General features: G+C 38.1%; 3 protein-coding genes across 5 annotated transcripts; all 3 read right to left on the reverse strand.

Moving 5' to 3' along the window:
• Nucleotides 1-429: 429 nt before the first annotated feature.
• On the reverse strand, nt 430-31925 carry swap70b (switching B cell complex subunit SWAP70b). The gene is made up of 12 exons (XM_041997451.1): nt 31652-31925; nt 28618-28758; nt 20842-21015; nt 18676-18903; nt 16917-17063; nt 16484-16592; nt 16135-16316; nt 8970-9077; nt 6387-6553; nt 4694-4892; nt 2068-2164; nt 430-1820 (listed from the first exon to the last, which is right to left on the reverse strand). Exons 1-12 carry the CDS (start codon nt 31745-31747, stop codon nt 1702-1704), a joined length of 1767 nt encoding a protein of 588 aa, XP_041853385.1. The 5' UTR covers nt 31748-31925; the 3' UTR covers nt 430-1701.
• Nucleotides 31926-36217: 4292 nt separating this feature from the next.
• On the reverse strand, nt 36218-42365 carry wee1 (WEE1 G2 checkpoint kinase). Its single transcript, XM_041998223.1, has 10 exons — nt 41413-42365; nt 40563-40777; nt 40067-40133; nt 39506-39678; nt 39016-39284; nt 38807-38896; nt 38609-38694; nt 38352-38522; nt 37773-37918; nt 36218-37384 (listed from the first exon to the last, which is right to left on the reverse strand). Exons 1-10 carry the CDS (start codon nt 41899-41901, stop codon nt 37228-37230), a joined length of 1863 nt encoding a protein of 620 aa, XP_041854157.1. The 5' UTR covers nt 41902-42365; the 3' UTR covers nt 36218-37227.
• Nucleotides 42366-43420: 1055 nt separating this feature from the next.
• znf143b (zinc finger protein 143b) lies at nt 43421-56565 on the reverse strand. Of its 3 annotated transcripts, none has more exons than XM_041997428.1 (15): nt 56246-56565; nt 54791-54903; nt 54232-54420; nt 53964-54044; nt 53549-53745; nt 50384-50443; nt 50178-50294; nt 49913-49988; nt 49230-49355; nt 48493-48672; nt 48050-48277; nt 47725-47873; nt 47367-47519; nt 46423-46551; nt 43421-43763 (listed from the first exon to the last, which is right to left on the reverse strand). In XM_041997428.1, exons 2-15 carry the CDS (start codon nt 54894-54896, stop codon nt 43680-43682), a joined length of 1875 nt encoding a protein of 624 aa, XP_041853362.1. In that variant the 5' UTR covers nt 54897-54903; nt 56246-56565; the 3' UTR covers nt 43421-43679. The 3 variants fall into 3 exon arrangements, with proteins under 3 accessions (XP_041853362.1, XP_041853360.1, XP_041853359.1); XM_041997426.1 differs by having other exon boundaries at nt 54791-54906; XM_041997425.1 differs by having other exon boundaries at nt 54791-54932.
• Between the last annotated feature and the right edge of the window lie 15524 nt (nt 56566-72089).

Consider the following 72089-nt stretch of genomic DNA (forward strand, 5'->3'; position numbering starts at 1 on the left):
ATGGTTGTGAAAGTCCCATGTCTACATGCATTGTATTTAAATGATCATGAGTGGTGCCGCCCATCTTTCCGGCTTTCCAGATCCAGCTTTCGCTGGCGCCCACTCTGTGACTTTAGAGGGCAGACTCAGCTAGCCAGGGGGGGTCGGGTTAATCACAGTATCCACTACCGGGGGCAGTGGTGATGTCACAAAGGGAAAGATCTCAGACTCACTTGTTTGAGCACACATTTGGTAAAAAGTGGAGAAGCGAGAGAGGGGACAGAATTAGAAAACATTTACAAAGTTAATTTTGCATAATATGGACCTTTAACAAGCAGCTGAACAGGTGTACCTAATAAAGTGACCAGTGAGTGCATTTCTTTCTGCATTTCTGCTTTGATTGTAATTTGTATTTTTTTTCTTTTGTTAAGGACAAAGTCTGAGACAAAGTACAGTGAGGAAATTATTTAATATGTGTTTTATTACATAGTTCAGTCCTAAGCTTTTTACAAACATACATAATCCAAAATGTATCACAAATTTTACTTGAGTGTGAAAGGCACTGATGGTTATAGTACAACAAAGTTAAAATATCCCTGTTCAGAGACGGACTTTGGCAGGATGCCTTTCAAAAAGATGATCAGAACGCTTATCTTTACATGCAGGGAAATGTTTAAGTTCCATGTTATGTTTATGTTATTTATTCAGAACAAAATCTAGATCAAACTACAGTACAGCTCTTGGATAATGTTAAAATACTTCATGATTATTACATCTTCCTTTCAAAAACTGTAAATAAAACTGTCATAACAGAAAATTCTGTAACTATATGTACAAAATCACCTAAATTTTCAAGACAAAAATGGTCCCAAAGAGTTCCAACAAACAGATCCATTTCCATTACACTGGTTACACTCAAAAGTAGTGCATGTCGTTTTCTTTTTTTTTTTTTTTTTTTTTGTAACATACAAATAAACCTAAAATAGTGAAGAAAATAATACAAGGTAGTGATGTTCTCATCAATTTCCACTCAAAATTGTGATTTATTCAGGGGCAACACAAGCTTGAAGCTATAAAAAAATTACGTCTTATTTGTTTTATTGTTTTTGTTTCTACAGTTGCATGGAAACATTTATTTTTGAGCTTGATACTGGATGATGGATTGAAATATATATATATAAAAAGATGCACATCTTAGAATCAATAGATTTATGTGGATTGTTATCCTGATTGGATTTAGGTTTAAGTCGACAGGTAGCGTTGATCTTACATGAGTGTAGATGGCATAAAATGATACTTGTCCACTTGACTGAACTGTTAAATAATGATGTGATGCTAAAAAGCTTTAATACATTTAGTAACAATATCAATTTAACAAAGCTGTCCTCATTACAGCATTTTCTCCTGTGCTATCACTACTATGTTAATGATTCTTGTTGATTCCTGCTAAAATGATGAACTTCATCATAATGTAACTGGGACTTAATACCAGATGGCATACACTAACAAACATGGAAGTAATTTATTTATTTTTGATTCCTAGTGGAAACTTAAGATTAAAAAGTTATCAATTAGTTAATGCCCTATTAATATAAAATCCTTTCTTATCCTGGTAAATTTCTTGTTTGGATCCAGTTACTGCAGACAGCACATCCCAGTCCCCCCCACCCCCGGCCGGTCCTTCCTTCTGAAACAACGACACGTTTCAGGTTAAAAGCAGCACTACTGAGCCTGCGTTGTCTGGTTCTTCATCTCCTGCCACTGCTTCTCCCTCAGAATGAGCTCGGCTTCAGAAAAGGCAGCGGGGCCCCAGTTTGTGATCTTCTGTTGCCCCTTTGAACCTGATGAGGAAGTAAGTTGCAGATTTATTCATTTGCAACACTTCTACTTCATTTAAAGTACATAGATTTCTTTTATTATTTAATTTTTTACAGTTAGCTACAGCTGAAGAGAGTCAAGAATGGATAAACATTTAAAAACCTTTCAGGAAATAAAAAGAATATTTCAAACCTCAAATATAAAATGACCTTTAACACCAAAACAGCTTATGAAAAAGTAACCTTAAAAGCCACAGCGGTGGGTTTGTACCTGGTTGGATGAGGCGTAACAACCCCTCATGTTGAGCCACTTTGTGCTTCCAGGTCTTGGTGTTGTTGGCTGCATCTTCCAGCTTCTTCATCACCGTCTGAGTCACATACGAAAACAGAGCACACACAGTATTGGTTCTTTGAAAAGATTGGAAACCTTGTTTCTGAGATTTAGGGATATCTGTTGGTTAACTGGATCAACAAAATCACTTTTAATTTGTAATAATTTCCTGGCTTTTCATGTCCAAGGTGAAACTTCACATTCAGCAGTTGAATGGCGACACCATGTAGTAAAAAAATAAATTAATTAAAAAAATGTAAAAGTTGCTGCTACCAACGTGAAAAACCTATTCTAAATTACAAGATGAACTATTAGAAAACAAAACGTTAGTGTAATTTTTTAAGATCACTATTAAAAATGTATGGGATGATTAAAACTGAAAGTTCCATCAGTCAGTTCAGATCTAATCAGGGGTTCTTACTAAGACTTTCAAAAATAATGTGTTACCGGCAGTAACTAATTTATGTAATTAATTGCGTTAATATTTTTATTGAACTTAACACACGCACGGCGTGACAAGCCCCATACAACAGTCATTTCTCTGTTATGACGGTGGGATATGGAGAGAAAAGATGGAGAAGATGAGCCATGGATTTGAGAATAAACTCAACATTAATAGAGCAACCCGTGGACGTCGCCTCCGTGGAGAATGAGGGTGTTTAACACACACTCTTTTCCCAGTGAGAGGGTTCCACACCCACACTTTTCCCATATTTTATCTGTAACTCATACTGTGTTTTTCACAAACATGCCGCTCTAGTTAGTCTCTGTTCGTCGTTGTTTGTGGGGCACAGTTGCTCCTCCCCCCTCTCATGTTGCATGTTGCTGGGCCCAGGCAGGGGCACTGACCAGGAAAAAGGGGGCACAAATGAGAACTTTATTAGGTCTTGATTTTATGAAATATTGAACTAATTATTATAACTAATGTGATCATGTAATATAAAAGTGAAGAAAAACTTGTAAAACAAGCAGCCAATGATCTATTTTATCAACAGGTGTTTACTTTGGGTGATGCTGCTGTAGGACTTTAATCACTACTGCACAAACACACATCAGTAATAAAAGGAAAACATGTTTTTATCTACATCATCAGTTTGTTCAGAGTTTCTTCATCAGTGGTGGCTGTTTAACCTCAGTCGTCACATCTGCTGGTTTAATTACAGAAATTATCACCATGGAAACGGTTGGTGAGATAATGATATATGAATTCTGAATTATGATCTTGGACATAGTAGAGATGATTTAGAACAACATATAGAAGTACATTACATGCTGCATTTACTGACCCTTGGACATCTGACGTTTACCCAAAGGAAGGTCAGTTAACAGTAAATATTTGTAGCATTGGGTCTTTCTGTTGATACAATACAGTAAAAACAGGCAAATTTCAGGCATAGTCGCAAATAGTGATCAATCATGATTAATTTGTAAGCTGTGATTAATCATGATAGTTTGAAAGCTGTAATTAATCATAATTAATTTGAAAACTGATTAATCTGATTAAAATTTTTAATTATTTAACAGCTCTAGTTTTTACTACTCACCACAACAGTACAGAACAAGACTAAATGTGTTAAAAATATGCAGCAACAAGTAGTGGTTATGTAGTGGTTAAAAATAAAAACCCATACAAATCACAACATTGTTTATTTTTGTGTGAAAAGCTGCTGTTTGACTAGATGACCTCTTTACACACCTGACACCAACATAATGACATGGACATAGTTCAGAGAGGCCTTCCTCTGTTGTTACAGAGGCAAATTGGACTCACTTGGGGAAAAAAGTTCTTTTTCTGAATTAACTAGATAACTTTTCACAATTAAATATTTTATAAAAAAAAATGTCTGCTGAACACCAGCATACTGCTTTTCATTTGGTCAACAGCAGCTCTGCAGTGGCACATGCTGGTGGAAACATCATGCTTTGGGGTTAGTTCTCAATGACAAGGACTCATCAGGAGGAGCATGTCTGAATCACATACCCCTCTGACCACTGCCACTGATCAATATGTGTAAAAAAAAAAAAAAAAAAAACAGCAGGAAATGCTCATTATACCAGCTCTAATTTGGTCTTTTGATATTGTTAAATAGAAGCCATTTGGTTCAAACATAGATACAGAGATTTCACAATGATGCTCATTCAAAACTCAAGACATTAACCAACTTGACCACCAAAACATCCTGCTGTAACAGCAACCCCATCTCATTTAAGACTGATGGGATTATCAGACAGGAAGAAGACATGAGACTCTCCAACCACTTCACCTTAACTCAGCTGTTGTGATTTTAGGAAGAGCTAGTGGAGGTGCAGGGAAGCTTTGTATCCTGTTCCTAGTATCCTTAAGTTTCATTTGACTTCCTCATGAAGCTGGTTGAACAAATGCTGTCAGTTCTTCTCCTCTCTCTTTCCCTCTTGAAATTTAACAACTCATCTCTGAGCTACAATAAAGTTCATCATCTGGTGGCATCAATGTGGCTAAAACATCTGCAACCCCCACATGTGTTTGCAAGTTTTAATAACCAGTCCTACTTCTTGATAAAGAAAATAATTCCTTCCATCAGCTGACCTGATACTGCTCCAACGCTCCCTGCCTCTCTTGCTCCAGCTCCTCCAGCTGTCTCACTGCAGCCTGCAGGGCGCACTCCTTGGCCAGACGTTCCTTCTCCAGCTCCTGTTTCTCAGCCTCTGTTTCTGAGATAGCTCGCTGCTGTCGCAGGTGGATCTGCTCCAGCTCCGCTCTCTTCATGGCTTCTTCTTCAAGCAGCCTGATGCAAATGCAGACATAGAAGAATACAGTCTGTAAGCCTGAAGACTTTCATCCAGACACACATTTTCTCCTTTTTAACTGACAGGAATAAACATTCCTGACTTCTTATTTAGGATATTATGAGTTCCTGCACAATCCAACATGTGTGCATTTCATACATTTATATATTGTTTGCAATTTCAGGATCAGACTAAATAAAACAAAGCAGATAAGGTGCATGAAACCCAGTGGTAGGTGTCAGTGTCAGCAGGTGGTGCTATGGGGTCATGATGGACTGCTGCTTTTAACATAAAAATCCAAGTAAATGATTTTAAATAGGTCAGAATTTCAAAGCTTGTCCTGAAAATTAAAGTGCATCTGTGACTTGGATACTCCTGTTTCTGACTCAGCACTGCATTAGTCCACCAGAAACAACGGTGTTTCCTACTCACAAAATGCAAAAAAAAAAAAAAAAAAAAAGAGCAGCTCAGCTCGGCTCTGATCACACTCTTCTTGCTGCAAACTTCCTCTTATTGTCTGTTTTAATCCCTCAGCATCTGTTAATTTCCTAACTGAACTTAGTCCCAGTTGGTACACTGAGTGTAAGTGATTGTAATTTAGTAGAATTATTAAACTTTGAGTGATAAACTACTTTTCTACACTTTGTTTTAGCAAAAAACTACAAACTCAACCCTGCCTTGAGCTAAACCTCAATCATTAAAAGCCACTTTACCTTTGATTTGTGAGCTTTAAATGAAAGTTAATTGAATGTGGTGGAAGAATCAATTGAACAAGAACGTTCACTTAATGTCTTTAAACAACGACCACTGTTCTCTCTTCCTTTCATTTCAGGAAACATGAGTCTTCACCAGTTAAGTCAAACATGAGCTGTAAAGTTTGTATCAGCAAAGAGGAAGGAAGGACACAGAGGAAATGTGGTGGGCTGCTCTAAGTAGAAGTATGTCTGGCTGATTCCCATTTAAAAAAAATTGAGAAATAGGCTAAACCTATGTAGCTTTTTGGATATAAACTTATGTTAAAATGTTTTTTTCCATGAAATGATACAAATTCTACAGAATATAAATATATTTGTGACAAGAAGAAAAAGCAACATATTAAACTCAATCAATAAATTAGATGACAAACAAATCAGTATATGAAATTGAAATGCATGATGACTGTTTTGCTTTTTGCCTTCAGATAGGTGTCTGATTTCTTTTTTCAAACCTGTCCTGTCCAGCAGCAAGCAGAATAATAGTCTGGTTTCTGTATTGTGCCGAACAAATTTGCTCTGCCAAGGGGAGGCTTATTGGTATAAGGCTGGCCAAGGTATAAGCCCAGAGGCAGCCAAAGAAGTGGGGACTGGGGATGTAAGTCAAGAGAGAAGCGAACTTCCCTCTGGATGGTGTCTGATTTTAAGTTAGTAAAGAAATCTTTTGTGAGGAAATTAACTTTCTGCCCTGAAGGCAAAGAGCGACAACTCAATGATCTCCTCCTCCAGCTTTTGACTGACCGTGCCTGCAGCTTACGGACGACCTCCTCATCCTGTCGGGCGCGCCTCTCGTCCTCCAAAGCATCCTCCAGCTGGTGGTACATGTCCTCCAGCTCACGGACCCTCTGCAGGTACTGCTCCAGCTCAGTGGACTTCTGGGCCACCTGCTCCTCCATTTGCTGTCGTACCTGTTCAGCAGGATTCAATATCAGTCCTCCTGAATAAAGTCTTTATTTAAGTGGACCTGAAGACACATGTTTGCTTTGCAGAGAACTGCCTTTGTTCAAAGTTAGTGCATAAGAGAGGGTGCAAATCATGTGCACAACCTCATTCTTGCAGAACCTACAGTGCATCCGGAAAGTATTCACAGTGCTTCACTTTTTCCACATTTTTTTAATGTTACAGCTTTATTCCAAAATGGAATGAATTAATTTTTATCCTCAAAATTCTACACACAGTAACCAATAATTTTTTTTTTTGTTTTGCAAATTCATAAAAAATAAAACACTAAGAAATCACATGTACATAAGTATTCACAGCCTTGAAGTTCAAAAGTGAGTTCAGGTGCATCCTGTTTCAACTGATCATCCTTGAGATGTTCCTACAGCTTTATTGGAGTCCACCAGTGGTAAAATCAGTTGATTGGACATGATTTGGAAAGGTCTTTATATAAGGTCCCACACTTGACAGTGCATGGAAGAGCACAAACCAAGCATGAAGTCAAAGGAATTTTCTGTAGACCTCCAAGACAGGATTGTCTCGAGGCACAAATCTGGGGAAGGGTACAGAAAAATATCTGCTGCCTTGAAGGTTCCAGTGAGCACAGTGGCTTCATCATCCAAAAATGTAAGAAGTTCGGAACTCTTTTTAGAGCTGGACGGCTCTCTGCAGCAATCCACCAATCAGGCCTGTATGGTAGAGTGACCAGACAGAAGCCATTCCTTAGTGAAAAGCCCATGGTACCTGGAGTTTGCCAAAATGCACCTGAGGGACTCTCGGACCATGAGAAACAAAATTCTCTGGTCTGATGGGACAAAGATTGAACTCTTTGGCATGAATGCCAGGTGTCATGTTTGGAGGAAACCAAGCACCGCTCATCACCAGGCCAATACCATCTCTACAGTGAAGCATGGTGTTGGCAGCATCATGCTGTGGGGATGTTTTTCAGCGGCAGGAACTGGAAGACAAGTCCTGATCGAGGGAAGATGAATGCAGCAATGTACAAAGACGGCCTAGATAAAAACCTGCTCCAGAGTGCTCTTGACCTCAGGCTGGGGCAGTGGTTTATCTTTTAGCAGGACAACAATCCTAAGCACCCAGCCAAGATATCAAAGGAGTGGCTTCAGGACAACTCTGTGAATGTCCTTGAGTGGCCCAGTCAGAGCCCAGACTTGAATTCGATTAAACATCTCTGAAGAGATCTGAAAATGGCTGTGCACCGACGCTTGTTATCCAACCTGATGAAGCTTGAGAGGTGATGCAAAGAAGAATGGCCGAAACTGCCCAAAGATAGGTGTGCCAGGCTTGTGGCATCATATTAAAAAAAAAACGTGAGGCTGTAATTGCTGCCAAAGGTACATCAACAAAGTACTGAGCAAAGGCTGTGAATGCTTATGTACATGTGATTTCTTATGTTTTATTTTTAATAAATTTGCAAAAATCTCAAAAAAAAAAAAAAAACTTATTTACATTGTCATTATGGGGTATTGTGTGTAGAATTTTAAAGACAGAAATGAATTTATTCCATTTTAAAATACGGCTAACACAATGTGAAAAAAGTGAAGGTCTGTAAATACTTTCCAGATGCATTGTATGTTTTCTAAATATGCATTAAAACCAAATTCATGCCTGGCTTTAAAAGATTGTGTATGAGTGCTTCCTGGATTCATCGGTTCTTGTATAAAGTGCTTTTTGGATAGGGTAGAGTAGACTAGATAGCAGAAAAACTCTAAAGAACTACTTTAAAACTGATTAAAATGCCTTTATCTCTATGGCATAGTCATAGTGATCTTGAAAACACTAACCCTGACGTAGGCCCGTGGAATGTGTTGGTGTTTTAAAGGTCACTGTAACTATGCCATAGAAATAAAGGCATTTTATTATTTAAAAAGGCCTTGGAGTTTTTGTGCCATCTAGTCATGCCTGACTTTATAGAGTCATTTCTATTTGTAAAAGAAAAGAAATGATAGCAACACTATCTTCTTCGGAGCCATTTAAAGCATGCACACACAGGTCAACATTTTTCTGCCGGTACACCACAGCTACACTGTGTACTAAAGATAATTATCAGAGACTAACAGTTTTGTGGTTCTTACATTTAGCAAAAACAGCAGTCAGTAGCAAGTATGTGTCTCCATTTGGAATCAAATTGTAAAAAATTCATCTGTATGAGCAGCCACACTGCTTACTGTATTTATAATCATGTAGCAATGACAAGTTTCAGAAGCAGGTCATTTAATTTAGCAAGAATCCCTCCATCATTTCTACATTTACCTGTCAGATTTAGATATAATGTTTAGTTAAAGAGAAAGCTGAAAGAAAGTTTTTGTGTCACCGTATCATCTGATGAAATAATTCAGTTGAAGGAAGCACAAGGTGATGTACCATTTTCTCTCTCTCCAGGTCCATCTTGTAGCGGTCCTGAAGTTCTGTTTGGGTCTGAAGACGTCTTTTTTCTTCCTCTGCTGCATTGGTTGCTGCTTCCTCCAAAGCCTGGCCAGAAGTTAAACATGTCACACACACACACACACAAAAAAAAAAGAAGTAAACATTTAAAAATTCATGGTCAATAAGAATCACATGGCAAGTTTAAATAAAGACCCTAGTCGGGGGGAGGGGGGGAGGGGGGGTTCTGTACAAACACTTAAGTTATCGTTATGTTCCTACAAGTTTAGTTTTAGTAATTATACTTCAATAAACTAAGTGTGGACTAGAAGTATTTACCTAGTACACTAGTAGCATATAGATGAGTGCACTTGTGTAAACTTTTGTAAAATTTAAATGACCTTATAAAGTACACTTAAAGTATACTTTTATAAACTTAAAATGTTTCAATTTAGTCCGAATAAGTATTAAGTTAGTATATTTTCTAGTACACAACAAGTACATGGCCCATAATATACTTGCCATACTTATACTCAAGTAGACTTAATGAAATAAACGTCAAGTATAGTACTTTTGCTAAGGGTAAACACAGAAGACAAACTGAGCATGAAATGCTGCACATGCCCTGCTGAAGTTGCGTCTTTTCTGTGTTAATCTTTTTTCTATTTGCACTAGAATGAGCGTTACAAACTACACCTCTACAAAAAGCTGGAGCTGAAACAATTCATACTGTTTCCATCATTCTTTTCACCTGCAAACAAGATGATCAAACTAGAGGTGGCTCTCTTTGCAAAATACATAGCAATAAACACAAAGGAGCTTCGTCTTTGCCTTCCTCTGTAGTGTAAGTGTAACTTGCTTTTTTTTTTAAACCATAAATCCCTGTACTGTGCTGATTCTGCTTGACTCGGTCTTAAACCAAATTACAATTCCTAAACAATACACTAAGGTCCTGTTTGTTCATTTTACTGCAACTTTTGACTCGATAAAGGCACATATTTGATTAAATAGGCTTACAGATCTTAATGTTAAGAGCCTGATTCTCTGGATCAGAGCTGTTCTTTTCTGTCGCCTTTACAGGGTTTGTGTTCGTAACAGGAGATCTTTCAATAAGCACTGGCTGTCCACAAGGTAGCATCATTTTACCTCTGCCCTTTTTACAAGTAAATTTGCACTTAATGAAAATAACTGATATTCTTAACTGAAAGTGACTGGTCCACAAAAGCTGGTTCGAACTGCTGCACTGTTGATTTTTACCTTCAAATGTTTTAATGCATTTTTAATTAATTAATTGTGTTTGATTGCACCTATGCATTATTGTGTTTGCACTTTAAAGCTGTCTAGTGTTAGTGAGTTAGTGAGTTCTCTCAACTAAGTATAATAAACTTTTTGTTGCCAGTTTGCTGTAAACCAAGGTGAAAGTTGCTTACTTTGAATTAATAATGATGGTACATAACAGTAAACTGAACAACTGTAATTTACAGATTCAACACAAATCAAATTTATGTCGCCATCCTTCTTCTAAATAAAGACATGAATCAGAACAGAAGTAAACCAAGTTATGCAGATTGTTGAGCAGTAACCTTTTGACTCATGTCACCCAGCTGTGAACTGTCTGCAGACCGTGACAATAACAGCACAGTGAGAAACACGAAAAGGTTTATTGTATTTGTGTGTGCCTGGCTATATCCTTTATGTGTGCTCATTGTGCATTCATGCAACCAGCTATTTGAGATGGACTCTTGCACCTCAATGGTAGATTGTTGTGTATTCTGAGATTGTGGTCACACAAAGACAAAGTTGTCTTCTTGAGCACTGCGTGCTGCACAACTGCAATGTGAACTATTCAGTCGGACTGTTGCTACATTTGTCACAATAAAGCTGGTGTCTGCAACATGCTACACAGAGCTGTCACCAATGCAGTAATCATCAGAAATGTGGTCTTAATTAGCTAGATAAACAGACCTATTTTATCTTTATTCTGCAGACAGGCTTAAAGATGGTACTTTTTTGTTTTCACAAAACAAAACAAAATATCACCACTTCAAGCTAAGCCTCAATTTCTGACATCTTTTAGGCATCTACCATCTATCATGATAAGTGGCTGTGAAAACATTGGGCAAAGCAATGAAAAAGATGCATAAATAAGGCCTGTAGACATCATCACTCCACATACTGTATTGTTCTTTAATAAAAGTAGCTGATGTGGTCAAAAGTGATCTTACTGTACTCTGTCCCTGAATCTTGGGTCTTTCCCTTTGTAGACAGTGCATCACTTTTTGCAGATGAAAATGTTTCCTTGCAGGGAATACAACTAATAAAATCCCCATGATCTCTTTATTTTCACCACAGATTAGACCTTAGTCCAAGTCTACATACAGTTTCTCTTGTATGCATTGGAAAATAAAGTCAAACAGACACATCCCTAAACAGTGAGGTGACTGTTTCTCACCAAATCATTTAACTTTGGGCCCATTTTCCTTCATTTTGTCTTCATTCAAAAAGCACTTTGGATTTATTTCCCCTCTTAATGACATTTTTAAGCCACTGATTATATCACCTTACAACTCCAAAATGGACACATAACTAAGCACAGTTAAAAGTGTAATTGTCTTTCAGTCAAAGACATGACATCACTTCTGTTTTTGTTAAACTGACACTTCCTGTTCACCTCTCAGTCTCTTACATCATTAAAAACGAAGAAGGGTCATTCAGGAAATCCACAAAACTTGAGTTTACCTCTGCGGCTCAGCAGCGTCACAGTCGGTGAGTCAGGTTTAGGAAGATTAACTGGAAAATCATGTTTAAATGAGACTCATGTCACCCCTCTGCCCACGCTGCCTCAGCCAGTTCACATCCTGTTTCAATGATAAGACTATTCATTAGCTGCAGCCTGCAGGGTAATACCCATCTATTGTTGGTATTCATGAGCTGGCAGTGGGTTTCAGAGGAGACCACCAGAGTTTTTTGGTGACCTACTTTAATTGTGTGAAAGACAATAGTGTGTGTGTAAATCCAACAGTGCATCACAGAGCAACAACTCTGCTGCAAGAACACTGAAGACAAGACATTGTCTGCCATTTTGATCTGTGATGTTATCTGTGAGGAATGCTGCTGAATCAGTTCTGAGGCTATGTTTAGCTGATAGTCGTAGTTAATTATGAATGTATTCCTGAATGACTTTCTCTTAGGATATGATTAAACAAAACACACAAAAGGATTTAAACTACATGATCTCATATGTAGAAAACACAAGTTCTCTCTGCAAGTCTGAGACAGCAAAACACTGCACAATGAGTCATGAGCAGAAAAAAGTTAGCATTGTGACAGTACTTTGAAATTGTTGCAGGATACATACATAGACAGCACTCACCTCACTATATGATCAAGCTTTACTGTCTGACTTATTCAAGATGCCGACATAGAACGTCACAGCTCAAAGCTGCTCTGCAGCGTAAAACAGAGCGTGATTCAGAGTTTCAGATAAAAGGTGTGTTATGTGACTGGCCTCATGCACATGAACAAGGTGGCTTTTTTTCCCCACAGAGAGCTGCATCCTGTGATCTGAATTCCTCCCTCAGAAATGCCTCCAGTACTGACCAATTGGACTGGTGCCACAGTTCTGGACATCCAAGCTTGCCAGTTTGCTGCAAACTTTGCTGCAGCTGATCTGACAGTTTGCTGCCTCTAAGGGGGTGGAGTAAAAATATGTGGAACAACCTGAAATGCCACAGTTTCTTGTTCATGTTGTTTGTCCTTTTACTTTGCTCTTCAGTGGAAAAAAAACACAAGTCCCAGTTGACAATGTGCTGCTTGGTGGTGGAACAAAACTGCAAATAATTCAGTGCTAATAATGTTTTTTTTGTTTTTTTTCTCTCTTCTTCTTTCTTAAAAATTACAACGATTTGCCATTTTGCTTTTCACACTTCCTCTTCCTGCAGGTCATGAACTAGTCATTCTCTTTTTGGGTCAAACCAATCTGAAACTAACCACCATTCGGTCTGTAAAGCCATCTAAAGGAGCAACATGTTAGATTTTTGGAGGACTGATCACTTCATCAGTCTCTACATTGGTTAAATCCCACAATCCTCTGTGAAGATATAGAGCTGTGCAAATTTGCAACATTTTTCTCATTTACAGTTTCCTTATATCTCCATTCATTTCCAAGCTACACACTTCTGATTTCTTGATATAAAATTTTACACTTTCTGTTAAAAACTCCACCACCTACAGGGTTAAGATCAGAAGTTATTTAATTTAGTATTTAGCATTAGCTTTAATTCTCCTGTAACGTGTTAAGATTTACTGAGGAGCTTGTTTGTGCCAAGCAGTTGAACACAGTTAAACTTGCTAAATACACCCAAACTATGGTAAAAAATGATGTTGCCAAGTATGCTTTTTATAAGCAACTTAGGGCTTGTTTTCCTGTAAATTCGCTTGGAAATATTGCTGGTTGCGGGGTTTTGGGCTCATTTTCTTAAGTGTAGTTGCTTATTCCGGTACGTCCTTCTTCCTTTATGAAACCCTCCTATATTTTTTTTCAGTTGTCCATAATAAGGCATTACCTCTGGCTGCAGATCCGGAAACATGAAAACAGTTTGGGATCCGGAAACAGTTCTTTGTTCAGGATCCAGTGTCCACCTGAGGGCGGAGGTGACTCGAAGGCATTCTGCTGATTTCTGTGTGTTATTGGTTACAGTCGGTTGGTTACAGCAAGCAAGCTGGACCTTTGTGGTCGCTGCTTCTAAACTGTGGAGCTCTTTGCCACTACAGGTTAAGGTGGCTACACACAAAGATTTTTTTTTTTAATTTGATAGGATTTTCTTATCTGTTCGAGACCTCACACGTAAAGATAAAAAAAAATCAGGCATTTAACAGTGCTGATCATACTGTGTGTGGTGTGCTCCGACACCACATATAACGATTCTGTCCTGCAACTGATAGTCCCTTGAGCTGGACATCTCACGTGACCAAACGTGATCTAACAAAAACGTAGAAGAAGAACAATAGCAACAACCAGAAAAACGAAGAAGAACAACCGGAAAACTACACCCAGCATGGTAGAGGACATACATAATGAAGTAATAATGGTGGTCTTGATACTATTAAAAGAAAAATCCAGAACTGAAAAAAAAAAATAAATGATAACAGCCTGGAGACAGCGTGAACACAGACTTTATATCCTTCCTTGTTCCCCAGCCAGCTCGCTCTCTGATTGACTACATTCGGTTCTCCTCACAATCCACACAATCATTCCCTCATCTTGTAGATCCTCTTCCGTGCTGGATGTTGTGTTTTCCTGTTGTTGCCATGGTTCTTCTTCCTCATTTTCACGGTTGTTGCCATGGTTCTTCTTCCTCATTATTTCGGTTGTTGCTATAGTTCTTCTTCATTTTTGTTTGGTCACGCAAGGTTTCTGGCTCAGAGGACTAGATTCTAGATCAGCTGCAGGACAGCATCGTTAAGTGTGTGTTGATCTGTGATGAGATATTTGGAGCACACCACACACAGTATGGTCAACACTGATGAATGCCTGATAAAATTTTTTTATCTTCACGTATTGAGGTCTCGAACAGATAAATCTTATCTTTGAGGCTTTGAGGTGCAAGACTTTTCCCTCCTGAATCTCCTCAGCTACACATGAACCAAGTGGTCCTGAACTGTATCAGTTATACCTGTTAGTGCTGTTACGCCGGTCTGTCAACAGCTCCAGCAGCTCTGGAAAGCTGTGGAGACTCGCGACAGGTTGTGGCAGCTGCAGGAAGTGCTGCTGTAAGTTGCCGCTGCTACGATTTGAGCTGCTGTCTGTCGCCAGATGAGGATCAGCAGGTAAAGAATAAAGTCCGGTGTTACTCATACACCCCTCAAAAGTACAAATTCATCCCATTGCAGGAATATTTGATCATAAACTCTGTGAAAGAATAGAAGTCTGAATCTAGCAAATCTACACCAGATAAGTTCACATCCGTTCATATGCGTTGGTGGGCGCGGTTTTCTTTGCCTGCAAGGCGAGGACCAGTCTATCTGCATCTGGAGGGAGGGGCTGTGGGGTTTTTAAAATTTCCTCCTGGTGTAGATAACCTCTGTCACGAAAAAAAATAAATAACCTGGTTTTACCCTTTAGAGGGCGTTAACGAGTGATTTTTTTTATCCACAAAATCCTGTTTTTAAAATAAACTTAAAAAAAATACTAATTTTATCAACAGTATTTGTAGTATTCATCACAGTTAAGTAATACTGTGTGGTGTTTACATCTCAAAAAACAAATTTTTGGTGCACTACTCCTTTAATGTTCTTTTGTTTGTTATGTTTTTTTGTTTGTTTTTGTTTGTTTTGTATGTGAATGTTTCCATTCTGGAAAAAAAAGACTCATGCTGATACTCTGTAAATGATGTTAAATTGGTTGTAGTATGTCAATAAAAAGTAGAAAAAAAAGTAATACTTACACAAAGCTTGAAAAACAAATTCTATTCCAAACCGTGAACATGCTAAAAGAACAAATCATCCAGTGAGCTTTTAAGTATGATCTTGGAAAAGGAATTTCTCCCATGCGTCCAGTTTTTAAATACTCTGCTTTTCTTCGAGGACCTTTTTTTTTTTTTTAATCTCACACAGAAACCTCCTCTGGGGAAATTCCCTCAGATTTTATCCGCTTGGTACAGTTCCTTACTTTTTTGATAGATTATTCTGTTATGGTTACAGATTCTAATAGAGACGTCATTGTGTTTCTGTTGTGCAGTAGTTACATGGGCAGTCTTATCTACAGATACACTGACTTACAAGCTCTCCCCATTTTTTTTTCAAAATAAAAAAATAGAGCTATTTATAGAATATGCACTCTTTGTTTGAACTTCCACAAAATGCATCATTCAGCAAATGTATTTCTGTTACTGTTTGCCTTCACATTACCAGCGCTTTCTTTCACATGAAGATATACAACCCTGCCTCACATGACCTCAAAGCTTGACTTCCTGATTTTAAGATATATATCTACCAGTTGCTGTTTTATTTTAGATTTATTCTAGTACCAATCCATCTCACTTGAACTGATTTTTGGCAACTGTTCTTTTATTTCCATCCGCACGGTTTAAATTTGGGATCCTCAAAAAAACGGAACTGATGACGAGCCAGACGTTTCCTGACTGGATGCGTGTTTTATTCTTACCTTCCTCATGTTCTCCAGTTCGAGCTGTTTGGCCTCGTTGGCCGTCTGCAGCTCCCTCATCCTCAGCTCCAGCTCCTCCTGCTCAGCTTGCTGTCTGAGCCGCAGATCCCGGCGCTTCTGCCGAGCCTCGCGGTGCGGCGCCAGCCGGCCCTGACGCAGCAGAGTCACACAGGTCTGAATTGCTGAGAGGAAACGTAGAAGAACATGAACGTTACTGCATTCAAAGTTCACTCTCTGACAAATGTATGGAAACATACACGTTTGAATGTGATGCAAACATCAGATCAGCAGAACAACAAGAATAGTTCCAGTGAGTTTTACTTTTCAAAGACGTCTTCTCACAACTTACCCTGGATCCACTCCTGTTTCTTCTTCTTGTCTGATGCACTTATTTCAAAGCTTTTTTGTGATGACTTGATGAGGAAGAGACACTTTTTTCCCTCTTTATCTTGCAAAGGCTACAAGAAGTACACAATATACATATTTTTACAAGCTTATATACATACATATGTGCAAATCAGCAGAAAGCACCAGAATATTCAACATTAACGCAGCGTATAGACAGATCTTAATGTCAGGAAGTAACTTCCCTGCTTATAAATTGATTTATTTCTTAAATCCTTATGACCGTTAACCTCTCACCTAATGACACATGACACAGTGTAACATGGAAACCACCTTATCTGCTGTTCATGTTTCACCATTTTCTCTAAGCTTCCTGGTATTGATTATCCAGTACCTGACGAAAAACTGAAAAGTTGATAAAAAAAACTTGTTCTTGCCTCCACGGTGCAGTTTCCATCCAACAGGATGTCTCCTTTCTTTTCAGCAAGGTCCTCACCAACATAATAGGAGATGGAGTTGGGCTTCAGCATGAACCATCGCTCTGTCCAGTTTTTTCTTTTGTGGCCTTTTTTCATCATGTAACCCTGCAGAGAAAAACAAGGACACAAATCAGTATAACCTTAATTTTAACTAGCCTAAAATTGATTAGATTATTTTCCACAGGTTTTTTTTTTTTGCCTTTACTTGGATGGACACAGTAACTGACAGTAAAATTAACCTGGATTTGAAGTCGTGCTTTCTCTTTCAGAAGAGGAATGTAAAAACATTCCTGTACATCTTAAAGAACTTATAAAGATGCAAGGGAGGGACCTCAAATTCTGGTCCTTAAGGGCCAAAATCATGCAGGTTTGAGATGTTTGCCTGCTTCACCACACTTTACTCAGGTTAATGGGTCATTGTGCAAAACTTGACATAAAGCTGAACCCAGCAGAACAGTGACCTTCGAGGACAGGAGTTTAAGATCCCTTCTTTACAGTGATAACCTGACATTTTAGGGAGCATTTATAAGAAAGAAAAGAATATGTGAGTGGATTATAGTATTTGAATTTTAAAAAATAAACGGTTGGAGGTTATATATCAAAATTAGTGAGTAGTGTATTAGCTGGGCACCATTTTCTGCTGTATATAAGCAGAAAATAGGTTAGCCATTATTAGTTATGTGTCATAGGCTTAAGGCGGATTTATACTCGGTCGGTCTCTGCGTGCGGTCGGTTACGCTGTAGCTGATGCTGGTGAGTTTGCTTTCGCACTTCAGCGTAGGGGGTACACTCTTTCGATGGTTCAGTTCAGTTCTAGTATGTATTTTTTGTTTTAAAACAACAATGGCATCCAGTATGGTTCAGTGCCTTTATTAGCTTGTGGATAAAAACGAAGAAATAATTCGATCAGTCTCTCATGAACTTGATCCCTTGGGTGTTGTTATTAAATAAGGTGGTTACTACACAAATTTAGCGAGAGGATCTAGAAATCCGAAAACTCCTAATCCCAAATTGACCAATCATAAGGGAGCACTTCCACGTAACCATCTGCGTAGCTGAGGTGCACGTTCGGTCTGGAAGAGGTGCACGTCAGACCTCCACGGAGCTACACAGCACCTATGGCAGTGACGCAGACGCCTTTAGACTACAGGTGAACATCCCATGATGTACCAAGTACTTCTTTCCATGTTCATCTGTTTGCTCTTTACTTCCAAGTATAAATGTAACATTAATTTATTAGCATCATTAACTTAGCAGGTCTTTCTGGCTAAAAACTGGTCCAGGCAGATGACTGCCCTCTCCGGGTTCTGCTGGAGGTTTTTCCTTCCTCTTAAGAGATTATTTTTTCCTTCCCACTGTACCTGTGCATGTTTAGGATGGAGGAATGAATAGAAGAGAAGGTCCAATCCAATCCATTGGTTTTCTTTAGCTAGACAATTTTATTATGAATTGTTTTGATGAACACAGTTATTCTAAATTGGACCAACGTGGATTTGTTTTTATTGGATCACAATGAACTGAATTCAATTGATTATATCTGTAAAGTACCTCCAGATGACTTTGTTGTGAATTGGCACTGTATAAATAAAGCTGAATTAAACTGAACACAAATTTAGTCAAAAACAGATTAGTCTTCAACTGTTTCAATACAAGAAGAGACAGAAAACAGGGGTGTTCAGTGATTTATGAGCTCAGGCTGTGCAGACATGTCGCCCACCTGTTTGAGTACGTCCAGGATGAGCTCCTGGTAGACCTCATTGATGCCCATGGAGAGGGTCTGACGGTCCATACCCTTACTGAAATAACCTGAGCCCACCAGGCTGATGGTCTCCCAGGCAGTCAGACACTGCTGCTTAGAGTTCAGCTGCAGCATGAAGCCCTCAAAACGCTCCTCCACCCAGCTTCCTCCCATTGCCTCTGTCAGCTTTCGCAGGAAATACTCGATCTGTGCATGGAAACACAAAAAGACACAAAGAGACACAAGCATGTAGAGTTAAAAAATGCTAAAACACTGCATTTACACACAAAAACAGCAAAAATGTCTCAATTCTGCATTTTTCCTGCCATTCATCCCAACGCAAGCCGATTGCAAAAGAAATGTAAATGTATGCTTTTATCAATCTTCCTGTGATTCAGCTTTGACGTTTTGTTACACTACACAATAAATCTTCCCGCATTTGTAAAAGAACAGGAAGCTGAAAACTTCCTTTTCTGCTCTTGAGCAACTGATGTTTTCAACTGGCCACTTGGTGAAACAGTGAAGCTCCACATTACAGCCACAACTTCACATGTCTGTCACTGTGAAATCACCCCACTGTGTTCAACTGTTTCAGATCAGCAAAACTTCATTAAAGCAACACATTTCTGAAGTGAGAAATTCAAATGTTCAAATCTATTCACATTTAAATCTGTGGCTTTCCCACATTTTAGCTCTTCTGTAGAGCAAATATTTAGTTTATTGCTACTGAGATGGACACTTTACAAGCTACAGTTATGAGTTATGGACCTAAAAATAACCAAATACATAAATATACCCAATTTGTTCAGAGCAGAAAACATCTGATCTCTGAAAGCAGCACAAAAAACTAAATGTCTTGTTTTTTTGTATAGCTGGTTGAAATGTGTGTAGCACGATGCACCGATAAAGTTCACACTCTTAAAGTTGACATAAAAACATGTCATCAGGAAATCTTATCTTTGTGAGAATTACTGAAGTTACTTTCCATGTCCCAATAGCCAGTCTTAGACCCAGCTCTTGGCTTGGTCTCCCAAGGCAAAAAGATCCCAGGTAAAAGGTCAGACTTAGGGCACATTCGCATCAGCCCTGAAAGTCTGCTTTGTTTGGGGAGGTGTGAACAAACTCTGGTCCACCTACAAATGTAGGTCTTGGTCCATTTCAAGTGAACCAAATACACAAAGCAAACTACAACACATTGAGTATGGCAGTTACAACACAATGCATGTGTAGGATGATAGCCAAGAGACATGGACTGCAGTCAGATATGGAAGAAAGAGGCAGAAGTTCTGAAAGAAATATGGTCAATCCAAGACCAAAAGAATCTGAGGCAGCTACATGGTTTGCTCTTATGTGGTGGATACAGAAGTGGTCCTGCATCAACTAATGAATTAACAAGTTCTCGTCTTCATTGTTTGTCTCCTCTTTCAGTAATTCTTGATGCAGCGCCACCTCTGGTGAAGATGGTTATGCATTATTCAAAAGGTCTGCTTTACTTATGTGCAGTGTGAAAGCAAACTTGAACTGGAAGAATGTTGCATCCCTCAATTGTCCCTAATCATACCGAGTCCAGTGGACTATTAGGTGGGGAATGCACACAGACCGATTTGAAGACTTTAATGGACCAGCAAAAAAAACAAACAGACATCTCGTCTGGAACAGAGAAACTAGGGGGCACCTTCCTGGAGCCAGACCAGAAAGCAGCTGGTGGAGCCTTGGAAGCTGGGACTGGGCTGAGTCCAGCCTGAAAAAGCCACAGGTGGTCACCACAAATGGTTACCACAAATGGTTCACCACTTTGAGGGAGAGATTTCAAGGGCAGGTATAACGGGAGCTGTATGGCAGGCAAAGGCGGGGGGAATGGGTATGCCAACTCCCAGCATCACAGACTGGCTATTGGGACATGGAAAGTAACTTCAGTAATTCTCACAAAGAAAAACAGAGAAATTGGCCAAAACTTGATCCACTGAATAAATACAAGGGAAATACAGAATGTGTTGCAACAAACAGCATCATGGCAGTGACAGGAGCATAGTTCTCAATGAGTAATTTGTTGGGTTTGCCAGGTAGATTATACAAGTTTTTCTCTACAACATATGATATTTCCTCATTTCTATTTTCAGGATTAATCCAAGGGTGAGAACTCACCTCCTCAGTGACGATGATCAGTGGGTATCTGTCCTCAGAGAGGAAGTTAAAGATGCACCAGATCTTGAATGCGTCATCATTGGAGATGAACAGCTGACTTTGATCCAGGTTCTTCCTTGAGCACAACGTCCAGCACATTTTGTTAAAGTCCTGACGGTTGAAGTTACCCGTCACCTGTAGTAGAGCAGAAGCACAGCAGTTCTCCTGAGTCAGGGCTTTGTGGTTGACAGCAAGGAAGAACAGTTTGTTTTTCACAGGAAGAAAAGTCTGCAGGAAGGCAGAGGATGACACTGATAAAACCACCTGACCCAGCAAAGACTCTCCCTGCTGACATTTCCATGAGGAAGACGTGAGCAGACTCAGGGTTTCTGCTCCGGATCTAACTTGCATTTCCTGACCTTTATGGCCTGTTATCTATTTCACACATATCTATAGTTCTTTTTAAGTAGTTTTTCAGTTTTAGGAGGCATAAAAAAATACAAAACTTAGAAAATATGAGCACCCACAGTATGTCTGCTAATAATACACACTAACAAGTTCAGTGGTGAAGATCCTGTCAGTGCTCAACTTTCAGAATACATGTGAGAAGACACAGAAACTAGACTTAAAATGTCTCTTGGGTTCAAATTCCAGAGTAGAATGAGAGGAAAGCTCTTGAAAAGGTACAATTGGTGCTGCAGAGGAAAATGCTTTCCTCGAGCCGGTGAACAGTGGCATCTCCATGGAGACCACTTGCAGGCTGACTGTGCAGTTGTGTGGATTGGAAGCACATCTCATCCTGCTGGCTTTCACTCTGTTAAACAAGCAGCCAAATGACTCCCAATGTTCATTTCAGTTAAAGTCCATCTGAACATGAAGTGAACCCTGCAGCTGCACACATCCTGCTAAACTCGTCAATCTGAAACCATTATTGACACAAAGTGTAGGAAATATGTTTAGGTCTTTGCAATAGTGGCCTATGCAGGCAGTAAAGCAGAGTGCAGTTTATTAACCAGTGATTTTTTTTTCCATCTACACAGACACAAAGAGGAAAATACTGTCTCAGAGGTGTCACGTGTGTAGAGATAAGCTTATTTTTACTTAGATTTTACATAAGTCATTCTGGGTATGCCACAAAGCAGTGATCTACAAGCTATCCTGGTTACTTCATCTTCTGTGTGCATGCACTTCTAATTATACAACCATGTGGGTCAGCTGTACCAAACCTTCCCATGCACAGACATGTAGCCAATTTACAGTACATAGCTGTTGTGTGGATAATTGCAATTCTGTGCAAAATCTCATTTCAAAACTAGTCAACGTGTTATTCAGCTCCTTGCCTTCTTATTATTTTTCCACTAAATTGGGAATAATCTAGAGCCATGAAGTAGTTAATGCAGAAGTTTGCACTTTTAAAAACATTTGAGTTGCATGCTGTCAGCTGCAAAGTGACCAAGTGGTCATCGCAGTGCTGTAGGAAGTGAAATTTATGTTAAACAGGTCTCAAACGAGAAGAAAGTTCTGCTTGGCTGATGTGTCAAAAACAAGCAACAAGAAACCCCAAATAATCTTATTTTGTTCTGATGGCCTTGAGAACAAGAGCAAAGTTAGCAGAGTTTGTAACAAGCTTTTGCCATCTAAATGTAGAAATCTTCAGAATGGCATTTCCTGTATATCTGCCATAATTTTGTCTTTGTCCCTCTCCCTTTGCATTTGTGGCATTAAATTCTTGGTTTGTAAATTTAAAACAACTCCCTTTTTCATTTGTTTCTGTTACATAAAGGTTCTAACAAATTAATAACTTACAGATTTAACTTTGTTAATTTTAAGAAAACTTCCCATCTTTTCTGAAAATTGAGTTTGTATAAATCTAGAAGTTTTTCCATTAAAAATAAGCAGAGGGCTTATAAAGTGAAGCTGTGCAGTCCTTCTTTGATCCTGAACTCTCCCACAGTACTTCAGTTCTTTTCATTTCCTGTGTTGTGTGTGTGAGAAAGAGATAAATATTCATCCCAAGTAAATGATTATACTGAAGTAGTGTGAACTTTTCTAAATTCCAGAGGATATGATGTAACATGGTATTGTGTTAATTTAGGCTGCATGTCTGTGCTGGATTGTTAAACAAACAATCTTCCAAAATTCTTCCAGCTTGAATAGTGGTCTCATGTCTTCAATAATTAATTAATTACTTAATTAATTAATTTAATTTTAGAAATTTTATTCTAATAATACAATGTATTCAAATATGGACAGCTTTCACTACAAATATCCCCTTAAATATGTACATTTCAATGCCTTCTGACCAACACAAAGCCTTCACACCTTTAAAATTTACAACAAACGTACAAATGTTTCCTGTCTGCACATGGAGAAACCAGGCAGTCAAACTTGACATTCTTGAACCATAAGAGGATACCTGAAAGCAAAAACATGTTCCCTCCATTAACACATTACAATTTTTTGTTAAGCTGAAATTCATCACCAACAAAAGATGCACTATCCTTCTAAACCATAAACACGTAGCAAAGTCAGTCCAATAACCACCCTGTACTTCCCTTTTGTAAGTTCCTTTGCACAGAAGCATCTGCTGCATCAATCCAATACAAGCACATGTGCAGCAAACTTGTCCGTCTTCTGTCTCTACAAATTCATCAATGTAATGATAAATAGCTTCTTTACTGGGATACTGTCTGCCGTAGAACAGTTAAGTATGGAAGAATTGTGTTAAGTTGCTGTACCATGCAAAATAATAGAAAAAATAACACTTCTCAAAACAAACCATTTCATTTTAGATGATCGTACGCAACCACAGGTGCATTCAATGTGTTTTAGCGAATTAAAACACAGCTATACTTTCAATGCTATCAGTTCAGTGTAAATCTTCACAGCTACAAGCTAGTCATTGTGAGCGGTTTAGAGAACAACTCCTGCAAACTGAAACTTCAGCCATTTTTACACATAACTTGGTCCAAATGATCCAGAATATTTGCCGATTAGCCAACTATTTTACTAGGGACTCCTCGACTCCCTTTTATTAAACATGTTGGTCATTATCAATTACTGAGTTAATTAGTTATTAGCTTTGGATAAAAGCATCTGCTAAATGACTGTAGAATAGTTAATTTTGCTCCTACTGTTGGAGCAGCTGAGAATTGTGCATCCTTGACAAAATGAACAGACTTTTGTTTGTTTTTCAAAAAGAAATAGTGGTAAACTTCTTTGCACAGCTTGCAATAAAACAGGTGCTCCCATAGCAGAAATGGCCACTTGTTTACTTCCAAAACTTGTTCAGATTTACCTATACTACAGAACTGAAAATGTCTAGTGGATGCTTTGATAAAACTCCTATATTTGTATTTTTTTATAAGAAAAAAAAAAAACTATCTAAACCAAAACTATTACACTGACCCAAGTTTTAATGGATAATCTGCTCAAAATTTTCCAAAGATCCGACTTAAATATGTTGAAGAAACAATTTAGTCAGTGATAATGAAAATGATATGGTTTTGTTTAACATCAAGTCTATGTATAAACATGTTTTCTACTTCCTCTGCAGATTTGATAAGTGTGTTTAAATTCTGACAGTTTTTATTGCACTAAGCCATAAACTTCATGCTGAGTAAACACACCAATGGTGGTAAATTTTAACATAAACCACACCAGTTGAAGCTGTTGCCATGGTAATGGTTCTTGGCATTAGGATCCATTTTCAGATAATCATTTTCAACACTGCTTTTTTTTTTGGTTTTTTTTGTAAAAAAAAAAAAAAAAAAAACAAACCTTGGATGTCTTGGAAATTGACCTCTAATGCCTCCGATTGCTCTTTAATACTAACAATAGGATTTTGGGAGGAGTAGCTGTATTTGAAAATAAATGCCGATGTGCCTGTTGAGAAAAAGCCTGTCATATATATGTCATCGTATTTAAAACCCAACCTTTCCTTCTCCCTAAACCTAAAGCAAACCTTGAAGCAAAAATAACGGCTGAAGCAAAAATGCTTAGCCTCCCATTACGTAAAGATGAGGATGGTTGCATAGAGGTTTTCAGGCGGTAAAAACTTCACCGTCTCATTTGTGTAGTTTTGAATGAGTCAGCAAAGTCTGATTGTGGCAAGACAGACTAAGAGGGAAGAAAAGTTGTGAAAGAGGGATTTGTTATGAAAGAACACCTCTTTGTAAACCATCTTTGTTCTGCTCATCTTGTTTGTCTTGCTCCTCATGGCTCGCTGGTTTGCTCGTCTTCCTCTTCCTCCATCAGTCTCTACACTTCAACAGTGAAATGCTTGTCAGCCCCCTCCCCTCCTCCATTACCACCTTTATTAGGATTCTGTGTCCAAACTTCAGTCTCATCTACTGCAGCAGCTCTTATAGCTCATACTGAAAGTGCTGCAAGTTAGACTGACAAACAGTGAGATCATTTTAACAGGACTGAATTATTCAGCTGACGCTTTTCCTGAAATGAAATAAGTGATGATGAGGGGAGCTGCATTTCACACAGTGTGTGAAAAAAGCCATAAAAAGGGAAGTAGAGCTTTTAAATGGTCCAGAGCACAAAACTATATAAAAAACACTCCTGCAGGGTTCTGCATCTTGCTTCCACAACCATTTTTTTTAGCTAATTACAGCACAAATATACTGAGTCTACAAGACAACTACGGAACAGGGAAAGGCTTTCCAAAATCGTGCAGTGACTACTAAACTGAAAGCTGTCTCAGGACTACTTAAGTTTCTGTATGTTAATACTTTTTCTTCAAAAGTCAGCACCATCAGGTGATCTGGAACCTTGGTTATTTGAATATGACAGTTCATTGAAGCAGAATGCAACTGGAGAGCACCCTCAACCCAAAAAGTGAAGTAACAGATTGCAGCATCCTAACTGTAACGACACTAGTATGGGCCAAACCTTTTAAAGGTGTCAACTGTCCCCTGAGCATAAAAGAATAAAAAAAGAACAACTCATGCAGCCACAGCAATCTGATGGTTAAAAATAAAAGTTTTCATACAAGATTGAGAATGTCCAGATGTGCAAACAAACTGGTTTATTTTAGTATTAAATTATTTGTGACTTAGGCTATTAAATGCTACGTCTTGAGAGGAAACGTCACCTCCAAAACAGCGTGTCAGTGTTCTGAGCTCTACTCTAAATGTTTATCACCGTCTCTGTGATAAGTGGGGTTGGTGAACCCTCCACATACAAATGTAATTCCTCGTGTGTGGAAAAATGCATGCATGTACATTTTTTAATGACAAGTAACTTCAATCAGCAGTTACTTGTCACACATGTTAAAAAACTGGATTCTTGTTGCTTTTTGAGTTTCTGGTTCACTCACAAACATGCTCACATACAATTTCCCTGTGTGACGGGGTGGAGTTTCCTCAGGAGTGAGAACAGTTGAATGCTGTGACCTCCACCACCACCATCCACAGAACAGTCACCTTCACATCAATGGATGGGTGGGGTGGTTGTGAGTGGAAAAATACAGAGGTTTGTGTGTCGAGGGGCAGTTATTATTATCCAGGACTAGAGCTTGATACCCCTGATGTAAAAGGATCAGACATTTTCTATTGACTAATTATTTTAACCAACCATTATAAAACACCTATGTGCAGCCCTGCATGACATACTGAACTATGGATTACAGAGTGTACCCCATAAAGCATCACATACTAATCTCCCTGTCAGAACTAAAGAGCCGTTTGTGTAACTTGTGACTTTCTGATTTCATTTTCAAAACACTCTTTTTTTTCTATATATAAATATCGATAAAGTTAAACGCTTTATAATGAAAGCTAAAGGGATTAACCTCTGAAACTGCTGTAAAGCTAACAGTTTCTTAAGAATTTAAGTGGAAAGTTTTTTTGTTTTCTGGAAATTTTTAATTTAAAAAGATCATTTAAAACCTAAGTTTTAGATGTTAATAGGTGTAGAATTTTATAGAGTCAACTTTTCTTTGTTGTGCAGGCTAGTTAGCAGTTTAAAAAAATAATAATCTAGTTGTAGAATATGACACTGAGCATTAAAGTAAAACGAAGTTAACTGAATACTGCCTGAACTTAACACATGAAAGGCCTGCTCTAAAGACAGTGTGTGTCTTCTATGATACTGTAGTAACATATTGGTGTAACATGGCTTCAAAAAAACAAACAAACAAACAAACAAAAACACTCTTACACAATCCTACATTATAATAAGCAATAGAAACTGTTCCCATAAAAGATAACCACTCAGCACTGGCAAGAGCCCCATCGTTGCGACATCATACAGCACAAAATTCACACAGCCAGGAGGCCGATTAGAGCTTTATAGCTATGATGCCTATGACCTTAAAGAAGAAAAGTCCTTTTCAATTGTTAGCATGCCAAGCTAAACCATTGCTAACACTCCACTTACGCTGTGACCCCATTGTGACATCATCACAGAGGGACAGAGAGCTGAATGAGCAGACTGATTGGTCAGTAAGTGGTTTGTGTTTCTGTCAGAGCTAAACACAGCGCAGTGATTGATTGATAGAACAAAGAACAGATTCATCTGACACTACATGTTAAATAGTGAACCTCTACCATCTAACAAAATAGATTACTACCTGTTACTAAACTCTAAATTCTCCACATGATTAAATATATGTCTAAAAATAACCTTTAAACAGGATTAATATATAAGAAAACAAGTAAGACATTAGAAGCATAAAATCTCTAAAATATCAGTTCAGTTTTAATTTATAAAGACCTGATGTAATATCAGGGGGCACATTAGCTTTAAATAGAATAAAGAAGTGGTCAAAACCTGCTACAAACAATTCCCTGGCTCCTTCCTCTGCCACCGTTTTCCATCTACAATTTGTACATAATTTGGCCAAGTAGTTTTTGTGTATTATTGCAGATAAACAGACAAACAGCAATGATAACTGGATTTGAATGACAAGCTTCATTGATGTAATAATAAATAAAGCTTCCAGTTGTGGGTTGTGTGAACTAATTTGGTGTGGTTTGGCAAAACAGAGAAGATGTCATTTGTTGGATCTACATACATTAAATGAAGCCAATAATCATCACCTAGAATTGTTTTTTATATGATTATACAAAAGGTTAAATGCAAAACAAAATAAGTAAAGCAACATATTTAAAAGGGAAATAACGCATAAGACATTTTGGTGTCCATGGCAGGACTTTTTCTAAAAACTGACAACAATAAGATGTTTAAATTTCCTGTAAGTAGCCTTAATGGCAAAAAGCAGGAGTAAAGCACTGCAAGTGCCGTTAAGGCATCTAGCAGTGAGCAAATAGTAACAACAATAGAAACCTAGGTATAAAAGTGACCCAGTCAACCTCATGAATGCCTCATTGTTTCTCTGTTTTGGATGATAAGAATAATTTATAAACTATGCATAGTAATGGTAGTCACACTGATACACAACCACTGCACCTACTGCCATAGTTATTTTTATTTCCTGCTGTCAATCTGGAGTGTTGTTGTTCCTGATTATCACGTTCCATACAAAGATATGAAAAGACACAGACTGGTGACTCAAAGTCAAATCACTGAATAGTTTTTTCCTTCATAACAGAGGAACCCATTGTTTCCCAGTCTTCTGCCATTGGTGAGTGGTTGGATGTAATCCTAAACTATAAAATAGAAACACTTGCAGCTATACGTTTGTGTGTTTATGTTTTTCTTTGGAACAGACCAATAAAAAAATACATCATTATAAAGAAGACATGAAGACTCTCCAGAGGCCAAACATTCAACATAAACACCACTTCAATGCCTTTGGCTGGCTGTGCTGCGTTACTGACTGACCTTATCCAGGATGAATTTGTTGAGGTATGGCATGTATCCCTGGTTGGAGACAGGACCCTCGTCGTCATCTTTAAAGTGCTCTTCCAACGCAACCGGGTCATGTGGGATCATCAAGACTGTACATAAGTTATGAGACAGCACCTGGAATCACAGTAAAACCAATGTCCAACCCACCATTACTACAGGGATATGCGATAAGGATGGGCGATTTAATTCTTACATGTCAATATCCTATGAATGATGTGTGGAAACTATTGGCTGTTTCAGTAGAGTAACACAATCTCAGTCCAAACCAAACTGATCCAAACTAGAAATAAATAAAACCCCAACTCTGAACCACTCAAGCAGCTCATGGAGGAAAACCAGAGTCATCGACTGGTTTGAGCATGGTTTGTTCAGTGAGGTTTGCTTGTTCTCCAAAGTGGGGATTCACATGCATTTGAGGCCAGACTGGCTTTCACAACATGCAGTAGAACAAAGGAGCAAGACATTCACACCACAGAGCATAGACGATACTGTCTATGGCAGGAACAGCATTAAACCCCCATCACTTAACATTACAGATTGTTGTATGCTTCTTTATTAAAAGAAACTCAAACAAATAAGTCTTTTAAGGGTTTTAAGATTTTCATTAGCTTTGGTTCTATAGTTCTAAAAAGACTAGCTGTTTGGTTTAAATAGTGTTCTGGTAACATGTACATGCTTAAATCAGTAAATGCTGCCACTTATGGATGTCATCAGGAGGCGCAGCATTGATTTTCACAGCTATGCTGATGATGCACAGCTCTATATCGCTGTGTCTCCTGATGACCTAGAGCCAGTTAATGTATAAACAACAAAAACCGTATTTCAAATAACATCCTGGATGGCAGAGAACTTCTTACAGCTCAACCAGGACAAAACTGAAGTTTTAATTACTGGTCCTGAAGACAGGGGAGAGATTATTTTCCCAAAATTACTAAATTTTAAACCCTCTTATTGTGAGAAATCTGGGTGTCCTTTTCAACTCCAAGCTGGATTTTATTCCACACATCAAAAATGTCACATAGGCAGGATTTTAACCCCATGCATCAGCACAGGGGCAATTTTAAAACCAGTTTTAAAATCGCTGCATTGGATCTTCGTGAGTTTCAGGATTGATTTTAAAGTTTTTTTGCTTAGTTTATAAATGATCTTGGGCCTTACAAACCTTGATGTCCTCTGATCTTTTAGTTGTTCCTAAAGTCCTAAAACCTATGGCGAGGCCTTGTTCCATCAATACAGCTTTTGTCTGTAACAGCCTGTCAGAAAACCCCAGGGCTGCCAAGGCTGTTTAACAGAATTTTGTTTTTGTTCTTTTTTGTGTGTTTTTGAACAGAAGTGTGGAGCTGTCACCCAAATAAAAAATAAATAAAGGGACCTTATCACATCATAACATGATAGTTTTGTGGTGAAAACGTGTTATATGGGGAAACTGTGCCTGCAACGTCCAGAGATATGCCTAATTTACCAAATAGGAATAAGGTGTTCTTTATTGGAGATTTGGTGAAGCTTGGAGGACACTAATATTGTTGATGTTGCACCCTTAAGGCAGACAGGACCATTTCTCCCAGTCCCAGAGGTGCATGTAGCACCATCAGGTATTTAGGAAGCTGTTTTTGTTCCTTCTTTTATCTAGGAAAGGTTTGCTTCCCTTTCCTTGTGGCCTTTCAATCGGAAACTACAACCAAAAGCAGCAAAATGTGGCCCTTTACAAGTGGCTGGAACACATAAAACGGAAACTCCAACTCTTCAGGTTGGATCGTTTTAAGTACCAGTATCATCAAAAGTTTGGACACACCTTCCCAAAACGAACTCTGCACACACACACAAAAAAACATCAGTAAAATGTGTGATGATGAAGAAGAAATTGTAACAGTCTTTATGTTCCAAAATATCAATCCATAATCTACTGGATTGATATTTTCTCACCACAAAATTCAGTAAGGACTGGGGAGTTCCCTTAACGACTACATACCTTGCAACTCCACTACAGTAAGAAGCACTGAGGTGATGCAACAAGCCAGTGGTTGGTAAACAAGGTATATTTAAACTATTCTGCTGGCTCTGAGTTTAACTTCTGGTTCATTCCTCTTTTTAACCATTATGAGCTAATGTTACAAACGTTAGTTAAAAGAGCAATGCTTTACCACAGTTATATGTTGGGATGGTTGATACTGGTGCTGTGTCCAACCAATCAATGAAAGTGTGTGAAAACCCATCTATTCGTTATTAATGCGAATGTACCCAAACTTTTAACCACTAAATAAACTAGGGTAACTACATTTTTTTATTCCTATCATACTAAAATAAATATAAAATAAAGATTTTATAGAAGCCGTGCTCCATGAACTATAATTAGACCGCATTTCCAATAGTTACTTTTAGAGGAATCAAAAGCAAACCAAAACAACCAGCATAAAGGCAGCTTCACATCTTTCATCAGTGTTGTTTTGCATCCTGTTAGTCTGGAAATAAATTTGTTTAACTTAAGTGCAAGTAATATTCGTTTTCTCTTCAGAGTCTCAGGCAGCTGAACTTAAACTTGACCTTTGATGTTGGTCTTCATTTAAACTGCTGAACAATGTCATGCTGGGCTGTAGCTGGACTCTCAATGTTTGGGTGTGATACTCTATAGTAGGTAAGAAACATAAACAGGTTTTCCTTGTTTATTTTAACTGGATTATTCCATAAAAATTTAAAATTAAAAGCTTGTGATTATTTTAAATGAATAATCTTAACAGGTCTATTAAACTCCAATATTTTTAGCAGTGGTTTGCTTTTTAATTTGAATGGTTTTCAGCTTGAATCTACGGGAAAAAAAGCAGGTTTCTTCTTGATTATAAAGATTATCAACAGGTGCGTCTCTTCTGCTGCAGTCAAACAGACCCGCCTTGTGTTTCCAGAAGAAGGGACGCTTGCGGCATGAGGATATACCAGTAACTTACACTTATTAGACAATTTGTCAAAAGTCAGTCAATAAATAAATAAAACTGAGTAACTCGCGCAGCCATACCTTCAGCTGAGATTTGGAGACTTTGCCGCTCTTATCCACATCCAGAGCTGTAAACGCGTGCCATATAGACTTTAAAAGTTCGTCCCGCAAGGCCATAATGCAGAAATATAAGTCGCCCTTTTCGTGTTATTCTCTCTCTGTTCTGACTTGGTGACCGAGCCTTCCTCTTCTTGTCGATGTCTGTGCTGCAGCTGGACACAGTGAGGGAACAGTCACGTGACGCGCCGTCAGACTATTGGTGCTGCGTGTTTGGCATCATGATGCGGAGTGAAGAGCTGCAGCACCGCTCAGCGAGGCCGCCGCACATGTCAAGATACACTTATGTTGTTGTCTAAAATTAAAATAATTAATTTTAATCCCCCTGTGTACAATCTTCATTGTCACATGATCTAATTTTTTACACAATACACTTGTTGTGAAAGATGTGCAAGCAGCTCCGTGAACACCAAACAGATTTGTGCGTATATATATATATATATATATATATATATATGTATATTTATATATATGAGAGGTAATAAAGACCTTAGCAAGTTTGCACCAGTCACTTTTTTAGATACACCTGCTCACGTGCTTGCTAACGCAAGTGGCTAATCAGCCAATCAAATTGCAGCAACTCAGTACATTTAGTCATGTAAACATGCTCAAGATGACTTGCTGAAGTTCAAACTGAGCATCAGAATGATGAGGAAAGGGAATTTAAGAGACTTTGAACATGGCGTGGTTGTTGATATTTCAGAAAGTGCTGATTTACTGGGATTTCCACTTACAACCATCTCTGGTCTGAAAAACGAGAAAAATATATCTTGTTCATGTCAAAGTATAATAGGTAGTCTGGTTCAAGATTATAGAAAGCCAGCAGGAACTCAAATGACCACTGATTTCATCCAAGGTATGCAGAATACCACCTCTGAAGGCACCACACATCTAACCTTGAAGCAGATGGGCTACAGCAGTGGAATAACACACCGGGTGCCACGCCAGTCAGCTAAGCACAAGAAACTGAGGCTACAATTCACAGAGACTCACCAACACTGGATGATAGAAGATGAAAAAAATGTTGCCTGGTCTGATGAGTCTCCATTTCAGCTGCAACATTCGTATGGTAGGGTCAGAATTTGGTGAAAACAAAATTAAAAACATTTATCCATCCTGCCTTATATCAGTAGTTCAAGCAAGAGTGATGGTGTGGGGAGTATTTTATTAGCACACTTTGGACCCCCTAAGACCAATGTGGCATGACCTAAACACCACAGCCTACATGAGTATTGTTGCTGATCATGTCCATTCCTTTATGACCACAGTGTAGAATCTTCTGATGGCTACTTCCAGCAGGAAAATGCACCATGTCACTAAGCTGAAACCATCTCCAACTGCTTTCTTGAGCATGACAATTTGTTCCAATGGCCTCCACTTTCACCAGATCTGGTCCTAAAAAGCGTGGTGGTGGCAGGATCATCCCATGAGAAACTGATCAGAACACAAAAAATAATGGATTATACAAAATGCAAGAAAATGGCTAATTCTTGAGGAAAAAATACTTCATTCTTGCAGGGAACTGAGATTTGAACAGAGATTCGTTTTTCAGAATGATGATAGCCCTGAGCATACTGCTAACGTAGAGGTCCAAATTTCTAACTCTGTCTATTTAGACTACTTTATCACAACAGCATGTTTCTGTTTGGTGTGCTGGTTTGATTGGTTGGTTATAATGGCAGAATGTGATAGTTTATACTGAACTGTGCTGTAACAGAAAGTCTCTAAAACATCTTCATCAGACAATTTATAAATGTAGTACTCATAAAATGGCTGGTTCTGCCTGTCTAAATGGCTGATTCTAGAAAATAAACTATATTTAATGTAAAACTAATTTAAATTTGATTGTGCTTTTTAAGAAGTTGCTTTAAAAGTCAAAAACACCTGACAGTCTAATTTAGAATCTGAGGTATGAGTTAAATATTGCTGTACATTATTGTAAGAGAATAAAAACATATGTTTTAGTAGAGTGATTAAATATTTAATATTCAATTTTGTCGCATGCTGCACCTTTAATACTAAGTTTATTGGGCCAGTTGTCCAATGGCCTACTGGGAAAACATTTGCTGCCAGTCCACCCTGGGTAAAGATCCTCAGTTGGAAAATGGACTTGACGGTTATATTTTGTCTCCACTGCTGTTTTTCTATTCATAGACCCCAGGGCAATGGTTCCCAACATGGAGTCCTAACCCCCCTAAGAGGGTCTCCTAAAGAGCACACACAGCTTTAACTGTACAGAGCCTGTGTGATTGTTAAAACTAAGGCCATGTCCACGTGGATTTACTTAGCTTTTTTTATTATTTGGATGTTTTATTCACATGGAACCAGAGTTCTGGGAGCCTGAAAACAATCATCTTTTAAACCAGGTCCCAAGACGAATAAATGGAGGTCATCTAAATCTGCTATACAGCAATATTTTAAAATGTATCTTTTGTCAAAATTGTAAAATGAGACCACATCTTGTGCATCCAATCAATGTTCATCCATATACTGTGTGGTTTAGTGAGATTAGTGACATGGTGGTGCAAGTAATTTATGCCTGTCCTGATAATCTTGATTTTTCCTGCATTATTTTATTTATAAAACATGTCTGAGAAATGCTACAGTGCAAATGATTCGCCTCTATTAAAAGAAAAAAAATATATAAAGCAATAAAAGAATGTAAGGATTTGTTTTGAACGGAGGACAGGATTTAGCCAGAATGTTTAATTTATGGTGAGAAACAAGCAAATGAAAGCATAAAGACAAGCATGTTTCAGCACGGGGCAGAGGGGGGTCCATGGCTTTTTGGTAGTTGCATGAAGGGCATCCTCAAGAAAAATGGGATAGGGACCGCTGCCCTCACCATCCTATAATCGTTTCTTAAGATCTTTTCCTTTACCTCCTCAATAGGTATTGTGTTAAGATATAATCTAAAATACCACTTTATCAAGGTTTTTAATCAAGAGAGAGAGAAAAAGAGTATATATAAGACTATATAACAGCTGTGGTCCTCAAAGGCCACAACCCTGCAGGACTGCTCCAACACATCCCATTCAAACTAAAAAGCTCTTCTCAGCTTGTTTTCAAGTGCTACCCAAGAATGTTGACTCATTAATCTAATTCCGGTGTACTGCAGGAAACATCCAAAACCTGCAGGACAGTCGCCCTCAAGGACTGACTTTAGACACCCTGCTACACAAGAGTCTTTAAGAAACTAAAATGATAAATTCATTTGATATAAGACATAAATGGGAGAGAGAATGGAACAGTTACATATCAGTGGATGAAGTAGTGTGAACCCCAATCAAAATTACAAATTCAACCTCTTGGAGAACATTTGACTAGAAGACTGTAGATTTTTTTATTTCTCCAGTCAAAAAATCCCACATCTCATGCTCCTTCAGCTGATGGAGAAATTGTTGCTCACAGAAAGCCAATAATTTTCATTAACTTCAGACCTGTCCAAAAAGACAAACTTTCTGCGTACTTATTCATGTTAAACTAACGATTATATTCACTATAGAAATGATGCTGCAGTGGGAGGAACTGTTTCTATACTTAGTATATATGCAAACAATGTAAAACATTTGTTGGGATTTTTAGCACAAAGAAATGGCTTCAACCAGAAGCTCCAACTATAGAAGAGTGGTACAAAATCATGTATGATTTTTATCTTTTGTTATGGAAAGAATAACATTTTATTTGATGCTTCAAGAAGCAAAAATTTCAAATCTTGTAAAAATATAAAGTCAAGGTGCCACTATTTTATTTAACATTGATAGATGAATCAAGTCACTTTGTATAAAATTATTAGGTTTGCTTGGATTGTTTTTGTATTTTTTTTTATTCTGTTACCAGTAACAGCCCATGAATCATCCCTGGTCTGCTGTATTGTAATTTGGAAAAAAAAGGCACAGGCTGAGTAACACTGACCCCATTATACTCAATGGTATGAACCAGTTAAGGCAACTGGATAAACATAATTAAACAGTTTGGCCGCAAGACGTTGAGGAACAGAATCCTTTCCCTTTTTCATAAAGGATAGTTAAGTGTGTCCTATCCTAAAGGAGAAGCAAGGAAGCAACTTTATTAAACTTTCCTTAGTATGTGGCAAATTGAAACATTTTGACTGTTATTCAAGAGCAGTCATTTTAAATAGACTAAATAGACTATTTAACCATACCCCTAATTTCAGGATGTAGCCAAGGGGAGGAAGACATCAGTTCTGGGGCTTCAGGTCACACGTTTTGTTCTTCCTGATGTCCTGACGTTCTTCTGGCACGAGAGCATCCAACAAAACTTAAAATGTTCTGGAGACAAATTGTGTTCCTTTTAACAAATTATAATTCACTTATAAAAAAAAAAAAAAACTTTTTTGTTCAAGTATTAAAGAACTGGTAAGGCTGCTTAGTATTTCTGTTTATATAAAGTGAGGTAAACACCCAAATTCTTACCATAAACACCACAGGTCATTGGTAGGCACTTGTTATAGTAGTTTAAAAATAAGTCTCTTAAATGCAGAATAATACAAACACATTGTAGAATGGACAAATTAATGTGAATTTATTTAAAGAACAAATGTACAAAGCTTTTTCTGTTAGGGGTTACAAGAACAAATGTAGGATAATCTAAACAGTAATAAAATGAGCTTAATGAAAATGATGGCCGGCAAACAGAACAAGTTTCTAAAGAACGGGACGATGATTGTTCTAATGCTACAGGTCAGGTTTGGCAGCTCTGACTGACAGGGAAGAATCAGCGGCTGGATCAATTCTAACCTCACAGATAATGAAGCTCACTGGCTTGATAATTCAAACAGACTGGGTGATTTTTTTACAGCATGATCCATTTTCCATACAACCAGAAAATATGACAGTATTAAATGGAAAGATTGGACCTCTGCTGCTTGAAAATAAGAGCCAATGACCTCTAGAATGACCCAATCTAAGTTGACCAAGCCCTGATACACACAATAACATCAATAGCAGCAAGTTTTTCTTTTTTTTCTCTTAAAATGTGGTAAGTTCCACATGTTGCCTCCAAAGTGCTCCATTACAAACAGACAGTCAGTTCTTGGACCCTCTGGTACCCAGCATCAGGCATATGACAGGCAGTTAAGGTGCGCATGGCTACGGAGACTACATTCACACTGTAGAAGGCTTCACTGCAGCTACGACCCGCTACCAGCAGCTTCGGCTTTGTCAAGGGAAGTGCAAGGACAGAATCCGGGACTGCCTGACATCTATGAAAACTTAAGGAATGTGTTGGTGTAGAAGGTAAAGCAACTACCTTAAAGAAATGAGTTTTCCAAAGAGAAAAGCCCATCAGTCAAAGGGCTGAACTAGGCAAAAAGTCTATTGAACAAACTTCCAGTTCAGTGTAGAAACAGTCTACAGCTCTGGCCGGGCAGAAGATCCCAAAAATTGGACTGACAGGATTCTCCAAAAGAAGAAGTAAAAAAAAAAAAAAAAAAAAAAAAACCAGACCATTTCAGCTGAGCTGGTCTGCTTTAAAAGGTCCATGAGCCTTTCTGTTCAACTTCCTGTCAGAGTAAAGCCTCAGTAGATGGTAAGGCTGACGGACCGATTCATCTTCTTTCCAATGAGCCTGGAGGTTCGAGGGTTTGACTGGACTGTGGACCGGGTCAGGACCCTGTCAGTGGACAAAACCTTTTCTTCTGCTGCCGCTCGGGCCAGCTGGGCTTTCTTCAGCTCTCTGAGGAAGAAGCAAGAGAAAGATTCATTATTCAAGACTTAAACATAATCCACTGTGCTATGAAATAGCTTATTAAAAAAAAAAAAAAAAAAAAAAAAAAGAGTTCTGAAACAGCCTTCAGTACCACAATTGCAGATACCCCCTACTTATCTCAGTGGATTTCTTTGATCATTAAAGCAAAGAAGAAAAGCAAAAAGGCCCCCAAGTGAATGCAGAGGGCTTTGTATGCATGTACCAAATGATTAATGGAAAATAAAATGCCAAGTTAAACCATTTGGTGTTAGCCATAACATGGCATACTTGAGGCTTAATGTCAGCATTAGAAAACATGTAAAAACTCAAACCAAGCTGAATCAAAACCTAAGCTCAATGTTTGCACTGCACTTACTTTTGGAGCAAGGCATTCTTGAACTTCTCTGCGTTGAGCTCCACTCTGAGTTGGTCTGCGCTCATTCTGGCAGCAGTCAGAAGCACCGGGTGTTTGAGGAGGTCAGAGGCTGATGGTCGTCTGGTTGGATCTGGATGGATCATCAGCTGGAAAAACAGAAAAGAACGTGTTTAAATAAAGTAAGTAAAAGCTATCTTATCAGGATGGAAAAGTAGAAGAATAGCAAGTCATTGAATAAAAGAAAATAGAATGGAAAACAATTTAAGCTCAGAGGGAGGCAGATCAGACTATACATTTTGTCTGATCAGCCTCCCAAAACAAGATGCACTTGTATGTAAGAGGTGCCTAATAAAGTCAAAATGCCATGTTAAAAACATTCATGATAAACAAGACTAAGCTAAAAAATGTACAACGCATTGGTGGATGGCCTGAGAAAATTATTAACATGCTTTTGAAGGGAGTCAAATAATCTGAAAACAATTAATGCAGCCAGGTTCTGACAGGAAGCACGTCAAGGCCATCACAAAAACTCTGAATCTAAAACACTCAGAAATAAAGATAAGAGCTGCTGGCTATTACCTTGATCAGGCTCAGGAACTCTGGAGAAAGCACTTGTGGGATGGGAGGTAATTTGCCCCGTCTGATTTCATGCCACTTTTCTCCGTTGGAGGGTACAGGTTCGGCCCCAGAGGCGCTGACGACCGTCAGAGCCAAAGAAAAGATGTCTGCCTTGGTCAAGTTACTGTAGTCCTAAAAGAGTGACAGGATTGAAAGCTTGTTTAAAGCTCTTCTGACTGAAGTGTGAACAGTTTTTGTTTTAAAGGCAGATTACCAACCTCTTGTAGAACTTCATTGGCCAAATATCGGCTGTCACCTTCCTCAACCTGAGGATTGTTGACTGTAGTCACATGACCAAGATCACCTGACGAAGGAACAAAAACCAGACTAAGACTTTAAATTCAGAATTACATCTTACACAAAAAAAACATTAAATTACAGAAACAGTAAATTGTTAAAATGTGGGTTCTGATTACCGATTTTGTAAACAACACTCCTTGTTAGCCCATCATCCTCGTCACATTCGTCAGAGCTCGCTACAGACTTCCGTAAAATGAAGATATTGCCTGGAAAATAAATTAATTCATGAACAAAAAACATTAAAATACAACGCATCACAAAAACCGGGTGATCGTGTCTTGACATTAACAACATTAATGAGTCATTTCTATCAATAACTACTCACTGGGTTTGATGTCCATGTGCACGAGGGAAGTTGAGTGGATGTACTTGAGTCCTCGTGCGACTTGCAGCAGCAGATCTTTTAGCTCTAGCTCAGAAAAGTAACTGAGCCGCCTGTAGTTTTCTGTGATGACATCTGACAGTGTGCCACCATTGCAGTACTCGTTCTGGATAAGCATGTGGTCGTCCTCGGCCCAGGCCGAGTAGTACCGCACCACATGGGGATGCTGGCCCAGAACAGCGTGGGCGTACACCTCCCGTAAAGCATTTTGTCTGTAGAGGAAGCGACACACTGTTTTAATTAAGAAACATCTGAAGTATTTTTTTTAGAAAAGGGGGAGGGACATCGGGTACCTCAAGTCTTTATGGTACATAACTTGTTTACTGAACAAAGCCTAGCCGTTATATTACTTTTTCTATGACAAGCCAACAGTGGATACCCAACTTTACAGAGAAATATCTTTTCTGTTAAGTTCATTCAGACATGTACTTACTCATCTACTGATCCTGCCAGAGGTTTCTTTGATCTTTTAATGGCATAAATGCAGCCGTCAAGTCTTTTTACACACTTGAACACAGCACCAAATTCGCCACAGCCTATTTTCTCCAGCTCAAGAAACTCAGAGGCATAACGGGACATCATGTTGCTCTCCATCATGGTGATCCTCTGAGGGCAGACATTTACAAACTGAACATTAACATCCACTTACAACTAGCATAAACTTGTTTTCCAGTGGCTACACAAGTCCCATTTAGCATAACACAGAAACCAACCAGTTTTCTTAGTAAACAGGTTTCAGTCTATTTGCATATTAATTAACATATTGCACATATCCAGCTTCTCTGCTTTGAACTTTGAAACAAATGCTAGTGTTATGCAACATATCAGTGTTTTTTTTTTGCAACAGAATCAGTTTGCAAAAGTACATACTGTTGAAAAGGAAGTATCGTTTTCCTAAAACAACTTAAACATGAAACACATTCAAAGCATTCACTTTTCCACCTATGAATGTCCATTTATGTAGTTAATCCAAATCCCATAAATGTTTAGTTACCTTAGAGGGTGGAACAACTTCATCTTCTCCTTCACCATCACTTGCTTCCATGTCTTCTCCACAAGAGCTGAAACACAACAGTTTTGGAGTTTGGTTGTTAGGATTCTTTACAGCAGGGGGCAGCATTGAGAACTTCAGAAGCACATGGCAGAGTTCCCTTTTAACCATGTGGTCCTGGTTGCAGCCCAACCCCCTGGCCTTGGTCAACGGCTTAACTAATCTTGTTGTTTTAACAGCAGCTTTGGTCCATTTCAAAGACAGCAGATATAATTTTTCAACTCTGCCCTGCAATATATGTTGTTTTCCCCTTCTTTTTTTGTATTGAGGTATAATAAGCGAATAAAACATTGACCCCAGCTGATTTACTGCCACAGAAAATTTGAGTGGTGAAACACTCTCTTGAAGTACAAGTTATGTAGTGTAATATAGTGTAATGTGACATTTCAAGACTGAATAAACAAACTATAATTCTTGTAGGTAGAAAACAGAAACATACTCATTCCAGTGAGCTCGCTTCCTATTGTTTCTCTGTTGTGTAGCAGACTGAATGAGGAGGGAGTCAGGGGTAAAGGGGTTAAAGTTGACCAGAGGGATCTGCGGTCTCCTGCCACTGTCTGCGATTGACTTTCCTGGAGAAGCCACATTCTTGAACAGAGCAACTCTCCTGCTGGAGGATCCTGGGCCGGAGCCTCTGGCTCTGGACAGCAAACTCTATAAAGATAATGTTACATCTCTGGTAATTATTGAGGCCAGAATTGGAAAGAAGAAATTACTTCTGGTTTAAAAATTTTATTATATATATATATATATATATATATATATATATATATATATATATATATATATATATATACACACACACACACACACACAACAAGCCATTGCAATAAAATATATAATTTGCAGTTTGAAAATAGCTTTAAAAAAATAAAAGCTGTGCATATAAAGTTTAAACATAAAACTCCAGGTATTCAAAAGATCTGCCTGTCCACGTACGGTGAAAGCATTATGCAACAGGTACCGTTGTACATTAAGTGGGTCACTGGGACACTAAAAGTATCACCGGGAATTCAAAAACGTGGATAGACAGCAAGACAGACTTTTAGCTCATTTCAACGCCTGGCAAAATGCAAATCAATGATCAAATGAATCATTTTAAAATGCAAGCCTGTTCAAGTGTTTTGAAGCCTTTGGAGGAGAAAATATCCATATGTAATTAAAATGTTTCTGCAGCTGGAGCACTTAATGTAGACTGGTTTCAAGCATTCATTCGGTAAATCCAGCCATGTTTCTCCAATGAACAGATTCATATGCGTTCATTTTATCATTAACAAACAAATGCAAACCTTTGGTGTGTGTGGTGTGTCAAAAAGTCGGAGTTTTCTGAAGGTTTTGTGTGGAGGTGTGTCGGGGCAGTCTGGGATCGGAGAGCTGGATCCTTCCCCGTCGTCTTGGACGTAGCTCCGTTCCGGTGAGCCTCCGTACAGACGAGAGCCTTTCTTTGGCGACGGTGAACAGTTGGCAAAAATAACACTGCTTGGCGACCGCAGATGAGACGGTGAACCAAAACCTTCCTCATCCCACAGTTCTACATCGTCGTCACCGTCGGTCTGATTCAGGGGACTGCTGCTCCCATCCAGGCGTTTGTCGGCGTTTTCCCGTCGCACTGGCACTGGGGAATCCATTTCTGTGAAGCCAGATTCTCCCCCGGTGCTGTTATTAACATCCTCAATGGGCTCATCCTCTCCATCGCTGGATGCGAACTGTAGTTTCTGACGAATTGGTCGACTTTTTGAAGACGGGGATCCGTGTCGATGGCGACTGTAACTCGACATTTTCAGGATTTAAACCCCGGGTTCGTCGACAAGAAAAACACGCGGTTGGACCCCCAATGCAGGGGAAACAGTTGTGTTTTTCTTTAAAAGTTTTATTTACCTTTAAGAAAAGGTATGAATAAAAAAGTTTGCAAAAACTACTCTTCACGACTCAAATTAACCGAAAACCCGACTCTTAATTTCAACACGCCCATAAAGTCTGATAAATGACCACAGACTAGCTTGTACTCAGGACAGAAAACAACGTCTTGAGTTAGCTAAAACAAATACAAAAAGACCACCGTCCAGTTGAATATCAGTATCCGTCACCGTCGTCTTGAGAATTCGATGACTAAGAAACACGTCTTCCCACAATAAAACCTTGGCAATGTTTACAAAAAGTTCGAATGACTCAAGAACGGAGTTTCTTCCTATCACGCGCGTGGCATTGCGCTTCCCGCGACCGTTGATCACGTGTAACGGTGTAGCCAATCAGAAGTCGTTTTAAAATTTTGAAAGATGGGCGTTCCAGAGTAGTTTCAGGAGGAATTACGTCATGGACGACAGTGCAACAATCTGGCGCGAACGTGTGCCTTTCACAACTCTGAGTACTGGAGTCAGACAATTACATTATCTACGAGACAATGCGTCCATTATTTCGACGGCACGATCAAAGGAACCGTGATAAAAACAAGACCAAAGAGAAAAGCCGATGTTAGTCACATTATACGAGCTAAACCAATTTATATGTGGCAAAAAGCTGGATTCTTTTAAAAAAGAGAACCCACGCATAATATAAACACACACATTTTATATATATATATGTGTGTGTGTATACATTCACAGTGGTGTGAAAAAAGTTTTTGCCCCCTTCCTCCATGAATGTTTGTCACAATCTAATGTAAAACACGAGTAAACACAAAATACAGTTAATTTAATTTCTTCTTAAACATTTAAGTGTGACATGCATGCAAAAATATAAGAAATCAGGAAGGGGGCAACACCACTGTATATATACGTACACAAAGAGAGTTAAGGTCATTTTATTACTTTGTATTTTTACTGCATACAAGTAGACAACATAATTGCCTAAAGTTCATTCAGGGTCACTAAAGTATCCTTAGATTAAAAAATATATATATGTATAAATAATATGCAGATTTTCTTAATTGTTGGTCATTTTCAGTCACTAAAACTACTGTAGAGAATGTATGCTAATGTGTCAGTATTCTGTCTAACTATAGCATACCACAAGTGAAAGTTGTATTGGGCAGACAGAAGAGAGTGTGGTGGAAAACTTACTAAATGAATCATTCACTTTCACAAACTAAAACAGTCTCACATCTGGTGTTAGTGTTATACAAAAGATATTCTGCCATCCCTGCTCATCTTCTTTTTCTTTCTTGTGACTTGCCATTGCATAAACTATATTTTATTATAAAACTTCTAATGAACACCCTTCACATGTACCACTAGGCAAAGGAGGAAGTTCAACAAGAATACAGATACTTGGAGTACATAATAATCACAGCATTTTTTCTTTAATTAGAAACAGCATTAACTGTACACTGCACTGTGCATTGTGAACCATAAACATTACAACGCATTTTCTTCCCCGTCTCCCATCTTTCAGGTGAGGGACAAAATAGCATAGCAGAACTCCAGTTATCAAAATTCTATGTACACATAAAAGCTAAGTTCAGTTGTGGAAAAAAAAGGAGGAAGACACATGATTACTCCCATTAATAAAGTCCATTTAAAATGGTAATGGTCTTAAATGTCCATCATCATCCAGTCCATCAATCATCCAGTCCTGGAGACTCTCCTTGCTGTATTCTTGATGCTATTCTAATGGCTTCCTCAAGCGAAGGCTGATCACTAAGCTACAGAGAAGAAAGAAAACAAAGTGAGTAACGCAAACATTGACATTGATTAAATTAATCACTGTTAATGAATTTCTGATTAACTTATTTTGCCACTCTTTTAAAATGCAGACTGAACTACTGATGGCATTACAGAAGGCTGAATTTAATTGGATTACACTTGCATAAATACAAAAAAAAAATAGCTGTTTTTTAATTAACGTGACAAAGTGTGCAGACAGTCAAAATAGCAGTTTTCAATAACAAAATGAAGGCAGCATATCAGCCCTGAAGCTTTGATCAAATCATGATCTAAACAGCTATGTAATAGGGCAATGTTTAGCTAAACTACATTATTGAATGGGTAAATAAGTTTTTAATTCAACATATGATGTAGAGAAAATGTATGTTTATATTTTACCAGAAACTGAAGACTAAAATAAAAAAAATTTCACTTATGTCTCCCCGCTGTCGGTGATAAGCTTAGGTGCCAAGAGATGAAAGAAAAACTACAACTGTAAATGGCTACTGGAGAGCTGCAGAAGAAGGTTAGTGGTCATCATGAATTTGGATTACATGTAAACTCAGACATTAAAGGATTTACATTTAGGTTTACTTAAATCCCCAACTGAATCCACCTGACCAATCCCTTCTTAGCATGAAACCCACCTAACCAGGACACATTTAAGAATTTCAGTAAATAGTTCAGCAGGGTGGGACCTGAGAAGGGGATTACAGGGGTTTAAGTAAAATATGATCCCAAGCCTGATTTTTTTTCCATGGGGGGGGCTGGGAGGGCTATTGTGGTCTAGACGCAAACAGTACCTAAATAAATTAACCTACCTACATACGTGTTTTCATAAAATAAAATAAAAGTTTCACATATCAGACACTATGTTTCAATGAATCTACCAGCTCCATAGAATAACTTTGTCAAGATATGAACATCACAACTCTAGCAGTTTTTCAGCAGAACCAGTCTAGGGGTCTGCAGCCTGCGGCTCCAGAGCTGCAAGGGGCTCTCTGGTTCTTCCACAGTGGCTCTTAATACATGGCTAAAAATGCTAAAGAACTATTTTTTTTAAATAGATATAATAACAAACACAGCTTTTTAGCACTTTTTCAGTCAAAAATTGCATTGAATTTCCACAACATAACACTGAAAGTACCAGTAATGTATATACCTTTTATCTATTTTTATTTTCATTAGTTGGGAAACTAATTTTTTATACATAATTTTCTACAAATATCTACATCCCATAGAAGGAAGCCTATCATCTTTTTGCAAAAGTTTTGTTTTCTTTATTTTAAAACCTAGAAATAAAAATGTGGTTGTTTCAAAAATGACTAATTTCCTATAGTAGATATTTAGCATATATTTTAAGTTGTCTTTTCAAAAAGTCTCATAACATTTGTGGCTCTAAAAGAGTTATATTTAGCTGGGCTGAGGGCAAAATGGCTCCTTAGACTGTAAAGGTTACAGACCCTTGTCTGGACTCCCCCCTATGTATCTTATATCTATACAGATAAAATTATAAAAGTAATATGCAAATAATAATAATGATAATAACAGAATATGAACACCTTAGTTCAAGAGTGAAAAAGCAAGTAAAAACAAAAATACCATTTGAAAACAAATATAATACAAAAGCACTAACTGAGTTGGGTTTTAATGTTTCATACCCAGACTGGTAGCTGGTAGTTGAAGGCTCTGCCACCCACTCTGAGCTTGAAATTTTTAGGGACCCACTTTCTGAGAGCAAAAACTTCTGGTGGGATTTTAGGACACAATAAGGTCTTTAGAGTTTGATAAACTCATACCTAACTGATAAGGAGGACCTTAAAGTGTATAATAAAATGTACTGGGAGCCAAGAAAATCTAGCACTATACTAGTCAGTGGTCTGGCTGGAGCATTTTGGATGAACTGAAAGACTTCAAAGGAGTTCTTTGAACACCCAGATAAAAATCACATTGCAGTCATTTAGTCTGATGTGAGTGTGAGGACTAGTTTCTCTGTGCCATATTGGGACATCTTCCTAAGTTTGGTGATGTTTCACAGATGGATAAAGACTGCTGCAAGGTTCTTTGCTTTACTACTGGAAGTCGCGGTAATGCCATTCAGCTTTAGTATGCATTTGGACAGTAACTCTGTAGGCTTTGACAGCCAAAAACAATGACCTCAGTTTTGCTTGGGTTCAAAAGTAGAAAATTACAGATCATCCAAGCCCCTATAGCTCAAAGACAAGCTTTAACTTTAGTAGCACGTGCTTCGTGACGTTTCATTTATAAAAATGTGAAACATTAATATAAGTAGTAAAAATGTATGCCGTGTTTCCTCTTATTTTCTAAAGGATTTATATAGTGTGAGAGAAGAACTGATCCTGAAACACATGGTACAGAACAATTAACCCCGGCACGTGTTAAAGAAACACTACATATAAACTGGAATCTGTCAAATAGATGAGACCTGAACCAGTCCAGAGCAACAACCTTTATCCTGCCAGTACGTTCAAGTCTTTTAAAAAAGATGTTGTAGGTAAACTGATAAGTTTGTGTTCCTGCTATTTCACCACTTTACAAACACAGATGTTTCCAGTCATCTTCCTTACAAACAACGAGCTGATTCAAAGATAAGAATCACACACTAGTTAATACCTGGTATGGTTTTGGTCTACTAACCTGCACAGCAATGTGAGTCCCATTAGAGGTGGCCAATAACGTGACAGGATGAATATCTTCCTGCTCTTGGGTGTAGTTTGCCTCCTCCACAGTTTGGAATGAGGCCATATCAGGTGTCATAATGGCCACCTGAGGATAACAGAAATATAGTTAACCAGTTAAATGAAGCCAATAATAGAACATATTCCATGTTTGAGAAGAGCTATAGCAAACTGTATATAAAAGATGGCTGCAGGCTTGTGGTGTGAAAACAAGAAACTAATGTCAACATGTCTTAAAGCAACTTAGTACCCACTTCTCTGACCACTTCTCTAAATTTAATTCATCACTTCAGTACATTGTTTCCTTTACAAATTTATGATTCAAATTGTGGATTTCTACCTTTTTTTCCCATCTGTTCATGGACATGAAAGGCAGGTTATGCTTTGTGGCAAGGCTAAACTGATGAGCTTCTACCATATAGACTGCCTAGGCTCTGTTTCTTGGTTTGATAATCCACTTGTTGGTCCTTTTTTTAGTTTCTAAACAGCAAAATGAATAACTGGTTATTTTAAAATAGGAGCAAACAGGCTGCTGCGTGGTGTCACAATTACAATAGTAGGTGCTTATTTCAAATACCATCTTAGTAAAAGACTAAGACAATCAAGTGACACCATCAGTGTTGAATCACAAATCAAGTAACCACGTTCAAAGCAATAATTGATGTTCACCAAAAAACTGGCTGCAACTAATGAAAAACTGAAGGTTGAACAAACTGCAGAGAAACAGAAAAGCACATGAAGACGGTTTTGTGGTGTGACTAATTATCCAGATTGTGTCTTAAGTTACAGTCTGGTCTCATCTTTCTTTCCTAAGTTTGATTAACAAAAAAGAAAAAAAAGTATTCAACATCGTCCTAGAAATGGCTTTTGTGCAGACTACTGAGAGCTACAACAATTCTTTACCTGTTCATCTGAGCAGTCTGTTGCTACCATGGTAACTGAGTGAGCACCTTGCGTTGCCAGTTCATGGGCAGGGATGGTTATGGTTGTTCCTTCTTGTGTTACCATGGTGATTGTGCCACCCATTGCTTGTAAGTCTGCTTCAGAGATACTGACCTGATATGAAACAGTATGTAGGGGAGAATGTTAATCATTCAAAACAGCAATTAAATTGAGGGCAATACTCATAAAAACAAAATAATATGTTGTGTATCTATATGCTTCACAAGGATTAGTGGGCTGGATTTAGTAGGTCTGTAGGGTCATGAGTAAACATGATAATTTTGTGATGCACGTAAGCATTTTTGCTATTATCTGTTACCTGTTGTTGTGTTCCATCCTCCTGAGTTACCAAGGCAACATGCTGCTGAGCGACCATGTCAGAGGTCTCTGTAGGAACCTGCTCTGAGCCAGAGTCATCTGCTTCAACCCCAGTCGATGTGTAACTCACATTTGGATCATCAATTGCATCTGAAAAATTAAATAAAATATTATCAATTAGATAATGATTCATCATTTTTTATTATAAATATTGCTGGTGCTTCAAATGGAAGTTTAATCAAAGCTCATACATGTCACATCGTTTGTCATAAAAAGAAAAAAAAACAAACATATTTTAAGGATCTATTTATCTCATCAACACTGACCTGTTGGGGGTTCAAAATAAGCCTCCTGTTCCTCCTCAATGGGCTCTGTGTCGTTGTGTGCTGTGCGTTTGTGCATGGCGAGTGTTGAAATCTGCTTGTAGGTTTTCCCGCAGTGGTTGCAGTTGTAAGGTTTGCAGGGTGTATGGACAACATGGTGTTTATAAAGGCTGGAGTATTCTGTGAAGCGCTTTTCACATCCAGGCACTGTGCATACGTATGGTTTTTCTCCTAGAAAGACACAAAATCAATCAGAATTTTGCTTATCTACTAAAAGTATAAAAAGCTATTGTACTCTTTTTTCAGTGTGTACAGGAGATTGAGAATTACTATTTGCAGCACACAGGGTTAAACTGGAGAGCACTTCATGGACACCAAACTGCAGAGGTCTGAGTCATCAGAGTTAGCTTGTAGAAACAAAAACAATGACCTGTAAAGGCACGCACCAGTGTGAATCCTCATATGGTTCTTGTAATTCGTGGCACTAGCGAATGACCGTCCACAGCTAGGCTCAGAGCAGTAATATGGCCGCTCTCCAGTGTGTGTTCGGATGTGAACTTTGCGGATGTTAGAGGTGGTAAATGACCTGCCACAGCCTTCAACTGGGCATTTAAAAGGCTTTTCTCCTGCAAAAGAAGAACATCAGATGCAATTCATTTTATTTATTTATTTTTTTGCAGTTATACATCTATGTATTCTGCCAAAACATCCCAAACTCGCATAATAGAAAATCTCAAGTGCTAAATTAGGTTTACTAGTTTTATTGCACAATACTGAATGTTTTTATTCAATACAAATTTGTATTTCATTTCAAATATAAACAGCTGCAACGTGGCATGCTGCTCGTGATGACCATGTCTCTACCCTCTGGCACTTTGATAGCTTTTGAAAACACACCCCTCATCTTGTTCAGCCAATTCTGCTGCTTCAACACACTCTGTTTCGTTTTAAAAGCCAGTGGTTTGTGACTTGGGACTGTTAGGTTCGACCAAAAGGTCATCCTTTCAACATCACACACTCTTAAAAAAGGATCTTTTGTATAAAATCAAAAGCCTTGAGGCCAGATTTCAGTCTGGTGGTAAACTGTAGTCAGCTCCTGTTCCAGACACACTATAACACAGTTTAAAGTTTACTGTGTGCTGCAACAAGGAAACTGCGGGTCAGGGTGGGTGTAGTTGGGTACCTGTGTGAGTCCTTGTGTGCTTTTGAAGGTCTCCAGAGGTTTTAAAGGACTTGCAGCAGTTCATTTCCTGACATCTGTATGGCTTCTCTCCCGTGTGTGTACGTGAATGACTCTTCAGTCCATACCCTGAAATGCCAGATCACTGAATTTTTAAAGTCACTGCAATTTTACTTCCATAGCTAATATGACATTTTAGGGCTGGGCAATATAGCGAGATTTTCAAATAAATCAAGACTTTTTATATGCGATATAGAATAAGGGAATGTAATGTATGTAATGAGGGAATATCGTTTATATTCTAATAGCTTGTTTAGAGTAAAAACTATTTTCTTTTTGTATTTTTCACAACATTTTTTTTTGTTATGTTATTGAAAATTATTTTTCATTCATTTTGTTTTAAGAGCATTTAATTTATTATACAACTATTTTAATTTCATTCAACTGTTTTTATGCACATGTGCTGCTGATCCTTAATAAAAGTTTAGCACCCAAGGCTGTAAATTAGAACTGACTCTTTGGTTACGTGACAAAAAAAAATCTATATATATATATATATATGAAATTTGGTAGATATTACCCAGCCCTATGACATGTAGCTTCTCTATGATCATTATAATGACAAACATTAATGTGGGAAGATTCAAAATCATGAATGCAAGTCAAATAAAATGATCAATAACTACCTGTTGCAAACTTTTTCCCACAGTTACGATAATCACAAGCATAGGGTTTGTCTCCAGTGTGTGAGCGCTCATGAACCTGTTACACACAAAACTGTTTACCATTATGGCAGAAAAAACATAACTGCTGCTGGCAACATCAAAGCAATATGTTGTGGGGAAACCATCTTCAGACAATTCAAGAGGATCTACAAAGCATAAACCTTTATTTATGTAGTTCTTCATCCTAATTAGCACACACTGACACATCCATAACCCCCACACTTACCTTGAGGTGATGGGCAGTGGTGTAGAGCTTCCCACAGCCTTCATATTCACAGCGGAAAGACTTTTCTCCCACGTTTGACACTCTTGCTGGCCTGTTGTCTTGACCCTGTAACACAATCTAAGAGATAAAGGTAGAATTTAGCTTGAATGTTGAAACCCAGGTGAAAATTTAATATATAAAATTAAATTAAAAAACAAAGTTGGTACCCGCATGTGGACACCATTGTCTGCTTCCACTCTGCCAAAGGAGCTTTCTACATTTTCCACCTAAGAAGAAAAAAAAAAAACATTTTTTATAATCAGCTGGACTAATGGAAAATTCCTAACCAACAGAAATGTACTTCAGTGTTATTGTTACTGCCCTTATTGACGGACATCATCTCTTTCTAAAACATACAGTTGACATAAAACATAACATCGATGGTACAAAAAAGAAAAGAAAAACAAAAGAAAAGGTGAATCCACCAGCTGTAGGACTTTTGCTATATCTTTTTTTTTTATATAAAGTCTCCAAATTGTTTTCAAATATCTTCACACAAACTCCATTTATTTTTTAACTTACGTTACTTTCTCCTGACATACACTGAACCATACATTTGATCCAAGCTCCTTTTGTAGGTGCCACAACTTTTTCTCAATTCAGAGCTGTTACTTTGCGTTTGCCCACAACATAGCAAAATATATAAATGAATACTCTGTAATTCTGAGGTTAGTGTCTGGTGAAAACAAATAGAAAAATTTGGGGTCCACTGGAACTCTTACTAACAGAAACTTTTTATCTTGTCACACTCCTAAATACAATGCATATATTTACCTTTTGCTTCATTGCATCTAAAACATGTGTCATGCATTTCCTCTTAGTATCTACTGAGTTAGACAGGTTATGTAGGTCCACATTAACTGCTTGTATTGGAGTAATTTTAAGCTAGTGTATGCTGTTTTGGATTGAGGCTCTTTACAAGATATGATCCAATCATCATTTGAAATAGCCATTTTTAGTTCTGCCCTCCATGTGTCTAGTTCATTTGCTGATGTCAAACTTGATGTCAGATAGTTGTAAATTGATTAAAATCAACCTCCACTATTAATTTTTTTTAGTGAGGTTTCTTCCAAAGGTGTAAATATAGGAACTACTGGTTATTTATGTAGCACAGAGGAAATAGAACCTGTGGGTATTTTAAAATGTATTTATGGGATATTACATTTCTGAGATATTTCCTCAAAAGACATTAAAAAATCCTCCTTATACAAGTCTGATATATTGTACGTATCTCCTTTTCCCATAGTTTGAACATTCAGCTTGCCTGGTTTACGTGAGTCATTACCCCAAATTGGACTAAACTCTGACAGTGGGTTTAATATTTTCATGTTTCTTTAGCGCATGCCATATTGTAATCATATTCCATATAATAAGATAATCTGCATTCTTTTCAATTTATTTTAAATCAGCTGGGTATAAATATAAATGGTAGAGGTATCTGAGCATATCGTACTTCTAAGTCTAACCATGATCTTCTATTGTCATCAGAAAAATAAAATCTAAAGGTGTTCAGCTGTACTGCAAGAAAATACCAACAGAGACACGTCAACCCAAGTCAAAAAAGTGCTGTTTTATTGTCTTTATTACAGACTGTAATTCCCTGTATTACGGTACCCCCTCCAGCCTACAGAGAATGCGAAGAAACGCCACTGACGCACAGAATTGTTTTTTTTTTTTTTTTTGTTTCTTCATGGGGCAGTGCAGTGAATACGTGGGAATAACACATCCCAGAGAACAGTGGACTTCTGCAGAAACTTTTTTAGGAGATGAGCGTCTGGCTGACTGTGGTATATCAGCAGCATGTGACCAGGGGTAAAGGTGGCTGCATTTACAACGTGTCAGCTATGAACAGGATGAGAGAGGAGGTGAGGTGGTTGCCTATACCTAAGAATTCCTGTAGGATATATTAACTTATCAGAAATGAATCCCCACAGATGAACAGATAATCTTGTTTCAGAATCAAAATATCAGAACAATAAATGTTTAGTTAAGATATAAATTATTAGTATGATGGTGTAGTTGCAGCTGACAGTTTGTAGACTCGCAGGTTTTAATCCATCTCTTTATAAAATGGCTGCATGCAGGAACATTTAAATGATAGTAGTTTTTTCATTCACTAGGTAAACACAGACATCTGAGACTGAAACAAGTGGCAATGCATGTAAACCTGAACTTCATTCATTGTTCAGCAGATGATCTAAGATGAATGATCTAAGTTATTAATAATTAGTGTTTTTGCATAGTAACAACTCTTCACCTCTCTTCTGAGCTTATTGTAGTAAGGACGTGTTTCAGACATGGAAAGGAAACAGTAGCCGGGAGTCCCTGTAATGGTGTAGAAAGCCATGGTGAGGTCACGTGTGCATTCTCTATTTGCCAAAATTTTACTAAGGAGTTTTGTACTTGTATTCATTAGGTTGGTCGGACACATATTCTCACGTTAAGTGTTAGTTTTTCCAAGCCTTGGACGCAGGATAATCAGAGTCTCTCATAGAATCAAGTAGTTGGCCACTGCAAAAAGATCTGAGATACATCTCGTGTAGCGGCATTACAAGTTTGTCTTTGAAGCGTTTATATATGTCAATTTTAAGACCACATGGTCCTGCTGCAATTTCTGCCTTTATAGCACCTATAACTGTATATATTTCAGATGTACTTAACTTTTCTTCTAACATATTTCTATTTTCCTCAGAAAGTTTTGGAATATTAAGTTGATCTAAGAATTTGGTGTCAGCATCAATATTATAATTGTTCTCCACTTTATAGAGCCTTTCATAGAAGTTGCTGAATGTGCTATATTTATTTCCACTAGGTCAATAATGATGTTTCTCTTTGCAGCCTCAATGCTTGTAACTTTCCTCTCTGTTTGCTGTTGTTTAATAGACCATGCAAAGAGACTGTCAGGTTTTTGCCCTTGATAATAATTTTGTCTGAGTCTCATTAAATTTGCAGCAGCCTTCTTGGCTGTTATCTCATTATATTAAATTCTTAATAATAGTAGTGCTTTATGTCATTTACATCTACATGTTTATCTGGTAATCATCAGTACAGCATGAGATATATCTACGCAATAGATAAAAATCTGTCTTTTCCATATTGTGAAATTATTCACATTGTTTTTAAAAAGGGTGAGCGATGGCAATTACATGATTTCATTCAAAAGAAATGATTTAGTTAAAAAGAAAGCTGGACTTTCTATAAGACAGGAAATTTCAATTCACATTAAATTTACAGATGTAAAGGAATAGATATATCAGACTAAACAGAGATTTTAAAAAAACATGACAATTAAACAAAACTGAAGCAATGTCAATACAAAAGATTAGATTTACCTTGGTGCCGTACTGTTCCAGCACGCTAATGGTTTCTGGGTCGATGGCCGTTGCCTCAGCCTGCAGGTCAGCGATGGTGCCATCAGCCTGGATGGCCAGGATGGTGTTGGACTGAGGCATGTGCACTGTGTGCTGGATGTAGGCAGTACTACCATCCTCCAATTGGACCTCTTGCAAGCCACTTTGGTCATACGTATCTGCAGAAACATAAGGAGGGACAAAAGATAAATAAATAACAATATCTATCTATCTATCTATCTATCTATCTATCTATCTATCTATCTATCTATCTATCTACATGGCTTGAGTTCAAAACCTCCAAATTAGATCACAGTTCTAGATCTATACTATTTCTCTGAGTAAGTTTATCACATTTTTATTCCTATGACCTAAGTAAAATCAAAATTCATTTTACCTTTTGGTGTGTGAATATATGCAGTAGTTCCATCTTCTAACTGTACAGCCTGCCCATCTTCAAGCTGTAAACTGTCCCCTCCTATAACATATATTTAAAGGTCACTTCTAACTCTCAAACAGTGTGCCCTTGCAGTCTTATTGGAAGATTGGTTAAATTAAACAACTTCTTTGAACAAAATACAAAGGATAAACCATCAAGTTTCCAATGGTATTTATACAAAGTTTTTATTTTCTAGCAATCAATATATGCCAGGTTTATCTTGTACCTGCTTTAGGCATGGACACATGCTGCACGTAGGCAGCAGAGCCATCCTCCAGCTGGATCACCTGACCATCCATGATCTGCCCATCTGAAAAGGAAGCTTTGGAGTCATGTTGGATATACGCTGTGGAACCATCTGCAAGTGTAACGGCCTGCAGGCTCACTGTGTCCATGCTCTCCATCTGATCACCATCTGAGAAAATATTTGATGAAGACAACACTTTAGCTGTATGCTTAATGGGTAAGAAGATCATGTTGTACTGTATGCAGGATCATTATGTTATTTCCCCAACTTTCTCAAAGTGAAATGAAAGAATAAAATTAATTTAGATTTTTGATTTCTATGTAGACACAGTGCGTCTTTTTATTTAAAACACTTGTTTCTGAAGATTTTTAAATCCAAGTCATCCTCTTTTGTGAAATAACGGCCCTCCAGTTGACCTTACCCATCTTATTTTTCTATCCATCAAAACAATTGATAAAAGCTTATACTTAACATTATTCAACAAAAGTTATCAGTAATACGTGTTATGACAATAAATAAATTGAGTGTGGAAGCTCACCTGCCACCGTCACTGCTTCTGTCAGACACAGTGTAACAGGCTGTCCGTCTGCATCGTGAAACTCTGACATTCCCTGGGAGTCCCGGTTTAACTGAGCCAAGAGCATGCTTTAGCTGCTGGAGAGACAGATATGCTTTAGCTGCTGGAGAGACAGATAAAGGAGATGTAAACTTGTGCTAAAATCCACAGGTCAGCAAACACACACCTGCAATAGCATTGTAAATCAACTTTGCAAACGTTTAACTTACTTTTGACCCTGTTCATCCCAAATATAAAATTTTATTTTATCATGTTCTATTAATAGTATTGTTCTTTGAAGCATATTGATTGATTGGTGTGCTTTACTTTGAGCAGACAAAACAAAAGTATATATAATTTTATAACCTAGATGCTTTGCTTCTTTTATCAAATATATAATAAATAGTGCAGATATGAACATGCAACTGAAACACATTGATAACGCCAGCATTTTAGCTATTTTCTTGTCTATATAATAATAATGGTAATAATAATAATAATAAATTGTTTATCAAATCTGTCAATCTATTTCGGAAAAAGTACCCTCTTAAAGGGTCTTATTCTCCAAGACATGACAGACTGGTGTTACACATTTTATATTAAATCATAACAATGAGGTCAAATTTAAGCTCTAAAGCCTGAAGAAACCTGGGTCTTACTTAGTCATTTGACCAATTAAATGTGTTGCCTCTTTTTATTACATCAACATTTGTGAATATTTAAGCGCTGAGCGATACTTTATTTTCACATGTTGTTACTGTCCATTAGCTGAATCTTTTAAACGTATGCCTTTGGCAGCTCATCAGTTTTTGGCGGTTGTCATTTTGAAAATTGTATTTATTGGCTTGCTAGCTACCTGAACAGCAACTATGATTTGCAAAATTTCCCATTCAGCAACATTCTTAGCATACATGTGCTGAACTTGGTCTAATGTAACACAACCACTCGTGTTAGCATATTAACCACCTAATGTTCAGACGTCGACCCTACAACCGCATGAACGACTTTTCTCAGCACAGTAGACAGCTAGCCACTATGCTAATAGCACTGCTAACTACGACAAGTAGTGCCGTCACGACTTTTTAACGCTTGAGACCAAACTGTTTCTTAAAGTTTAAGGTTAACAATGCTTCAGTAAACTGTTACTGTCATGGGGCGACTTAGCAAACACTAAATGTCAGCTAAAGGCTAACAAGCTATATCCATGAAGCTCCTAGCCAATTTCGCCTAACTAGCAACGAAACAAGAACGAGGAATCCATGAGCTAATTAATGATATCATAAGCATTTTGGCTCGGAGGATATGTTTTATTTTTTTCCATTTAACAGCATTTTCTAGTCTCCAACTGAATCCCAGCCGCAGCCTGTCACTCCCACTCACAACAGAGATGGCTGTGGGAATAATGCACACTGGGTAAAAACCAATTTATATACTAACCTCCGAAAAATTTCCAACAATTCCTCCTGTTCGACCACCATGCAACAGTGCAGGAAACGATCAGTAACGTCGACACACCAGGAACATGTATGACAGCACAATCTGCTCCATGCGGTCCCGCCTATTATTTAATGGTGAAAAACTACTGGTTAAAGCATCATTAACCTCGCTCCCATTGGTTAAGTTGTGTGTCCATCATGTCCTTTTGCGCGTGTATGGGTGTTATTCAGCTTCCTGGGCCCCTGGCAGACGCCATTCTGCGTCGGTTTTCGTATTGTCTCTGGCTTTTGACCGTAAATGCGCTGCGTCGTGATGTAAAATAAATATTTACGCTTCAAAGTAAATCAACGGCCAATCAACAGTGTGTGTTTAAAGTCACCATGCACCAAAAGATGCGGCCACAATGCTTCTGTAGCATCATAAACAGCGAAGTCAGGGGAGGTTTTTCGGCATCCATGTTGAAAACAAGGTTGTGTGGGAAAAAAAGGGGGAATGTGGGCAATGCAGTGAAAAGGGCTCGGCGTAACGTCAAGCTGACGTTTGACTGTATGCATTTGCTAAAGCACATCTGATAATCTCTGGGTGTTTATCTGTCGATGAAAACAGATTTATTATAAATATCAAGGACGTATAGACAGACAAATACTTATGCCAAATACTAATTGTAGTTGTAAATGCTGAATATAAACCAGAGCTTATTATAGCAGTAAAATGAATTTATTTTTGTATTGTGACAGGTTGGTAGCATGTGGTGCATATATATATATATATATATATATATATATATATATATATATATATATATATATATATATATATGTATGTACATACAGTGAGGAAAATAAGTATTTGAACACCCTGCTATTTTGCAAGTACTCCAACTTAGAAATCATGCAGGGGTCTGAAATCTTCCTCGTAGGTGCATTTCCACTGTGAGACATAATCTAAAAAAAAAATCCTGAAATCACAATGTATGATTGTTTAACAATTTATTTGTATGATACAGCTGCAAATAAGTATTTGAACACTGGTCTATCAGCTAGAATTCTTACCCTCAAAGACCTGTTAGTCCGCCTTTAAAAAGTCCACCTCCACTTGACTTATTATTCTAAATTAGGAGCACCTGTTTGAGGTAAATAGATGTATAAAGACACCTGTCCACCCCATACAATCTGTAAGATTCCAACTACTAACATGACCAAGACCAAAGAGCTGTCCAAAGACACCAGAGACAAAATTGTAGACCTCCACAAGGCTGGAAAGGGCATCCAGCGACAAGTTTTTCTCTCCTGTAATCCTGTGTTAAAACAAGAAAACGGAAACTTTTTACTGTGCGAAAGAGGTAAGTATCTATACCTTTAAAAACTGTTAACTTGCTTTAACTTTTATAACTTTTAAGACATTTCAAGCCACCAAAAGCTTCTCTGTAAAACGTTCTGTTTTTTTAAGCTAGCTAGTGTTTTATGAAAAAACTAATTCAATAAGATTATTTATCTTATTATTTATGATTAATTAATTTAGATCTTACACATCAGATTGTAAATACAATTTGATTGGAATTTAATCATTTTGGTGGCGATTTTAATTCTTGGGATATATTAGATAAATTGATTATCACATACATAAACTAATTTTAAACAGTTATTTAAAATTAAATTAATTAAAACACAAAAAAGGACCCAGATGGAACCAAACTACATTCCAAAGCCAATCAGGTCTGGAAGAACAAGGCTTAGAAAAGTATTGTCACCAGCCATCCAGAAAGACTCTTCCAAGGCCCGCAGTCCTGTGACTGAACAGGGATACACTTGGACGGCTCTCCTGGTTCCTAATCCCAGCAGGCCTGGAAGCCCAAAGCTGATAATTAAAAAGATACCAGTACCGGCCATTGAGAAGAACAGCCCTTTAGAGTATCAGCCTGGTGCCCGTCCTTCAAGTCCACCTGGAGGCTTCCATTCTGCCTTGCACCCAAAACCATCAGGAATTAAACAATGGCCTTTTGAGGATTCAGAGGACAGGAAGAAGAGGAGGATGACACCAAGCTCCAGATCCAGCTCTTCATCGAGCTCATCATCCACTTTCTCATCCAGAAATTCATCCTGCGCTTTGTCGAGATCTTCAAGCAGCTCTTCCCATCATCGATGCCATTCACCACCGAGAGATGAATATTGGACTTGTGAACCTGTGGAAGGTGAGCTAAAACTCATTTTTAGAAGGCATCTGATGACAAGATCCCCACCAAGATCCCCACCAGGATCTCCACCAAGCTCACTGGAGAGCTTCATCACTGTTTCCTCCAGAGGTAGTGTGTCCCCACGCTCCAGATCCAGCTCTCCTAATTCAGCCCAGTGGTCCTTTCCTTACACTTCTCCGGTGTCTCCACACTGCACACCAAGCATTAAAACAAACCAGAGTGCATCAACATCCGGAGGATTAAAAAGAAGAAACGAGAAGCTTAAAAATCTGCTTGAAGTCCCCCAGATGAGGCAGCGGACAATGAACTCTAAGTCACCAGAAGTTCAACAATGGGCTTATGGGGTTTCAGAAGACCACCCCAAGGTCATCAAGAATATGAAGTTGACACAAACCTCTCATCTGCCTTCTCGAAGTCCATTGCTCACCCCAAAATCCAGATACAACTCTAATGACTCTGCCCTGTGGTTTTCTCCTCCCACCTTTCCACTGGTTCCACACTGCTCACCACTTACAAGAAACCAGAGTCCATCAACATCCAGAGGAATAAAGAGAAGAAACGAGGATCTTGAAGATCTGACTGAAGTCCCACAGAAGAGGCAGCGGACAATGACCTCTAAGTCACCAGAAGTTCAACAATGGGCTTATGGGGTTTCAGAAGATCACCCCAAGGTCATCAAGAATATTAAGTTGACACCAACCTCTCATCTGCCTTCTCGAAGTCCATTGCTCACCCCAAAATCCAGATACAACTCTAATGACTCTGCCCTGTGGTTTTCTCCTCCCACTCTTCCACTGGTTCCACGCTGCTTACCACTTACAAGAAACCAGAGTCCACCAACATCCAGAGGAATAAAGAGAAGAAACGAAGATCTTGAAGATCTGACTAAAGTCCCACAGACGAGGCAGCGGACAGCAATCTTGATTTCACCAATAGAAATCATCAGGCAGCCTCCAGCATCATGTCCACCTCCAAAAGTGAAAGTCTGTCTAGCTGCGCCACGTTTGTCAACACTCCAAAGACGTTCAGTGTGGAAGGGACATAAAATCGACCCTAAGTTGAAACCTAAATGGTTCAGATTATTAATGAAAGAAAGAGCAAGATACAGATAGAACACTTCCAAAATGGAGCTCCACTATTAGTATTTAGTTATTCCAAAAAACAAAAAACAAACAAACAAACAAAGAAAAATAAAATAAAAATAAAACAAAATAAAAGATAAAAAAAAAAATAAATACATATACAAAATTGTTTTATTTCATCTAAAAGTCACTTCACGGTCTTAATTAAGAAATACAAATGTATGTTTCACTGTTGGTTTTATTTAAGAAAATATATGTCATAAAAAAGAAAAATATAAACACTTCAGGGCTGACTTTGATTTCAGTAGTAATGCTGCCATTATATCTGCCAGTCTGTAATTTAATCTCATAATAAAAAAGTATCACATTGAAATGTTCAAAGATCTATGCTGAATTAGGTTTTATTACTTCATATAAACACTTTAAATAGACATAACTATTAAAATGTCTGTGATGTGTCACATTTCTTCTTTCTTACATTGATGGAGGCATTAGCATTTATTATGAGGCAAAATTATCCCCACAATATTCCTCAAGATGGTAAATCCCTGGTATATATGTAGAGTAAATATGTTTACTCTGATTAAAGGTTGGGTTACATGGTGGTGTGGTGGTCAGCACTGTCCCCTCACAGCAAAAACTAGGAAGGATCAAGTATTAGCTCTAGTTGTGTTAGCCCTGAGATGGACTGGCGACCTGTCCAGGGAGTACAAGGTGTTGGAACACCATGGAACCAAGCTTCATTTATGGATTAAATCTATCACTCTTACTGTGAAAGAGGACAAAATTCCTTTCCAGGTGGCCACTCCCACCAACTTCCTCCAACTTCAGGATAAACCCACTGGACTCCCCTGAATGTAAAAGAATAAATGTGACATGTAAAACATTTTTAACCCTCAGGGGTTCCCTCAGAAGAATGCACACTTAAGACAATAAGGTTTTTATAATTTTCTTACATTTTATTAAAGTGTAGGTTTAAATCAGTTAAAAACTCAGCATTGCTCAACACTTAAATATGATCAAGTAAATTGTGTAATCTGACAAAAATTAAATGACACCCAGCATTCTTGACTGATTGTTGAAGACTTCCATGTTTATATGACTGCAACAAAGATGTAAAGATGTTCCACCAACACACATCAGTAGAACATGTTTCTGAGATTTACATAATTTCTGTTCATCCATCCAAAAAGAAGAAAAACAAGGAAACAAAGATGTGTGTTGCTTTCTTACTTTATTTGAGATGTTAACTTTCCAGACTCCACATTGTGGGAATCTTTTGCTTTGTCAGTAATACTTCCTCCAGTGTTAGATTCTGCTATAGTCAGGTCTTCTGTCAGCTGCTGCTCTCAGCTCTGTCATCCCGAGATTGACCCACACATGCAAGCATCCTCTGGACTCTTCTCCTCATTTTCGAGGTCCTGTAGTCCTTTGAAGATAACTCTCTAACTCAAAAACTCAGAAAAAAATACTAAATGAATGAATGAATGAATGAAAAATACTTTATTAATCCCAAAGGGAAATTCAATATTGTAGTAGTAGTAATTTTTTTAGTAAAACAATCACATTAATTAATTAAGGGCTTTGTTCTTCAGCCTGATAGCTGCTGGAAGGAAGGATCTTCTGTATCTCTCTGTCTTGCATCGGACTTGAACAAGCCTCCCACTGAACACACTCTGTTGTTTCGTCACGGCGTTGTGTAGAGGGTGTGAAGGATCTTCCATTATCTTCATCAGCTTGTACAGAATTCTTTTTTTGATGATCAATTCCAGCGGCTCCAGAGTTACTCCAAGCACAGAACCGGCTTTCTTGATCAGTTTGTTAATTCTTTTCAAGTCTCTGGTTCTGATGCCGCTGCCCCAGCAGATTGCTGCAAAGCTGATTGCACTTTCAACAACAGACCTGTAGAACATTTGCAACATTTTGGTGCAGACGTTAAAAGATCTCAGCTTCCTTAAGAAGTAGAGTCTGCTCTGACCTTTCTTGTAAATGTACTCAGTGTTGCTTTTCCACTCAAGTCTGTTGTCCAGCTGAACTCCAAGGTACTTGTATTCCTCCACCACCTCCACCTCCTCTCCCATGATGGAAACACTTCTATGTGTGTTCTTGTTCCTCCTGAAGTCAACAATCATCTCCTTTGTTTTCTTGGTATTCAAGATGAGATGATTGTCACCGCACCATTTCACAAACTGACCGACCAGTTCTCTGTACTCTGCTTCTTGTCCATCACTGATACACCCAACAACTGCTGAGTCATCAGAGTATTTCTGCAGATGACAGAACTCAGAGTTGTACTGGAAGTCTGAGGTGTACAGCGTGAATAGAAATGGTGAAAGTACAGTCCCTTGTGGTGTTCCAGTGCAGCTGACCACCATCTCAGACACACAACCTTTCAGTCTCACAAACTGTGGTCTGTTTGTGAGGTAGTCGTAAATCCAGGTGGTTGTGGAGGGATCCACCTGGAATTTCTGCAGCTTCTCACACAGCAGAGCAGGCTGAATCGTATTAAAAGCACTTGAGAAATCAAAGAACATGACCCTCAAAGTGCTGCCTGACTGGTCCAGATGAGAGTGGGCTCTCTGAAGCAGGTATATGATGGCATCTTCAACCCCAAGCCCATTACGGTATGCAAACTGTAATGGGTCCTGAAAGGTGTTCACCTGCTTGCTGAGGTGAGCCAGTAAGAGTCTCTCCAGGACTTTCATGACGTGAGATGTCAGGGCGACTGGTCTGTAGTCTTTTGGTTCAGCTGGTTGTGGTTTTTTAGGCACTGGAACAAGGCAGGATGTTTTCCACAGCACCGGGATTCTTCTCTGGCTCAGGCTGGTGTTGAACAGGTGCTGGAGAATCGGACATAGCTGTTTTGAGCAGGTCTTGAGAACTCTGGGACTGACACCATCTGGACCTGCAGCCTTGTTCTGGTTCAGTTTCACCAGTTGTTGCATGACTTGGTTACAGGAGACAGACAGAGTGGAGGTGGAGGCAGAGGAGGTTTCAGGAAGTCCTGATGTGGAGGGAGATGATGTTCATACATTAATTTTTTTTAACCTTTATTTAACCAGGAACCTCCCACTGAGATTAAAAATCTCTTTTCCAAGGGAGTCCTGGCCAAGAGGTAGTAAAATTCACACAGTTACAACATGCAAAACAAACAACATTAATATAACACAGTCCATGAAAAAAAGCTGCAAGCTATTGATGCAGTCTCTGATACTTTCAGCTTGGTCTAGAAGAAAACAACATTATAGAATAGAATAGAAATACTTTATTAATCCCTTCAGGGAGCCCTCAGGGAAATTTGGGTACCAGTAGCAATACAACACCAACAGTAAGGCAGGACAAGCACAAGACACAATATATACAGGTACAAAGCAAATAGAATGCAATAAATATAACAATAATAACAATAACATAAGTTAAATAAACAATATAAACAAGCATTGCACACAGAAGAGGTATTAGCATTAGCAGTGCTATCAGACAAAGCTGTAGATGGTCAGCACTTTTGATCTGTTCAGCTTCAATATATATATATATATATATAGTTATACTAAAATATTGAAGAAAATATCTGCAGTTTTTCAAGAAGAAATCAAAGTTCTGGTGGATTTCTTTGGTTTTAAGTTTAAATTAACTTTTAACATTTGCAAATTCTTCTGCTTCAATGTTTTACCTGCAGAGCCTGATAAAATCCTGCAACACATTTGTAAGAAAGATGCAAGAGTTCAGTGATTAACTTATCAAGAAAATATGACAGTAATAAAAACACAAAGATAAAATCTTCACTAATGTGACACTGGGAGAAAACATGATTTGAAATTATATTTTTTTTTTAAAAAGAAAAAAAAAAAGTAGTTGCAAGACCAAACCAAATAATATCTACTGATTTCATCAAACATAAAACATTGTATCTGGTTAGGGTTGGGAAATATATCCTGGCTTAGTTGGATACAGTGTCAAGGGATAGTTAGGGCAAGTTGTATTAGAGCATTTCATGTAATTTAGGACTGTACTTGGAAAGACTTTTAAAGCTTTTGGATTTTTCAATATTGACTGAACCACTTGTCTGAGATTAATGAGGAACTGTTGTTATTCTTAGATGAGCAGTTCTTGTTGGTATCTGAATAACAAATGAAGCATAATTGGACTTTAGCTGTGTCTCAATTCAGGGAAGTGTGCAGATTCATGTAAGCTACTGAGTGTCCTACTAGTCTGCACACTCCGAAGTCCGCTTAATGTTCGTGAAATGGGACAGCCTACCTAGCCAATGAGAATTTCCCATAGCAGCAACTAGAGATGTTGAATCACTTAAACCTCTGAAATTACTAAGGTTGCATAATAGGACACCTTAACACCAACAGAGTAATAATGTTAAAAAAAAGAGTAATGTCTGAGGCTCTGTTGTTTTCCAGCCAGTACACTCTTCATTAACCCCTTAAAAAATCACAAATATTACAGAATTTTAATACCACTATTTAACAAACATATTTATAGTGTATTTGGTTTTGTCACGTTTCTACTAAAGTGTAGTGTAAAAAAAAAAAAAAAAAAAAAAAAAAAAAAACACTTTTGTGCTCAGTTGCTCATTTTGTGCGCAATGAATTCTGGAAGAAAAGAGGCATCAAGGATGCATCACCAGCAGCCTTCATTTAAGGCCAAACGAAGTGCGGATTTGTAGGGTGGATTCGGAGGCTCCTTCGAATTGAGACAGTGCTTGGCCAACGAATTTGTACTTCGAAGTGTGCAGACCCTGAATTGGGACACAGCATATTTGATGTTAACCAACAGTACCTTAGCAACACAACTCTTAACCTCGAGCACATTGAAGTTTTAAAATATTATTTGTTGGCTTTAAAGATTTATTCACCACCTGTAAATCAGAAGGAAGAGTGTTCAAAAATCCACATTTTTAAAAGAAGGCAAAAACACCAGAGTTTGAGTAGAATTGACAATTCTTTGTTAAGCCAGTACTAAGAAAACAATACATATCTTCTCGAGAAGGAGGCCTGTTAGCTTAGCTTCTGATCAACTAATACACAAAGTGTCGGGACCCTTCGGTTCAGCCAAAAGACCCGCCTAACTAAATTATCCTCCTCATTTATACTGATACAAAGCATTGTGGCTATGTGCGTGCATGTGGTGTGCATTCATGTGAATGTGTATTTTGCAAGGTGGTCCTTCCTTCTTCCGGGAATTTGATTCCTCCAGGTCCTTCGTCTGAGGTGCGTCAGAGCTGAAAGGAAAAAGATACTATGCTCTGCTTCACTATCTTTTTCTGCCTTTCTACTGACTCCCTTGTACTTTTTCTCACAATATTCACACAAAGGCTATTCTTTTTAATGATTTCTGAGTTACTGGGAAATTCCGTTCTGCTAGGAGTGAATAGATAAGCAAAGAGATGTAACAATATTTAGATTACTCCCTAGTGGCCATCCAGAACATTGTCAAGGCCGCTAATTCTCAGCTCTTTTCTCAGTATTGAACTCAGTAACCCTATATGAGTTTGTGTCCTGTTTGTGAACGCATTATCTGTGAGCTGTGACGGAATAATAATAATTAAGCTGTTTTCACCTCAGCACCACTATATAATATAGTTCTATTAATTAAAAGCAGAGCCTAATGCATGTTACTAAAATCTAAGGATAAAATGTAAATGAATAAATGAATAAGAATGCTTAAATGAGTAAATGAATAATAAATGAGTAAATGAATCAAAATGCTTATAAAATATTTGCAACAACATTTAAAAGGAAACAATTTCCACCAGATACTTTTTAGAGGTAAAGTAAAAAGCTGGACATTAAAGAAAAGTTCAGAGTATTAATGGACCTGGATGGGTGACAATCTACAGATAAATCCAGTTAGTGTTTGCCAAAACTTAACAGGTGACCTCTTGAAGTTTGGTTGGCAAACAGGGCTGTTACCAACCAAGCACAAAGAATAGCTAATAAATCTAATTAACTTTTATACGGTAGGCAGTCCTACACTTGAAAAATATAGTAAAAGAGTAAGCAGTGCATGCTTACACACAGCAAGATTATTTGAACACAGTAAATATAAGTTGTGGATCATTTAATGTATTTATTTTAGTTGGTTATTAAATGGGCCACAATAAATTTGACTAAATGGGACTCTATCTGTAAAAATGCTTTAAGAGGACTGTTGTGAATTGGTGCTATACACATAAAATGAAATTAAATGATTCATGCATTTATTAATTTTCTATATCATCCATCCATCCATTCATCAGGGGTCAGGTTGCAGGGACAGCTGCTTAAGCAGGGAAGCCCAGACTTCCCTCTCCCTGGCCACTTCTTCTAGCTGATCCAGGGGGATCCCTAGGTGTTCCTAGGTCAGCCGGGACATGTGGTTCCTACAGCTTGTCCTGGATCTTCCCCGGAATCTCTTCCCAGATGGGTATGTCCGGAACACCTTACCAGGGATGCGTCCAGGACGCATTCTAACCAGGTGCCTGAGGCATGTCATCTGGCTCCTCTTAATGCAGAGGAGCAGCAACTCTACTATGGGCCCCGGTTTTTTTATCTTCTCGCCTAATTTGTGCAGTTAGATGGGGGTTATGTGCAACCTACTTCCGCATTTTGGCTAAACAGGACAAAAGCATGGCGCAGCAAAAATGCTCAATAGGTCACTACAAGGGGGAGTAAACAGCACTTGGACTTTGAAATAGTGAAAAGGCCAATCTACTGGTCACATTGGAAGTGTTCTGGGGTATCAACCCCTAAAACGCTTCCAATTTGTTGCAAACGGTAAAGCACAATTTTTTATCACTGTGCAACGGGTAGGAAAAATTATACAGATACAGGTAGTCGTGGACAAGGTCCGAGAGACGGGCTTCAAAACTATCAGTAATTGTGTTTACCTCGGACCTGTTGTGTTTGTGCTTATGTTCACATGAGCACCTCTAGCGTTCAAGTCGATATTTCAACTTCCTCACATAACACGTTACCTCATGTCAGTGCAAGCAGCCTGCGTGCCAAACAAATGCTAGGAACGCGTGGCATCCAGGATATATGCGCTGATGCATCACTAACAACAAGCATGTCCCAGTCCTAAAACTCCTGCCACCAAAAAGTATAAGGGTTTTAAGTTGAATGCCTCATCCCACATTTGCAACTATAATATGTAAAACTAATGTGTACTTAATAATGTGCATTTCAAATAATGTCAAACTTTAGAAATTATGCAAGTAACCAGTAGGGGCAGTGTAGTGTTGTGTTAAAGTTTACTTTGGCAGATGAATCAGTAATGAGTCTTTGAAGCAAACTAGAACAGTCGGATTGAAATATAAGCAGCATCTGGTTGCATTTAAATGATATTGAAGATTGAAAAACTGAGAGCAGAATGTGTAAAATAATAATTTAAAGTGTCATAATGTTCAGACTTTGACCTTCATTTATTTGATTGGTTTGAGTTGGTTGTGTGTTCTATTGTTCATTAAAAGGTTTTATTAAAATATTTTGTGCTTTTTTTAGAACAAAAATGGATACAAAAAAGCTTTAAATGAAAACAGTGAATAAAAAAATCAGCACCAACACACAAACCAATCATAACTGCTAAACCTCCCATCACTATGATGAATGAAGCAAATCACTACATTTCCCATAATGTGTCATCCATCCATTGGCTACATGTTTACTTTAGTGTGTTTGGTGTCACAAGCTACAAAGTGAAGCTGTGTGATGAAATAAATTTAAATGAAATATGAGAAGGAAAAACAAAAATCTAGTAGTGGTTCAATTATAGAAACAACTAGGTTGGTTAGTAACTGGTTAGTAAGTTATTGTAAGGCTGGATCGGCTGAAAGTCGGACACAAGCACAGGCTGAATGTGAAAAAGGCTTTTAATGCAGCTCTCTCAGACTGAAGTAGCTACAAGACAATACAAAAATCTGCAGTGTGCTGGAGGCTTAAGTAGAACGGAGAACAGGTGTGACTTGTCAAGTTGATGAGGAGAGGCGGCAGGTGAAGTCCGATGAGATGGAACAGAGGAATCCTGGGTAATGTAGTCTTAGGACCGGTGATCAGTAGGCTGGTGAAGTGGAGCGTACTGGTGCAGGTGGAGCAGGCATGACAGTTATTTTTTTCCTTGCTGAAAAAGAGAAAGTTGAGAGAATGTTGTTATAGTTGTTCAGCATTTTTTAATTTAAAAAAAAATTAAAGAAAAACAATAAAAAGAAATGTGTATAATTAAATGCTTTCAGTTGCACTAGTAGCTAGTGGAAATTCTGATTAAATTTAGGAATAAATAATTAAATAAATATTAAATAAAAAAGTAATGAAATTGCTTTAGGTAACTTTAGGAATCTGCCAGCCTGGGGGTGTGTGGGCTGTCTGTTAAGATGCAGAGTACTCAGAGGTGCTGTGGTCCATGATAGATAGTTTGTTAAAAGATGGTACACAAGCATGATGTTTAACGCAGAAATAGATGACAGTTCTCCATATCTAGTGGCCTTGTCAATTTTTAGCTTTTTACAATAAAGAATAATTCAAAGTGTTTTAAATATTTGCTGTGCAAATACTTCATCACATCTTACTAAAAATCCCCATACCACCTATTACAGAAGCCTTATTAATTTATTCATTTTAATTAAAGACATAACGTCACATATTATGTCCAAAATTCGTGATTTTTGTTTTCCTTCATAAATCAGTACTATTGGTCACCCTTTATGTCTGTCTGTTGTTTTACAAATATTTAACCAAAGATGTATGATTAAAACACAATACAAAGTTGGATGACATTATGTCCAGTTATTACAAAACCATACAGTTTTTTTCATTTTTTGAAAAATGATACTTTTGGAGATAGGAGGTTCTATGTAAGATATGTAAGATGAGATATGTAAGTTCTTTTGTTTGATTTTATTTTTTATATTTTGGAAAAACATTTTGAATTCACTGACTGGCTCCAGTACCAGCACATCCAGACTTATAGCAGGTTTTTTAAAACTTATTTATTTACTTATTTTAATTTTATTTCTATTTTATTTACGTATTTAATCTATTTTACATATTCACTTGTGTATACTTCTTGCTTTGCTGCCATGCGGAAAATTAGGAACGAGGACTGTTGGTCACTTATAAATCACTGGAAAAAATGTTTTTTTTTTTTTTTGATAAATCTAATTATTGCCATCGTAGAACTTGTGGCATAATGTCTCCTAACCCTCAGTATCAGTGAGCTGCACTGAGTGTGAGCAACTTTCTTTGAGGATAACACAGCTGGAGAAGAGGATGAAACACTGCAAGGCATTCGTGTGAATGAAGAATATATTGACTCTATTGCAGCTTCTGTACAAGCTACTGAGTTGTCAAATGGAATAAATCAAATCTTCATACGTGAAGGCATGTCGAATGTGGAGCCTCCCTCTACAGACCTGGCTGATACACTTCCTTAGATGTGTTCAAATGACACTGGAATAGCTGGGGAAAATCCCAAACCGGACAGTCAGACTGATCTCTCCTACTACTGGAACAGTGTTGGTGCCAGACCAAAGTCATCAACCCCGGCCAGAACCTGGTCTGATGTTGTTCGTCGCAGAGGTAAATCCAGCAGGAAATTTAAAGCTCCAGCACTCACTCCACCACCTGAATCTCACTGCATAATAAATATGATATATTGACTCATATTAAAATGAAAGATGATGAAAGTAATGCAAGGATCAATAAAAACTTCAGAAATAGCCCTAAAACTCAGCCCAGGGCTAACCAGACCAGGAGGAGGCCATAATTCCACAAACAGGAGGACTAGAGAAGCTATCGGCGCCTCCACACAAAAACGAATAGATACAATTCTGATTGGGGACTCTATAACAGCATGTGAGGATGGCAAAGACGGAAAATCCAACATTTTTTGATCAGTCAGGGAACTGACAGAGATCTTGCCGACCATTCTGTCTTCACATCCAGATGGTATGAAGATTATTGTCCACACGGGGTCTTTTGATATTCTGAGGAGGAAAACTGGCTCCGAGATCCTAATGAAAGACTTTTCTCTGCTGTTGAAGAGGCTGTGTCAGTATGGAGCACACCATGTTTACATTTTAGGACCCATTCGTAAAGGAATTTAACTTTTCAGTAGACTTCTTGGCCTAACACATGGTTTTCAAACATATCGCCCATGGGATAAAGTTCATTGATAACTTCAATATCCTTTGGAACTGTAAGGAGTGACTCAGACCTGATGACGACTGCAGCCCAATAGACTTATTGTGTCAGAGTCGGAAACAAATAAACACCTGGATGAGGGAGAAATTTCTACAATATGATGAAATTTTTTTTTAGATTATTCTGTTTGGTAGCAAGGAGAAGAGGGCCAGTATTGGTAATTGGTAAGATTCAGGCTCTTAAAATCACCAACCAGGTTTGTAACCTGGGAGTGTTGATAGACTCAGACCTGACTTCCAGCAGCCACATCAAAGCTGTCACTAAGAAGCTTTTACCAGCTCAGAAACATCAACAGAATAAAAAATTTAGTCTCCCAGAAAGACCAGGAGAAACTCACCCATGCATTCATCTCCAGTAGGCTGGATTACTGTAATGGTCTTTTAACAGGACTTCCTAAAAAGAGCATTAAACTTCTGCAGCTCATCCAGAACGCTGCTGCTAGAGTTTTAACCAGGACTAAGAGATCTGAACACATCACACCAGTTTTGAAATCTTTACACTGGCTTCCAGTCAGTCACAGAATAGATTTTAAAACCCTTCTGATCTTTTACAAATCCCAGAATGGTTTAGGCCCAGAATACATCTGTGATATGTTCAGAGAATATAAACCTAGCAGAACTCTTAGATCCAAAGACTCTGGTCAACTAGTCCAGACCAGAGTCCAGACTAAACATGGAGAAGCAGAATTTAGCTGGTTTGCTGCAAACAAGTGGAACAAACTGCCAGTGGAGATGAAACTTTCACCAAATGTAGATATTTTTAAATCCAGGTTAAAAAACATTTCTTTTCTCATGCGCCTATGCATGAAATCTGCACGGTAACTTTTTTAACTTATCTTGCTTTTAATGATTTTAATGTAATTCATTTGCCTTTTACTATTTCTTAACATCTGTAATGTCTTTGTTTTATGTAAAGCACTTTGAATGGTCCTGTACATGAAGTGTGCTATACAAATAAACTGCCTTGTCTTCTATATTTACTCATCTAAACATACATTGAAACTTACAAATCACAATGCATCTACAAAATTACAAAACATTTAATCCCAGGTATCTGGAGCTGAAACATACTGTATATTTTAATTGTGCATGTTTGTATACATCTGTGTAGTAATCCTGACCACCTGAACTGACTCATTTTATAATACAAGCCGAAGTCAGATCTCTTAAATAAGAAAGAAATAGAAAGTTATCTTTTTTTCTTATTTTCCCATGTTCTCCCTGAAGTGTTTCCAAATACTGCAAGAGATATTTGTACCCCAATTAAGAAACACTGCTTTCTAGTTTTGAAGGAGTTGCGGTTGATATATACACAAACATGGGTGGTGTGTGTGTGATCATATCTGGCCAGTTTTGCCCCAAGTCTGCTTCTGTTAATGGCAACTGTGACATGAAGGCAGTGTTTGCAGTTCAGTGCTGAATGTGTCTCTATAGAAACAGACGTCAACAATGAGGGAAAGTTGTTGTCTGCAGATGACGGAGCAACTCAACAACTGTGGGTAATGTACTCTCAACGTTATCAGAGTAGTATTTGTTTTTAAAGCTTGACTTCAAGTTTTCTGTTTCTATTGACTTTACTTTCCAAATTTTTTTTATCTCTTTTGCTCCCTTCTTTTTTCTCTACCATGTACATGTAATTTCATGTAATTCAAAAGAATTGTGCCAACATTAGGTTGACATCCAGGCAGATGAGGCCTTCTGAGGCTGCACTGGTTCCCCTTTTTCATAGCGAGCCGGGATGGAACATCACTTGTGTTTTGGACACCTCAGAGAGCATGAGAGCTGTTCTGGAGTCAGTGAAACGCCTGCTGATTCAGATCCTGTTGGCTAAAGGTTCAGTTAGGGATTCTCTCTTCAACATCATAACATTCTCAAGCGAGGTGAGGAGGGTCCAACTGCTCATCGTGAGTTAAATTAATCCAAGTGGGCCGTGACAAGTCTTAAAACACACTCTTTTAATCAGATGTGTGGGTGATGCTAGAGGCTGGTTATGGAATCAGCAATTAATCTATTTTCCACTTATTCCAATTAAGGGTCATGGGGTGGGGCTGCTTAGAAGTGGGGTAGGCTCTAGACAGGTTGTCGGTCCATCGCAGGGCCAACACAGAGAAACAAACAACCCCCCACTCACTTCTAGGGAGATGATAGAAACAAAATTTAACCTAATATTGAAAATTTTGGACTGTGTAAGGATGTTTTCCTGTTCTCTGTTGAAATAGTAGATTACCACAACTCATTTTAACATGACTACTGTCATTCTAGTAAAACCAGGATTTTGCTTGGTGTGTGGCATTAAAGGAGAGCTGGAGGGTTCTTTGTCTGGAGAGAAAGAAATTTGACTGTTTTCTAATAATTAGTAAAGTTTTAATTTACTGAGAAAGC

The sequence above is a fragment of the Melanotaenia boesemani genome, chromosome 10 (genome assembly GCF_017639745.1).
Source record: "Melanotaenia boesemani isolate fMelBoe1 chromosome 10, fMelBoe1.pri, whole genome shotgun sequence".
Taxonomy (NCBI): Eukaryota; Metazoa; Chordata; class Actinopteri; order Atheriniformes; family Melanotaeniidae; genus Melanotaenia; species Melanotaenia boesemani.

What these genes read in the sequence shown, in the direction of transcription:
- znf143b (XM_041997428.1), bottom strand. Translation starts at nt 54,896, where the DNA reads ATGCTCTTGGCTCAGTTAAACCGGGACTCCCAGGGAATGTCAGAGTTT. An exon ending in AGAAGCAGTGACGGTGGCAG is followed by an intron (nt 54,421 to 54,790) that starts GTGAGCTTCCAC and finishes ATATTTTCTCAG; the next exon opens with ATGGTGATCAGATGGAGAGC. An exon ending in TGGAACAGTACGGCACCAAG is followed by an intron (nt 50,444 to 53,548) that starts GTAAATCTAATC and finishes TTTTCTTCTTAG; the next exon opens with GTGGAAAATGTAGAAAGCTC.
- wee1 (XM_041998223.1), bottom strand. Translation starts at nt 41,901, where the DNA reads ATGTCGAGTTACAGTCGCCATCGACACGGATCCCCGTCTTCAAAAAGT. An exon ending in CCAATGAAGTTCTACAAGAG is followed by an intron (nt 38,523 to 38,608) that starts GTTGGTAATCTG and finishes TCACTCTTTTAG; the next exon opens with GACTACAGTAACTTGACCAA. An exon ending in AAGAATGCCTTGCTCCAAAA is followed by an intron (nt 37,385 to 37,772) that starts GTAAGTGCAGTG and finishes CTTCTTCCTCAG; the next exon opens with AGAGCTGAAGAAAGCCCAGC.
- swap70b (XM_041997451.1), bottom strand. Translation starts at nt 31,747, where the DNA reads ATGGCCTTGCGGGACGAACTTTTAAAGTCTATATGGCACGCGTTTACA. An exon ending in TGATCATCGTCACTGAGGAG is followed by an intron (nt 18,904 to 20,841) that starts GTGAGTTCTCAC and finishes TTCCATGCACAG; the next exon opens with ATCGAGTATTTCCTGCGAAA. An exon ending in GTCCGTAAGCTGCAGGCACG is followed by an intron (nt 4,893 to 6,386) that starts GTCAGTCAAAAG and finishes CATTTGCATCAG; the next exon opens with GCTGCTTGAAGAAGAAGCCA.